Source organism: Notolabrus celidotus, chromosome 1 (assembly GCF_009762535.1).
Source record: "Notolabrus celidotus isolate fNotCel1 chromosome 1, fNotCel1.pri, whole genome shotgun sequence".
Taxonomy (NCBI): domain Eukaryota; kingdom Metazoa; phylum Chordata; class Actinopteri; order Labriformes; family Labridae; genus Notolabrus; species Notolabrus celidotus.
Window position 1 is genome coordinate 26857564 of NC_048272.1, and position 50909 is coordinate 26908472.

A 50909-nucleotide genomic window follows, 5' to 3' on the forward strand; every position below is an offset into this window, starting at 1 on the left:
ATTTGAATACATCCAGTTTATCCAATCAGCAACATTTTATCAGTTTAGTCTGATTTACTGCTTTTATTGGATTGTGTATTTGTTTAATAACCAGCAGATTCATTTTGAGTTCACTAAAGGGCAACAGAACTCTGACTGAGAAAAGATGAAAAATAAATGAATTAGTTCAGTGATGCTCCACCTCGACATGCCACTTATTCTCATCAGAGGGAAATCAAAAAACACAAAAGTACACATTTGTCTAACCCAGTGATCATACACACACCCATACACACACATGTAAACAAATACAGCAGCCACTGCACACCTGACTCTTAAACAGACACTTCACACCGATATATCTTTATAACCCACTTAGCTTTTTAGTGGCTCTATCACCTGTCATTTAAATCTCAGTTATTGCACTGGCGCCACAGTTCTGAATTCATAAACTATACACCCCAGCAGAGCCAAGACCCCGCTCACAGAAAGTGTGTGTTACAGACATCGGGCACTGGGTCAATGAGGGGTGAGGAGAGTTAGAGAGTCCCAGGAGAGGGAATGAGAGGGACTTTCACTGCACCAAATAATGACAACCCAGGCAATATCGCTCTGCCAATGTGTTGCGACGACAGTAACGATCGGTTGTGGTTCATTTTATAAGAGCTGACCCTTTTGACCCCCAGGTTGCCATGGAAACACACACCTTATGAAGCGATAGCTGCTTATTGGCATGAGCTGACACAGTGTTTAGAGTGTCACCCATTACTCGGGGCAGATATTACTTATAGATAATGTTATTGTGAGTGTCCTCGCCCTCCTCTGAGAGACGGATGAGCACACACACTAAAGGTCTCCACAGGTCAGCGTCTTTTTCATTATCACCAGTTTAACTACACCGCCAGGCTGGAGCAATGTAGTGTTGTAGTCATGATAAATTGCGTGATCAAATATACATACTGAAGCACATTACACACTTTGATGCTTTTTGCAGCTTCCATAAATAAAAATTGACCGTGCTGTTTGTGCTGATCTCGGAAGAAAACCCTCCAGTTTGTATATGAGGAATCCTCCCCCCTTCCCCGACACACCCGCCATCCCCTGAGGCTCACTGTGAGTGAGGATACACAGGAGCTTGACTGAAGCCACCTCAGCAAAATATCTGACCAGAGACAGGACAAATAGCCAGCTCACGTCCCTCAAGTTTCTTTCTTCTGTGTGTGTTTGTGCGTGAGAGGAAGGGATAAAAAGAAACAACAGAAGGGGGAAAAAAACTTGCAAGAGGAAGATGGAAAGTGAAAGGAGGATAAGCTAAAGGAAAAAACAGTTATTAGAGGTCAAATAAACTTATATTCCAATATCCACAGACTTCAGCCGGATCATCTTGTGTTCTGAAAACTGATTTGTCTGTACAGGGAAACTTTGCTCTCCTTAAGGGAAATTCACATTAACCTAAACTGATTCTGAAGTGACCTGAGTATTTGTTCTAATGAAATACAGTCCCACCGGACAAAATAACTCACATGTATTGGATATAAAAAACAGTCTGGGTTGCCTGGGTTGACCTGAAATGTGGCTGAGTAGGATTAAAATGGATAAAAGATAAGTCTGCTGATTTTTTCTGTATTTCTTCATGTACACAAATACCCTGAAAGACATCAACTAACATTGATCTATTTATGTGCATTATGCATGCAGCTTATTCCTTTGTTTTTTGGAGCTCCATTGTTGTCCACAAACTATTAAAAACACATTAGTGAGCCACTTGGCAACAAAGCCCTTCATTACCTTGAACATGCATTTTGTTGTTTAGTTTGAATCTCTGCCATTTGGAACTTAGGGTAGCTGACAAGGGTAAATGTGCTGCAACGGCCCAAAAACATTTCTATTTGGACAAAGTAGCTGCACATTCAGAAACAATGCAAATTGAGAAGCATAAAACAAAAGTCTAAACCAACAACAACATGCTGCAAATGAAACCAACATGACACAGAAGGCAGCAACTGCACTCAAACCTAAGGTGCTGCAAAGGTTTAAACTGAGAAAAGTCAGGAGTACACAAACTAAGAAAGAAGAGCAGATTGAGTCAGCAATCAGAATTTCTTCAGGGCTGTAGAAGACATGTGTTACATTGTGACTGCAGTGTGTTCATCCAAGAGTAAAATATCCATGACCACTTAGTTAGAGAGGATCTCACATTGGTGCAAAAAGTACCTTAAAAATATCATATTATCATCCCTTGTTTTCTGTGGGGCCTGCTTTGATTAGAAAGGACTTAATTATTCCAAAACGAAAGCCTGCTGGAGACACAAAAGGGAGGTTTAGGAGCCTGCTTGTTGATATTGTTCTATCAGACAGCTCGAAGAGAGGTAGTCCTCTGTCGAAGCTGCCAGGCCTGGCTGTTTTTTGGTGCGGGGGGGGGGGGATTTTTTTTTTTGTATTCTTACCCAAGAGCATAGAGAGCAGAGCACACACATGCACACAGGCATCACATCGCTCACTCATATCTGTGAGTGCGCAGGTCGAATGATGAAGAATGCATTGTCAGAGGAAGCTGGAAAGCCCCCAGATATGTTTTCCTTCTTGTGATCCCTGTGTATGAGTACCATTGTTTTTGAAACCCACACAATTTATGCACAACCTGTTTCTCAGTGTGAATTGTACTGATTTATCAGATGTTTGACTTATGGTTTTTGCACATATTGTGTGAATGTTTTTGTTCATGAGAAAAGCCACAAAGGATGATTTTTCATTTCGCAACTGTGACGTATCACAAAGAAATACATTTTGAAGCTGGGTACAGGTGAATGCACTGATCCTAATAACACACGTTCAAGCATTGAGGATTTGATGGAATGACAGTTTCTTTTGTTGCTGCATACGTCAAACAACAAATTTCAACACTTGTAAAGACTATTAAACTAGCAAAGATATCTGCATCCTCCCAGTCTCACAATCACAGAAAGAGTTTCTCATAAACCTACTGTTCTCAATCTTTGACTGCAGTCGCAATCAGAACAGCCAGTACTCAATAGCATTCACATTGGCTTTGCAAAGTTTAAGGCATGCACCTGCATGGACACAGATAACGGAGCTGACACATTCAGCGCAAACCCCATGCTGGGAACTGGTGTTATAATGCAAAAGCAAGAGCCCCGGATTGTTTAAGGCCATTAAAATGATAAATGAAGCCTATTGCAGAGACCAAGGAAATATGTACTATTTACAGTGGTGGCAGCAGTAGAAGCAGTAGAAATGCAAACCTATGGGGACACATACCACACACACCAAACAGCCTCTTACAATCAAACGTGGGATGTGAAAAGCTGTTTATTGCTTTTACTCTGCTATTGTGTTTGTTTTTGAAGAGGACAACAACGCTCCTCTTTTTGTAGGGCACCTTAAAGGCACTGTGAGGAGCTTTTAACAGATTTTGAAATAGTGTAACTCTTACACCGATGCAACTTCATGACATATTAAAATGAGATTATCGCACACAAGATTGGTTATTTCTTTATATTGAATTTTAGTGCCTGCAATCAGGCCAGATTTTCCATGAAACTAGCTGGGTCGATTCTCGACTCTCAACTCATGTTGCAGAAGGAGTTTATTTCTTTAGAAAATGTTCTTTCTACACAACGTTATGTACTCATGGCTGATGTACTCATGGCTGGAGCAGGATCAGCAAAAACCTGTATGTATTCTGTTGAAGTATTGTTTTAGACAGAGAAACTCTGTAAGGAGGACTTTGCATGGTAAAACAGTCAAATTGCTATGAACAGGATGTTGTGTTGATGCTAACATGTGAATGTTTCACTGCTCTTTGAAGACAGAAGAGTTAAACTTTGTGCACATTTACGTTATTCTGACATTTATTAGGGCACTAGAGCACACCTCATGACACCCCGGCTGTGACTAGTATCGTTAAACCAGTTCTTTTGTAAGTTACCAACAGTGATGAATCAGAATTTACAAAGTTTTTCTCATGGTTACAGTTATCAATCTTATTTACTGGCTGCAAATCAATTATATACCTCATCACTCTGCATCCTGCAAAAAAAGCTGACTTGAACAAAGATGATAAAAGGAAATGTAAAAAAGTTGTAGATACTTTCATTGCATGTATTACAGGGAAATGGTATCAAGATATTTTAGATAGTGCTTACATGTGGGAAAGATCCACACAGTGATGACTGCAGCGCTTTAACAATAAAACACACAGAGCATTTTTTCAATGTTTCTTTGTTATTCAGTTAAAAACAATGACACAGCCCTGTGTCATTGATTGGTTTGTAGTTTTGAAGTCCCTGTGGGCAACTAAAGCTGCATTTGCTGATTTTTGATGAAGTGCTGACTTCCATCATCCACCTGTTTACTGTAGGGCTCTGCTCTGTGTGCATGTGTGTGTTTGTGTGAGAGAGTGGAAAGGGCGTCATTCAGAATTGTTGGGAGGGGATTGAAGTTAAATGCTGTGAGAGTAGAGCACACACTGCTGCCAACAGGATTTTCTCATTTTACTGAATTAAACCAAGTATTGAAGGAGATCTCTTTCTTTTATTTCTATATTTTAATAATTCATTTTTTGTTTTGTGACAGTTCTTTGTCAAACAACTTCCAAATTCGCTTAGCCCTGAAATTCCCCCTGCACACTTCAGTTTTCTGACATTTTAAAGGTGACATATCACGCTTTTTTCATCAATATATATTGGTCTAAGAGGTCCCCAAAACATGTCTTTAAAGTTTATGCTCAAAAAAACACTTTGAAATCAGATTTTGGCATGCCTTAAAAGCCCTCTTCTTCAGTCCTCCTCAGAAGACTCTGTTTTCTCTCTGACCACGCCCCCTCAGGAAGTGGATGTGCCTCAGCTGTCCAGCACGTTGATCTAATGTTTACATGTTGGCTGAATATACACAGCTGCTGTTACTTCAACCCTCTGAATCTGATCCAGAATCTGATCCTGACGGAGAGGCGCCATGTGGCAGGACCTTTCTGAAGGATTGGTCGCAGATTTAGTGTTTCTTGTTGTTTTATTTATCAGTATGTCGACGTGTGTCTTGGTACACAGCTACGAACATGTAGCTATGTGGCTATGCTAACTAGCGCTAGCACTTATCTATGATAAATAAAAATCATCCACTAGATCTTCAAATCTACAGACGTTGGGAGTAAAACCGACCTCTGCCAGAAAGGCAGCAGGACCTTTCTGAAGGATTGGTCACAGATTTAGTGTTTCTTGTTGTTTTGTTTGTCAGTATGTCGACGTGTGTCTTGGTACACAGCTACAGCTACAGCTATGAACATGTAGCTATGTGGCTATGCTAATTAGCGCTAGCACTTATCCATGACAAATAAAAATCATCCACTAGATCTTCAAATCTGCAGACGTGGGGAGTAAAACCGACCTTTGTGTTTATTAAGACAGCCTACAACTAGCATGCCTCCCTCCTAAGCTCCTTGTTAGCACACATTTGTGCAGGTAATGAAAAACGGAGGGGGGATTCAGTATTATTTTATACAGTCTATGGGCTGAACAAGCTCCGAGCTCTGACTCCGTGACAGACCGGATATTGTTGTTACGTAACAAAAACACAGAAGTCTGAAATGGCTCGTTTCACACACATTTACAGAAAGGTGTAGAAATCAAAACAGGGGCAGAATGGATTTTTTTCATTCTCGGGGGGTTTGTAGACATGCCAGGGACACATATTTCAGGTAGAGAACCATTAAAAAGTCAATTTTGCATGATATGTCACCTATAATAAAGTCTGCTGTTCTGTTATAGTCATATCCTCTGCCCTGGAGATTCTTTAACCAGAATGTAAAGCTGAGGGTAAACACACACAGGTCTCAGAGGAGCACTGTGGTGCTTACTGGTTGTGCACAGCTGAGAATCAATAAAACATGTCAATAGTGATTCGATCTTTTACAGCAGTCAAACGCTTTGCCATCCAATTACAAAGGTGTTCAGGTCACTTTAGAGGGTAAATGACCTTAGCTTGATTGTACTCGATTATGTCAAAATTCAATACCTGAACTTCATACACTATGGCTTGTTTGTGTAACTACATTTTCTTTCCAACTTTAATTTTTTTCAGTTTCACCATTTATATTGTACAGTACAGTCAGACCTTCAGAAACAGTGAAGTGTGTGAGTCATGGTGTCTATATGATGACTGTGAATAGTTTCCATGTACGTACAAGATTGGGTAGTGGGGCACTGGTGGCCTAGCGGTCTGGGCGTCCCACGTGCTAATCGGGCAACGTAGTGGGGCCGCAACTCAACCAATCAGGACTGAGGATTGGAGATTAGCTATGATTGGTCTGTCATAACGGGAACGAGGGGAATAATAACATTGCTTTATACATAGGCATTGGAAAACACAGAGGTTTCGCCATAGTCTCAACTTACTTCACTGGGTACCGATGGGTATTATGACCTTTTCTCCAAACCCAGCAGGAAAAAAGTAACGTTTTTGACACCATTCCTACCAACAGCAGCTTTAATTATTCATCACAGAAGAGACAAATAAAATAATTAATCTTCATAAGAGTGATAAAGATAGTTTGGGAATGATATGGAGTGTTTTTGGTCAAAAAGAAAGGACAGCAAATGGGAGGGAAAAAAACAACCATCTCTTCGTTGATTGTCAATAGTTTTATTATCACCAAGAATTATGTTAGACTATATTTTCAAAGACATCTGTAACTCTTTTTTTCCATTGTGTTCCTGCTTAGGACTCTTAGCAATCAGGAGAAACACTCTCAACGACAGAATTTAGTTTTTATCTTTTATATTTTGTGTTGATGTTCCTAATATAAAGTAGGAAGGCTCTTAGTGTTTAAACCTGTCTATATTCCTCTTTTTGTGTTTAGTGCGATGGCCTCAAACAGTCCCAGAAAATGTGGGTGTGGTCTCCTACCAAGACTCAGCCCATTAAACTTTGATTGGAGGTGTTATCAAATTTAGAAGTTACAAGAAGAGTCTTAAAACTTTAAGACCTTTCTCTCCATCAAATCCCCTTCATGTGGGACTATTTGTTGGTTAATTTCCCCTTTTAACCCAGTCACTCAACAGAACCCAGTTTTCATCTTGAATTAATCTACAGATCCCTTGTCTCCTAGATATCCAAACTTTTATCCTTTTGTTCATCTGGTACAATCTTATAAATATTTGATCTTTTTGATATGTCAGATGGTGAAGCTCATATGTTTTTCCCCATTCTTTGTTTTTTGAAGGTAGTATCTCTGAGTAGTAGTATCATGGGCAATACTTTTGCTTATGAATGAAAGTTGTAGCAATGTCCCAGACAAAGAGCAATCTGTGCATTAATGATGCAAAAACAAAACGTGTTTTTTGGTAATCTGCTTCATTGTGATGTGATGTCACATGTCTGTAGTATCAGAGAGGAATGAAAACATTCAGTCCAGTGCTCATTGGCTTGCAGCAGGTGTTATGGATTGTCTCAGCTCTGGGAACGAGTCACTGACCCCTTTCCCTGATCCCTTTCCTGTTTGGTGTTGTGTGTGCAGCCGAGGTGAGGGGAGATAGACTTGGTTTGTTCCCTGCTACTACAACATGTTTTTCTCCATTCCCTCTCTCTCTCCCAGACGTGTTCCAGGTGACACAGCGCAGCATGCTGCTACCGGCGGTCCAGGAAATTTGTATCCTCCATCCAAAAACATGTTTTGACCGTCTGTTCCACATCTGGAGGGATATTTACTCCTAGAGCCATTCTTTCTCTGCTGCCACATGACACAATACCATTGACAGGATATATTTGCACACCATGCGAAAGCAAAACATATTTTGTTGAAATGAAACAAAATAAAAAACGTCATGTGTAGTGATTGTGTGTAGAATACTCCTGAGAGAGGCGATTTGGCACGGCCAGAGGACCGGAGTGGAGCTATCTTTAGTCATCCAATTCCAAAACAAAAGGCTACTTTACGACAGCTATAAATGTGCTACTACTGACACATTAAAACTGTCTTGGCTACAATCCTCCATAATGGCTCTTACAGTATCACACTGTAACAAGGGTAAGAAAAACAACTGAGTCACAGCCATTTAATTGTTTTGCTTGTGTTGTAGCATATTGCAGCATGCACTACTTAGCATCCTATTTACACAGATAAACAGTTTAATTACTGCAGCAGGCACAACGGTCACATCTTCAACAGAAATGACCTTGTATTTAACACCCTCTTAGGTGACTTGTTTGATAATGTATAAGCTTGATCACAGCATGAAACAAAATCAGTCTTGTTTAATGGGATTGCAAGATATAACTGCACAGAGAACATGATGTGATTATGTCACAAACACTTCAACCACCCCTGAGGGTTTAACAGAGTATACTGCACCTGCAGCACAGCTTCATCTTTGCTGCACCAAACCATCTGGAATGAGGATTTTGGCTGTGTGTAATGTATGTCTGTATGCCTCTGCAGCAGTAAGGGCCAGATCCCCGCAGTGATACCGCTCTGCTTATTCTTTCATTGTTCTTCTCTACTCCATCACTGTCTTCCTAAACTCTGCTGTAAAAATCCCACAGGTCTGCTACATTGTTTGACCTTCAATGTGTGCATGTTAAACTAGCATTGGGAGCTGTCAAATCAAAGACCCCAAGCGGGCGACGATCCCAGCCTCCCCCTATGTTGCACAAGGTGCTCCTGTCCTTGAAAGCTCACCATGAGTCCCTTACTGAAGCTAAGTTTATCTGTTTTGAACCATCAGGCTCTGCATGGCACCAGTCAATCAGCTCAGTTAGAGGTTACTTAAAGGGTTAACATTGCAAACCTTTCCCATCTGTTGCTAAGGAAGTGTTGTGCAGGAAACAGGGAGAGCAGTTTCCTGTTATGAAGAGAGCTTTTTTAAAGGGGTGCATTCATTCAATCATGCAACAGATGCAGAGCCAGGAAGCCCAGCCAATAGCAAAAGCTTTGGTGTCTGAAAGAAACTGTATTTGGAAACTGTTTTCAGGAACCTGTCTATGCACTGCTCTAGTTCAGGAAATAACCCTGGAGTAAAACATGCAGGAGAAAACACTGACAAAAAATAGGCTCAATTTTATATTGTGTACTACTTTCTTTGAATAGTAGGAGTCCTGACCCTTTTGGGAAGCTGAGTGAGATTTAAATGATTAAAGCTGGTAGACGTGTAGATGTGATCCAAAATTAAATAAATTAGTTAATAACACAATATTGTGCTGTTGCTTATGCAAACAATGTGGCTGGGATTTAAAGCTATATCAGCGCAATGACGCACTACAGATGATCTATGTTTTTCATATTCACTTATTTATATTCCAAATCTCTTATGCTGAGTGGATTTGGTCTTAACCCCCTGCCGTCTCTGGAGTAGCTAAAGCATCTGTGGAGCAGCATCCTGAAACAAAGCAGTATCAGATCAAAGTGAAATAGCAACAAATTCTACCTGTGCAGGAGCTAAGGTATAGCTAACGGTGTGCATAAAAAAAAGGGGCTGAAAAATAAACATAGAGAGCGTAGTGGGTTTGGTTCGCGCTCCTTGACTACGCGGGTCTGGAGTCCAGCCTCAGGAAGCGCCGAGCAGCACCTCCCGTTTCCACACAGGAGCGCACTAGTTTACTGGAGCATCAGCACTGGAGACACACGCCGGCTGAAAGCTCAGCGGACACTCTGCGAATACAGACCTCTTCTTTGGTAGACTCTCACTTGAAGAAAACATACGTACATCTTCCTGTAGTCCACGTTCACCATTTCACTTCCACGCAATGTGTTCGAGTTTGGATTAAGTTTCCGAGTCGTTTCGAGGGGGACGGTCGGTGTGGAGCAAAATGAGGATAAGTGTCGATGCCCGCAGATGATGACGTCCCACCATGAATGCAGGTAAGTCGGTTTTTCTATTTTTTCATGTATATTCTTTCAAGTGTCAGGAGTTAAGAAAAACTAACTTTTAAATGGTTTGAATCCGACAGAGTGGTGCGTAACATCACCAGGAGTGTGTGCTCATGCCTGTGGTTGTACTTGAAGGAGATGGGCGGTATTAGTGAATGAAAATTGTACATTTTGGCAGGAAAATATTTAATCTTCTCAGTGAAAATAAAGATACATGAAACATCAACCTAAGCCATACAGCTGATGAAGATTTCAAGGAAAATGTCTGTCTCTTTTTCTGAAAAATAAGAACAATGACCCGAATACACTCTAAAACGTGAATCATGAGTACCTTTAAATCCATGGGTCAAGTTGCTTTCGTGGAAGTCTCTACTGGGAAATGTTCAGTTCTAGGTAAGCAATGGGGTTAGACAGGATTATAATCCATCGCTATGCCTATAGATAGATGACATTTTTCTTTACAGATGGTCACCTGTCTGACATGAGCAGTGTCATTTATTAAGTGAAAGAAGATGACAGTTGCTCTCTGCTGTGTGATTTCTCTGCAGCTAGAAGAGAGAACATTTCAAATTATAATGTTCTTCTTTGTTCTGCAACCTTGTCACTTCAGAATTTAGACAGGTTGTTGAGCCTGATGTTTCATGATGTGGACAAAGTCTGAAATCATATCCTGTGAGTTTGGCACAGCCAAGGTCCCAGTGTCTATCTCTTCCTTTGTTTTTCCAACATTTGTTGTAATTGAATTCTTGTTGCATAATTCATATCCTGTTGTTTGCAGTTGGGTGCTTTGTCAAACTGGGACCCTTGTTTTCTCTACCAGTTTTATTGTTCTTTGATGCACTCAAAGGACCTTTTCAGCAAAAAAAAAAATGTGTGTGCCAATGTGTGTTGTTTTGTGTGTGTGTGTGTGTGTGTTTGCATCTATGTGAAGCGTTGCGAGTACATTTCGTGAGAATGGGGGAAGAATGACGAGGAGGAAGTCCATTTGTATTGTGAAAATGTGAACTCCGAGAGGTTCATGGAGGAGTGATGGGGGACCATGCTGTTAATGTCCTTCCCCCCATGGACATCCTGTGTGAGGTCCTTCAAGGAGGCTCTGCTGGAGGAGCTAATGAGCCTGGAGTCCTTAAAAAAAAGATTGTGAGGTGATGTTGGAAATGTTGTGGAGGAGTGTGATTTTTATGGCATTGAAGAGCACTATGTTTAAGAAATCATATGATATTGAAGTCTGGAAAGTGTGTGTGAGTGAGAGAGAGAAACAGAGAGAGAACACTCAGAGATAGCTAGAGTGCACACAGGGTTTAAAAGGATGTGCGTCAGGGCAGGTACTAAATAACAGGAAGAGACGAGGGGTGTACAGACTTCGTTAAGTACGGGTGTGTTTTATGACAGTTCTTCATATTGTGAGCAGTGCTTTTTTAATGACTTCACACTTATTAAACTTTTTACATTTTTTATCTAAATTAAAAACACGACCTGGACGCACAGTGATGTGTTGTGATAACACTGAAAGCTACCAAATCATCCCTCATGCTGTTTTTTCTCTACTGATAGTTGCTTTTTGCAGCAATAACAAATTAATCTCTAAAGTTTTTTTATTACATTTTCTCCAGAAATCAGATTCTGCTATAAGCGTCCAACCTTCATGTGTCATTTCCCAGACAGGGAGATGTTATTGTTCCTCCTCTAAGTACCCTGTGGCTCTGTTGTTTTTCCTGCTGATAATGTCCCCCACAGCATTCTGCATGTCACTGAGTATTGTACAGGACTGGACTTCCTATGAGCATTCTTTAACAAAAACAGGACCCTCATATTTATCCTTTTGTAAAGCTAGCAATAAGATTTGGCAGTAAAGTGTGCCCAAAGATGGAAAACAATAAGAGGTTGTTTGTTTTCTGTTAAGTAATTTTTACTTTCTTTGTACGCAGATTTTCAAAATCCACTGCAAGTCCCTCGGCCAAAGATCCGCAGTCATCTGAACATCAAAGTGCAGTCCAAACTGATGTCCAGACATGGTCCAAAGCCTCCAGTCGCCCCCAAACCTAGACCCCTCTATAAGACTCATGCACATGAGGAGCCCTGCCCCCTACAGAGCCTGAGCAATGGAGACCTGGCTCACTCTGATGAGGAGGAGGAGGAGGAGGAGGATATCAGTGAGATCGCTGAGGAGAACCAGGACAAAGAGGAGAAAAGTGAGGCAGAGGATCCACTTGATGTTGATGACATGGAGCACAATGACAGAGAAGATGCTGTTGTTGTAGAAGAAGAAGACGAAGAAGAAATTGAGGAGGACAAAGGAAAAGAAGTGGACATTTTAGAAAATGATGACAACAGCATTGGATCAGAGGACACAGTCAAAGCAGATGAGGGCTCTCCTCTTGAAACTACTGATGATGAAACTACTGACAACGACTTGAGCCAGACTGAAGGTGGCAATGACACTGTTGATGAGAATAAATCAACAGCCTCACTTCCATCTGCTGCATTGACGGATGAAAAAGGAGAGGATGCAAAAGAGGAGGAACTGAGTTGTAGTCCCAACACTGAAATACAGTGTGAATCTCAAGGATACTCAGATGGACACGTGGAGGAAGAAAACATTGATCAAACACATTCACTCAGTAATGGTGATACAGACAATGATTCAGGACTTATAGAAGTGCACAGTGGACACAGTGACGACATTGTGCACCATCCACATGAGACCAAGCTGGACGCAGGTGGATTTGCATTTGGATTCAGTGTGCTTCCAACTGTAACTGAGGAGAATACTTATGATGTAATTGGCCCTACAGATGATGCTAGTGATACATGTGAGTCATGTGACCCAGCTGAAACCGGGGATACAGAGGTTTGGCAGCCAGAACGAGCCACCAAAGACACGTCTGGTTGTTTTAGATTCACATCCAGCACTGAGGACGTCTTTGGGCCTTATTCAGTCATCGAAGCCGTCCCAGCAGATTTGGACAGGACTGCTGACCCTGAGTGGTGTCAGGATGAATTTGATGACAAACCTCCCAATGAAGTGGAAACAGCAGGTGCGTCAAACCAAGAGCCCTACTATGTGTCATCAGATGATGTGGACAAGCTTGAGGATAAACAAGCCCTCTCAGATCAGGGTGAGACTGAGGAGAGCACTGAACAGTCAAATCAGCACATAGAAAAAGCAAAGGACTGTGAGTCAACAGATGAGTATGCAGATATTGAGGATTCTCTCTACAAAGCAGATGACTTTGAGCAGCTGGAGTGTGTTTCCTCTGAGGATTACGTAGAGATTGGAGATGATGACGAGGAGGAAGAAACGGAAAAGAAACACATCAAAGGGAAAAGTGCAAAAGAGAGAACAGCTAAACGAGAGCAGGCTCTCATCAGCAATCGTTCAAGCTGTCAACCTCGCCTAAGGCTGTGTAACATCACAGTGCCAACAGACCTCGACCTGGGCCGCGCCCCAGAACTCACCAATAGGGTGGTGTTTGCCCACACCACTGAGGCCTTTGAAGAGGACATTGAGGAATTGGACTGCCACATTGTGCCTTACTATGAGAACACAGACTCAGACAGTGAAGAGCATATATACGAAGAGGCAGGGTTTGACTCTGAGGGGGAAAACTTTGTGATACTTGATCGGAAAACAATTGTCACACGATCACGCTCTTATTCTGGGAAAGTTCCAGGTTATGTCCCAGAAACTGTACCAGAGGAGACAGGGACAGAGTACCAAACTCATGATTATTGTACCGTGTCCTTGGAGAAGAACAATGAGCCACTTAGAAATTCTCAGCAGCCTGGGATCAACAGTTTGATTCCCTCAATGAAGTCTCGTCGCTTCTTGTTATACTCTCGGTCAGCAGAAGGTCCTGAGTTAACCCTGAGGTCTCCCACAGAGATCGGCCAATCTCTGAAGGCTGACATCAGGTTGAAGAGGAAAGATGATACCCTTTCACTCCCATGTGTCATAACCTCTTCTGGAAGCTTCTCACAGCGTAGCCACCAGTCATCAAGTGGCGTCTCCACACCAACCTCTCTGGTGGACATTCCCCCACCATTCGAGCTTGCATACATCACTAAAAGACCAGTCACCAAGAGTTCCCCATCGCTTTTAATCCAGCATGAACCCAATGACATACCTAAGAAGAAGAAGTCCTCCTTCAAGCGCTTTCTGGCTCTTAAGTTTAAGAAGAAGACAGACTCAAAGGGTTTCAGTGATGGAAGTGTCCGCTCCTCACGTTCCTCCTCTGAGTCCAGCCACCACGGCCCATCACGAGTCATAGACCTTGATCGCAGAAGTACCAGCAGCTCTCCTCAGCTTCAGTCCGGCATGGTGAACCCCCAGCATCGTACCTCAGACCTGCCATCCACCTTTGTCCTCTACAAAGACCAGAGGAGGAAAGCTGACCCCAAAGCTTATGGCAGGGGTGTCTCTCGAGTGGAGTCCTTTGAGGAGCGTTCTCGGCGCTCCGTCATGCCATTGCCTTTGACCAAACCCCGCTCCATCTCTTTCCCCAGTGCTGACACCTCAGACTATGAAAACATCCCAGCCATGAGCTCAGACTATGAGAACATCCAGATACCAGGCAGACCCATCAGATCACACACTGTGACTGAGTTCTTTGAGGACCCAAGCCGCAACACAGCTCCCTGCAATGAGAATGATGGCTATGTGGATATGAACAGTTTCCCTGGGATTGACAACAAGCAGAGAGACGACACAGAAAGGTAAAGTAAAGTTCTAATCAGTACTTTAGTTTCATATCATCTTAATCAAAGTTGAAGAGGCACAAGCTGACTCAAGGTTTACATAAAAATCTGACTTATACCTCACCTTCTGATCTATGCATCACCTTATCTGTTTGATCTCACTGTAGGTGGGACTTAGCTATTGTGCCACCTGTGTTGAGTTTTGGGCTAGTGTTTTGAGTTACCTGTGTTTCAAATTTTTGCTCCCTGCTCAACTATATAGAATCAGAAGATCCTAGTTGTCCGTTAGCAAATGTAACCAAGATGGATGGGATTCTTAAGTGGTGATTGCAGCACTGAAAATAACACTTACACTCTACTATCCACAGACCTCATTGTTACCGTTGTTGTGGCAGTGCTTGGGGATACATTTTCCTCAAACACATTTTGGGGTTGAAACAGGAGTTTCAGAGTAAGATATCTCAAAATTATCAGCCAGGCTGAATTGTAATCGGCCCCTTTAATCACAACATTTAGAGCTCACACACACATGACTAGCTGACTACTTGATGTTCATCATCAAAACCATTGATGGCACCTTTGCCAAATGTTTCACTGGTTCTGACTTCTAAAATGTGAATGTTTGCTGGTTTCTCTTGTCGTGAACACATTTGAGTTTGGATTGAACGACCAATAAGCTGTGTGAAGACATCTCAGTGGACTGTGGGACACTTGGATAGTCATTTTACTATCTTTGGAGTGTATTATAGATGACAGAGTAAACCATTTCATCTCCTACCGTTTTTATGCGGACGACTCCCAAATCTACCTGCTGCTAAAGAGAAACGATAAGAGCTCCCTGATACCCCTACTAGATTGCCTGAAGGATATCAAGGCATGGATGGCTTTTAACTTTTTAAACTTAAATGAAGATAAAACTGAGGTTATGGTCTTTGGACCCAGTCGAGCCAGTGGTGTCTCTCCTGGCATCAAAAAGGACAGCAATTTTAAACTTGATAAACAAATAAACTCAGTAGTTAAAACCAGTTTTTATTATCTGAGGCTTTTATCCAAAATTAAATGTTGTATCTTTTAATGATTTTGAGTGCTTGATCCATTCTTTTATCTCAAGCCGTTTGGACTACTGTAATGCACTTTACACTGGCATTAACCAGGCCTCCCTCGCTCGCTTACAGGTAGTCCAAAACGCGGCTGCTCGCCTTTTAACAGGAACCCATAAACATGAGCATATCAGCCCCGTTCTTGCCTCCCTCCACTGGCTCCCTGTTCATTTTAGAATTCATTTTAAGGTTTTAATGTTTGTTTTTAAGTCACTAAATGGTCTGGCACCTCAGTATATCTCTGATCTCATAAACATCTACGCCGCCTCCAGAGTACTGAGGTATGCTGATCAGATGCGTCTCGTTGTGCCAAAAAGCCGGCAAAAGACGAGGGGTAACCAAGCTTTTTCAGTGGTAGCTCCTAAAAGTGTGGAATGAGCTACCCACCCAAGTTAAAATGGCCCCCACCCTGGATACTTTTAAAACACGTCTTAAAACTCATTTTTACTCCCTGGCTTTTAATACAGCATGAGAGTTTATGTTTGTCTCTGTTTAACTTTTAGTTTACTGTATTTTAAATTTTACTATTATTTATTTCTACTGTTGGTATTTGTTGTGCAGCACTTTGGGAACCTTGTTATTTTTAAAATGTGCTTTATAAATAAAATGGATTGGATTGGATTGGATCTATACAATATTCGGCAGATAAAGAGTTGATAGTCACAGTTTTCAACCATTGTAGCTGTTTTCTCATGATATGATGTAATGTATGATCGTACAAAGTGTTCCAACTACTGTCTCTGTACATCCCGATATAGTGTGTTCACTTTGTAGTGCATATAGAAGCGAGAGTGTTCATCTAGGGAACCCCTCTTAAAGTAGTCAGCTGTATTATTAGGTATGGACCTCTCTGCCCAGAAGTGCAATCTTGACCCCTGAACAGCTGACGGATATTCTTACACTGTATCTCAGATGAGCAAAGGGCACCTGGCTGAGTAGAAGCAGAACTCCCTCTTGTAGGTGAGTGTTTGGTGAGAGATGAGCAGCCGGCAGTGTCAAGCATCACTGGCTTTGCAAAGACAGACAATGCTTGTGGGAGAGCTTACTCCTGTTTTTCATTTGGTGGATTCAGCGGTCACATCTGGTGCCGCTGCTACTCTGCACAACTGAGGTAAAAGAACAGATAATGGCAATTGGCTGCCTGGGAGATAGCATGGTATTCAGATTAAAGAAAGTCATTATGGGCTGCAATTAAAGGTGCCAAAATTCTGGAGGAGTTCCTTTCACACAAGGAAAGTGAGCAGGGCGAAGGAAAAGGTGAGAGAGTGAGGGGAGGGGATGTGTTAATACAAGGTGCAGAAGAGTAAGAAAAACAAGACTATGGAGATAAAAGAGGGGGAGGGGAAAGTGAGAAGAAGAGAAAGAGAGTAAGAGTAGTTCTGCTGTAATTGCTCTCCTGTACCTGACACTTATGTTTAAGTTTAGGACTGCTTTTATTAAAGTAGCTCTCTCCTGAGTGCGTCTCTTTCATTGGACCCTGAAGGGCTGCAGGATTTACTGCAGTGTGTGATAGATTGAGGAATCACCACGTTCAGACTGTACCAAATTACCCCTGCCGTGCCCCAGCTTCAGCCACCACGGGCCACAGTCTTCCCCCAGTCTTAATAAAATAGTTGTGTTTGATGGCCTGCATGTGCAGTCCAAGAGACAGGCCAAGAGCTTCTCTAAAGGCTTGGGATTATCTTGTGGAAACTGTTTCTGTTTCAATTTATTTTTATTTCTAGGTGTATACTTTGATGTGCAGCTTGTTTCTTATTTATTTGGTAGATAATTATGACAGTTTATAAATCAAACATGTATAAAGCTCATACGTTCCTCCCAAACAGACATTCTGTGCATCAGTAGACACAATACCATGATCCCTCAACTGTTTATATGCAATGAGCTTTAAACTCTCCGCAAATCTCAACATTAGAAACCCTTCCACTTCACATACAATGCTCTCTCAGTGAGGGCTCTTTTTCTCTCAGTGATGTTATCGATGTGTCTCATTGTGTGTTGGAGGTCTCACACCACTCACAGTGATGCAAATAACCTATCTGTCCTGTCACCTCGCCTTCCCTGCATTCCCTTTGGAGATGCTGCTGTTGCCAGGGCCTCTCTTTGGTGTCTATACGGGGCTGGCTTATGTTTGTTTGTGTGTGAATGTGGGTGTTTGTACAAGTGTGCCCACATTATCAGACATGTGTAGTCACTGTAGGTGTTTGTTGAGCCTTTGTGTGTGTGTCCAACACTAAGCTCTGTTCAAAGGATGACATTGGTGACGTCCAAGGCTACCCAGCTGATGGTGGCAGTGATTTATTAAAATGCATTCAACAGTCTGTATAATTCTAGACTCACAAAAGTAGATTTTTGTGGTGATGAAAATGACCAAACAGCCCCAGAGTACTACAGGATACTGCACACAGTATGGGACATGCATTTTAAGGAGAACTCACAAAGCTGCTGTGCTACAGGCCTGGCTTGTTTCCACTTGTGTGATTAATGTATGGCACTATTCAGACCCTGCCTATGCACATGCATTCAGGCTAAGCAAAGAGACAGGTTCATTAGCAAGTGAGGGAACAATGAAAAAAGGAATACATGCTAATGATTTAACCCAGCCCAAACTATGGTGTTTGTTTGTAGTTGTGTGTGTGTGTAAGTGTATATATGTGCATGCAAGCAAAGTTACGACTCAGGGCGGCTTTATCAGAGACGAGGCTCCAGCTGAGAATGCTGTCTCAGCAGGACTGTCCTTGCCAAGAGGCTGTGAAGCAACAAATGAGTGTTGAAAAGGGTGTTTTAGCAAAAAATAAAAAGAAGCCCAGGATTTGTGATGCTGCTGAACTTAAAACCCATTAACTGTTGTTTGTGTCAACTTTAAGTAGTTCCTGGTAGACTTATAACACTAATGCAGATGTGTAGATGCCTCTGAGCACACAGTAAAAAGAGCCGTAGAGGTATATTCTGCTAATGTATGCAAAATCATACAGCTCTATTTTACCCCTTGGCATCATTTTCACATCAAACTGTGTATGAACCTCTTCAGAGTGATGACAAAGCCCTGCCATGGCCTCTGAAACAGCTCCTCCACCCACTGTTATGTTAGTGTTAGTAGTGATGAGGGAGCCATCTTAAGTACATTGTTGTACAGGGTGGTGGCTGTGTGCTGTGTGGCGAGCTGGTGCACAGGGCGTGTCGTTGGCTCGCCGGGGCCAGTGCCTGGCGCTCCGAGGTCATTGCCAGGTCATCCCCGGGGAGGAAACGTCCAGCCTAGGAGCTTCCCACCAGCCTGTTTACAGGAAATGCAGGACGAGGGTGTGGCTCTGGCGGGAGGCAGGGAGGTGCGGCTAGGAGAGGATAGATAGGATGGCGGGAGGAGAAAGGGGTCACTGTGGTAGGGTGGTGGTACCTAGATTCTGCCTGTACCAACAACATGAGGTGTGGTGCCACCAGGAATGCAAGCTCTACTTTTAATGTTGCTCTAGTTTGTCGGGAAAGCCCTCAGTCTCCAAAGTGCGTAGTAGGCATGGAGGATAGAACTGTTGCATATGAGGCACTGGATCCCCGCCAGCAGCTGTCATAACAGCGGAATCTTTATAAACCCCATCTTCACAAGTTGTCACAATGGACACAAGCTAAATATCAGACATTATCATCATAATCAATTTAGAACTACTCCAGTTTTCAAAATCCTCCATAGTATCCCAATCTCCCATACTAAGCAGTGTAATGAGCCCTTTCAGCCACTCATATTTCCTGTTACAGTGACATTACAGGTGGAAAAAGGCCTGCCAGATTGCTTCTAATATATATTTAAATACCTAATGTTTAGCTCTATTGAATTACATATTACAGGCACCATCAAACTCACAGGAGAACCCAGGTCTTTATAAAGAGTGTCATTGTGTTCTCTGAATTTGACACAGTAGATTTAACTTTGCCATGTTATAAAAGACATTGGCTTTGTCTGGTGTAATAGCATTGCCTTAATAGCCTTGTTAAAGGGCTTCATGTACCTCTATATTGCAAGAACATATTCACAAGGTTGAATATAGAAATGTTATACTGTATGAATCTGATATTATCACATTCATATTGTATAAGATGTCCTCCAACCAGGAAAAGTGATGAATAATCCAAATATTTTGTTCTTACTTTTTGTAATAATTGGTATTTAATAGGGTTGTAAGGATGCATTAATCCAAATCTGTAGCCGATCTTGACATAAAGACCTGAATGCACCGGTCTGCAGCACCGTGGATCGGTAAAATGGGTCTACACATCAGTCAGTGTCTCATTTTCAAAGTTGTAATCCAGTTGAGAGGTTTTGCTGTGTTATTTCCTGGCTGTGCACCGGGCTCAGTGTTGCCAGTTCGAGACGAGACCTTTTTTTTTTTACCTTGCACAAGAGTAACGCTAGCTTACACAGCTCACCAGGTAGCTTTGGTTAGCTCAAAGTAAGAAAACAATAAAGTCAGAGATTGGGGAGCAATTTACAGCTTCTGCCTCAGAAATCAAGTAATGTGGACTTTATATGAAGAAAGACAACTATACAAAAAAAGTTTATGTACATCTGCAGCAAGACAAAATTCACCGGATGAGACCCCGTGATGAAACTGCACCAAATGTTTAACACTTCTTCCAGCCACACTTTAGAGAAGTCTATGGTTATCACAACATCTATGGACTGTTTTATTACTAAAGTTTATGACCTTACTATGTGAGCTGGAGTGATGGCTTTGAGACATAACATGATAAATCCAGATAAAAAGCAGAAAGTGTTAAACCAAGTGTGACAAATGTTTTTCAAATTAAGCACGAAGATAAAGAACATCTAAATGAATAACAAGGGGCAAAAACATTAACAACAACAACAACAACAACAAAGTCAACAACAATGCGTGAATTTCATGTGGAATGCATATGTGAGAATCACAGAGAAATTATGTGAAAAATGACATTTTTAACTGTATTTCATTTCATTTTCAACACAACAGCATTGCTCTCTAATATGACACAGACAGTTCTGTCATACAGTGTTTGTTTCCATCTACACTATATTATACAATGTTTGTTTTATCTCTTATAGTTTATTGGCTTTTAATTTTGTCACTTGAAAAACAAATATTTTGTTTTAAGCGTTGCAGGGCTCTGCATAGTCCATGAAGGTAGGTAAACAAAGGGGCTAGGATTTCTGTTACATCAAATATATCTCTCTACCCAACCATCCGTCATAGTGTTAGTTATTTTATTTGTCAGTTTTCATCAAATCAAATCAATTGAACAGAAACATTCTTTATTTTGATTATTCCTCCAGGAATTTAAATAGTCATCAAGGTTTGAATTAGATCAGTTTGTCTTATTAGGGAGATATTTTGAAACCCTTTATGTAATTATTCATTCAAGTAAATTTAAGTCTTCATTCAAGTAAATTTAACTTACTCCATGGTCAGAGATTTTTACTCATTACAAAGAATTCAGGCCTTGTAAATAGGACATATTTTCTGGACATGTCAGGTTAATGTGGGGCATATATTAAGCCCAATAAGACATTATTTCTACTATAAATAAGAAAAAACAAATTTGCTTTGCTTTCAGTTTTTGCAGTGTTGTGAGAGCTTTTTTTCAATAAATAAGACACAATCATCTAATTATAGCACAGAGTGCGTTTTTCTTTATTGGTGGCAGGGTCATGTTGGTGGTTGAGGGTCAAAAGGTAAAGGTAAAAATCTACAGTGTTTGTCTTGGACATATGAAGGAATTCCCCCACACTCAGTGAATAAATCAGAGCCTGAGAAATAGTTCAAAGAAGACCCATCCCTCTTCTTCTCCATCCTCTCAGGAGCCCACATTAGGTCCACCTGTCTACTCTGAGGTCAACCATGAGTAATGGCCCCTGATGTTTTCTGCAGCCCACCCAATGGGGAAGTGTGTGTGTGGTGTGAATGTCTGAATGGAGATGCAATCCAGTGAGCAACTCTGTTAACCTTTGATCTTAATGAGCCTTCTACTCTTTACACACTATTTGGTCTGTCTGAAACCTCACAACAGTCATCCATTATTGCACTTTTTAAAATACCTGTGAAAATTAGAGAAATCGCATCTCTCCATTCATGAGATGTTTTCAGACTGCTTGTTTGGTTGCCTAACAGAACAAATAAAAAAAAACATCCAGTTTTAGTATCACGTCAGACAAAGAAAAGGTCAAACTATATTTAAAGCTACTGTGAGGAATTATTAGCTCGATATGAAACAGACTGGCATTAAAACTAAAGCTTTTTTATGACCTACGATTCAAACAAGACCATCATTGACAAAATATAATACTTCTCGTTATTTGTAATGTCTACAATTCCTGGCCGGGGGTAGGTGTCAGTTAAATTGATTACCTGCAAGCTAAAGAAAAAGCCTTTTTTCCATTCACCATGGAAAAGTTTTCCAGGGAATGTTAAAGCAGGTGCGGGGGGGGGGGGGGGGGGGGGTTCTTTGACAGAAAACAACACTTACCAGACAAATTCAGCAAAGAGAGAAGAGGTACTACTTTGTCCAGAGGGGGCGCCAAAATCCATATAAACTGAAATTTCCTCAATTAAACTTTAATGGGATATTTCAGTTATTTTGAAGTGGGGTCGTATGAGATAAATTACACTAGTGCTCCTGCTAGCCACAATGAGTGCCGGTTAGCTCTTCCCCTTTAATGAGAAAATTCCCAGAGGACCAGGAGGTAAGCTAGGCTATTTTCTCTGCAGACAGGGCCGCCTATTTCGCTCCCTCTCTTCTTCGTTGCGTTGGGTCTGCATCTAGAGTTCCTTCTCTGGTTCATAGAGGTATCCTCTTGTGTCAACAGTAAACAGCATGTCATAGTTGCTGTCAGAATCACTAATTTTTGCAGTTTGTAGTTTTTGTTCCTAAAAGTGAAGGCAGATCCAAACAGCTAATCGGTGTGTATCCGTGCTCATGCAGCGGAAGAACATCGGTCTGCGAGGTGCGTCCGAAAAATAGTGCCAAAACAAAGGGGGTTTCTGACAGCAAACTAAATAGCTCCATTTTTTTCTACTGGTGCATGCATTTGCACCGTGATGAGTGACTGGACCATATTTTCTCAGCTGTAGCGAAATTACGCGAAATAGGCGTCCCCGTCCGAGAAAATAGCCTAGCTTGTCATCTTGGAATTTTCTCATTAAAGGGGAAGAGCTCACTGGCCCTCATTGTGCCTCGCAGGAGCAATAGTGTAATGTAACTCATACGACCCCACTTTAAAAAAAACTGAAATACCCCTTTAAAGTTTATAATGGAGAGTCACAGTAATTTGTCAGTAATTTACCTTGAAAAGGCAGAAATTAAGTGGACTCACATGACCAGGATGTAAAGCAGCACCCTGGGTTTTCAGTTTGAGTAGGAATTGCTGATTTTGTAAACCCTTAAGTTCCATGGGTATCTGAAGTCTTTTTTTTTCCTTGAATGTTATACATTAGATTAATTCAATATGAACTTGACATCAGTATTATTGCACATAACATTTTAACACACTGTGCCCTTCTGCTGCTCTCAGCTCACTGTAAATCCATCCCATATGTTCCACAGTATGCTTTTCATTGGTTCTGAAAATATACAATCAGTCTTGAGGAAAAACAAGTAGCTCAAGCTACATGACAGATATGTGACAGCTAAAGGTCAAGCTTTCCTATAGCTGTCATGTAGTTATTTTGACAATACCCAGTTTACATCCTATTATGATCCTCAATGCTTATTTGATCAAACACAATGAGTGGGAGTCTTAATGGGTCATAGGACTTTTATAATTGCCACAGGTAGCATTTAAAGGATTAAATGTGAAATAACCTTAAGCGTGCCCCTCAGGTACAGCAACCCACAAAAGGATTACCTGCAAAAGAACACAACTGTGCCATCTGTGGAGGGGAACCAATCATGAAAGGGATTACAGTGCGCCTCTAGAGGACCCCGTATGGGAGTGCAAATGTTCAGAGAAACACACAGGAAAAGAGAAACCATATATTAAGAGGGGGTTGGAGTATTGTTCAGTGGTTTGAGAATAGGCATTGAAAAGATAGTATACAGCTGCTTTTTACTATACATGTCTATTTGGGATTTATGTCCCCAATGCATCTGTGCCTTCCCAAGACAATATATTCATTACCTTTTTATGTGTAAAACATTTGCTGTTGATGAATGATAAGGCATAGATCCCGTATAAGTGTTAATATTTATATTTATGTATCAGTGCTGTTCTGCTGTATTTATGCTTTGCTTTCTTCCCCTGGCAGTGCCTACACAGAGCCTTTCCCAATGAATCCAGTCTCTGCTGGGCTGTCAGCGGACGAGGACCACGGGCGGACCTCTGAGGAAGAAGAGGGGACAGCGGAGCAATGTTATGACAGACAGGTATGATAGTGGACAGAGACACGATAAGCAGAATAAAAAGTATGGATAAAATTAGCAAAATGAACAAAAATGCTGCACGGGTCCTGTGGAATGATAAGTGAGTTTAAACAGACCTGAGGCTTGATTTTTTTCTTCTTGTTTTTTATGTGCACCGGGCAGATTTGGATGAAAATGACACTTTCTCATAAGATAGTTTCTGTAATTGAGATGTGTCAATTCAAACTCTGCTGACTTCCGTACAGTAAAAGGCAGCCTTTTTACAGTAGCTCACGGATGGACTCCTCCCTTCCTGCTGCCACCACAAAAATATAAGAATTTCTCTCCCCTCACGTGCACATAGTTCCTTGTTTCTTTTTTCTTCAAAGAAAACTACAATAAATTGAAAAAAGAACAAAGCAGAATATGATCAGAGAGACTTGAGTGGGCCTCAGGATCAACTTCATTCAAAGAAAGCCTGTTTTGGTTGTGTTCAGCGGAAATGAGGATCAGTCTGTCTTTGATTCAGTGTTTGTGAACTGCCCTCACAGGAAAAAACAACACTGATACAGACGCTTTGCCGGTAAACCCCTAAATCGCCGTAATGTTATGTTTTGGTTCGGATGTTTTGAGTCCCTGTGATTAGCCTTTAAATCAATGGGCAGCATTGTCACCACGCTCACAGCCTCTCATACATAATGCATCTGAGTTTAAAAGTCCCGTATCTGAGAAAGCCCTCGTGCCTACGCTGCACTGTAATGAAACAATCAGTCTTATTTTGACAGCAGAATCTAACAAAAATAGTGAATTTGCTTTTTTGCCACTCTCCCTGGCTGCTGGTAGCTGTTGCTATTAACATTTGAGAGGGATAAGTGCCCACAGAGAGCCTTTGAACATTAGCTGTGTTCATCTGTCTCCCACTGTTCTCCCTCCCTGTCACACAGATTGATGGCCGATCCCGAGCCTTCTACGTTGCCAAAGAGCTCGTCGACTCAGAGGGACTGTGAGTATTCAGCTCATGGTTTTCCCTATGTGCACACTTCTAATGCCCTTCAACAAAGATGCATCTTGATCCAGACGTAATGTTTTGTCCTTTGTAGCGCTTATACTACCACACCTTCCACATTTATCACTCCTGCTACTTTGATAATTTATGAAGCTGCATGCAGAGAAACTGACAGACAATTACACAAGTGTCTTGTCTATCTTATTAAATACACCATCCTTGCCCTTGCTCTTCTGAACACCTAACCATGCTTTGATGTAGTTTCCTCATCCTGCATAATTTAGATAATTTAATGAGTCTTGTAGACAGATTAACACAGTTAAGTAGAAGGCTGTAAATTCCTTTTTCACAGTTTAATTAATTCCTATCCATTTGTTTTCCAGACATGTGAGCGCCCTCAAACACCTTCAAGAGGTAAGACAGCCCTCCAAGCCCCAACACAAGCATGCGATACAAGCTCTAAATGTCTCCTGCTTGAAGGCCTATTAAACTTTCTTGAGACCCCCCTGATAACATCTCATCCTGTGTGTCTGCTCCCCAGTCTCTGTCTCCGTCTTCTCCTCCCCCCGCCTGCTGTATGGCTCTGCTCAGGTTTATCAATGTTGTTGCAGGGAGATCTACTTCCTGGTCTCGACAAAGTTGACGTGTCACACTCTGGTGTGGTCGGTTGTAAGACGACAGCATGCGTCCACCAGGCGCTCTCGCTGATGCAGTCCGGGTATCTAAACTGATACGTGTTTTCTGATACCCGAGTCACTCAGCTGGCTATCTGCCATCTAAAGGTTACAAAAAGCTGTGGGGCCTTTTAATCTTTGTAATACTTGATGTAAATAAGGATTATCCTATGCTCAGTAGATTGACGTGTGGTTGATGCAGGACAGAGAATTTAATGGTGAGCTGCTGTAAGCCTTTAAAGGCTGTCATCAAAACCAACCGCTGCCATCTTTTTTTCTCATTTCTTATTGGCTGTCTGTCAAAAGAAGACCCTGCAGAATAAGGATGAACACTTTTTCAGTCAGCCATTCAATCCATTGGCAATCATTGCATATGAAGCACAGTCGTTTATGATAGAATGTGTTCACCTGTTTCAAATATGTCTCGGTTCAAAGGTTTCTAACAACATTGTGACAAAGATCTGTGAGAAGTAAAATGCAAACTTTATCAGGTCTGTCTGTCAGAGGAGAAGAAAACTACTTTAAAAATGTTTAATTCTTAAATGGAGGTCTGATCAATGATTGCTGATACATTCCAGGGAGTCAAAAAGTATAGGGGCTGATTGGCTTTTAAAACACAGTGGCCTATTTTGAAATATTTGACCTAAAATATTTTGTGAGCTTGCACTTTTAAGGAGACATCTTGATATATAGATAATTGAATTGTAGTCAGATGTCAGGATGTCAGGATGTCATGATGGGTTTTGTGCTACACACAGTTTTTTCTGCATACACCAATAATCTGTTGTTTATGCTTGGTTTTTGGCTCTATTCAACTCTCTGTTTCTGAATATCTCTCTACCCAGTTTTTCAGTCAGAAGATTAATGGTAGATGGCTGTTCAACATGTGTCTGGTTGCTTGAGGTTTCTGCCTGTTAGAATCATAGACTGTAAAAAACATGGACGTAGGATCCGTGACGTCACCCATTTGTTTCTGAAGAGTTGTTTTGAGGTAAATCGGCGGCGGCAGCCATATCGATTCTGTTGAGCGATTGTGATGTAAAGAGGCGGAGTTTGAGCCTCCTAGTCAACAGCTGAAGCGTTCTGGCAGGCAGCTTTGCCTCTCATTGGAAGCCTCGTAATCTCAATATGTTCAAAATTGCTGAGTTTGAAAAAAATTCACCCCCCTCACAGTGTGTTCCGATCGAGAAATGAGCTATCCAGACTACACTCGTCTTTTGTACCAGGCTGTAAACATGTTTATTTCTGCTGTAAAGATCAGCTTTTTCCCATTCATGTGTATGTGACTTCCGGTACTTCCAGAGCCAGCCTCAAGCGGATCCTTGATGAACTGCAGCATTTAGCACTTCCGCATTGGACTCATATTTTTAGACCGGAGGTTGCTGCTTGGTTAGAATTAAGTCCAGTCTAGACCTACAGTTTTTGTGATAAGTGTTTTGAGATAACTTTTGTTGTGATTTGATAAATAGAAATTGCTGAAGTCCTTACTTCATGTAGATCTCTGAGTATCGGCTTGAACTGCTGTTCAAAGCATCTTTGAATTTTTTTTGTCCAGGTGCTATATTAGTTAAAAATTGTTTGTTTGATTGATTGATTGATTGATTGATTGATTGATTGATTGATTGATTGATTGATTGATTGATTGATTGATTGATTGATTGTTGGCCACGCAAAGAAACCTTAAAAATCACTGTGGAGCAGTTCAGATAGTTTTTGTTTTTTCCAAGGTAAATGGAAAGTCCTACAGAAGGGTCTCAAGGCACCTTCTCCAAAATAGCTGTATGAAGAATTGCTGTAAAGTCGATTTTTCCTGTACAAATCTGACAGGAAGATTACATTAAAGCTGTAGAAGCCCATCAGTCAGCCAATAACCTTGAACAAGGTTATAACCTGAAACTCTTGCGTCCCTCCCTCATCATGATTTATGAACGCCCAGTGGCTGCATAAAAAGCAGCTGATCTGTGTAATGTTTAATTTGACGTCATTAAACAGCAACTAATGCAAATATTATACAATGGACCTCTCTAATATTCATAAATCTGCAACCTCATTATGATGCTCAATTATACTAATTAGCTGCTACATGCCAGAGAACAGACAGAGACATATGACCCAAGTTAAAGTGGGCATTTAACAGCAATGTTGGAGTGCGGCCTATCCCATGAAATCCATTTCAAGAGTAAATGATCTGTTTTCACTTCTCTTAGTGTTACTGTTGTACTTAATGTAATCTTTTTGCTATATTTCAGAGGTGACATTGAGTTTCTTTCATGACACTGTTGAATTATGTATAGACAGTGATAGCGGTCTTGTTATTCTTGAAATATCAAACAGCGATGTGTCAAAATGCTGGTTGCTGCTTGATGCCGGCTGGTGTCATAATTTGCATGAATCTGAGTTGTTGAGCCTGGAAATAGTCAAGCATCACTTCACACACAAACACACAGTTTGAGGGGGAGAAAAAACATCAGCAGGAGCGTTAAGTGAGAGGTGCACATGAGCTATTGTTCTATTGTTTGATAAGAAATAACAAGAATACAAAGAATTTCCAGACCCTGTGTCCACATAGGAAGGGAGGCCATGCTCCTCTTCTACAGGCCTTTTCCTTTAACAGCTACACAACATATGAGGCTCAGACTTATAATTTTTTTTCTTGTTTGAGACCCCTGACCCCTGAACACATTCTCTGAGCTGAGGTATGACCAAGCTTGACTGACTGGTCAACCAACTGCATAGCATTGCTTCTTGACCTGCCTCTCATGAGGAAAAGAGAGAGAGAGTATGTGTGTAGCCTAGGAGTCAGAGTTAGAGTTGTTAAAGTATAGGCTACTGTTCTTCTGCCCGAAAGACATGATAAATGTTAACTCATACACGATCATTTGTGTGTGATGAACAGCACATTGTGAAGCACTAAGTGTCACATTATCCTACAATCGACAGGGACAACTCTTTTTGTTTTATGAGTGTGCTTACTCCAAGGGCTCCAGACATGTATCCTTTATAGACGCACACTCAGTGAATGCCATTAGCTTGCCAGTGAGCTATACCTGCAGAGGAAACATTTGGACAATTCCTAACTGACTATATTCACAAAGCAGCATTTTTTTCCTCTGACATCAAACTTGGGGTAAGCCAAAAAGCTGCTATAAAACTGTACTATGTACAACATAAGACAATTAAATGTATATTTGTGAAAATGTTTTTAATTTTACTGCTGCCACAATGATATGAAATTGAAAAGACATTGATGAGTAAAAATAAAGCAAACAAGGAAACATTTTGCAATATAAAATAATATATTTGATAACCCATAAGCCGCTGTCACACATTTGTCAACAAGCTAACATTGCTGTTAGCTAGGACATAGCTTAAAGCCTAAACTCAATATCAAAAGTAAGAATGCTCAGCAATTCAATTCAATTCAAACAACTTTATTAAACCCTCTGGGGGCAATTTGTATGCTTACATGATAACATAACATAATTTAAGCTTGAAAGTGGCTGGATGCTAACTTTCACCTATTAATACAAGCTACAGCTAAGAGTACTTTTAGCTAGCATAGTGTTAGGTGGCAGTGTAGCTATTAGCTAAAAGCTTATACACAATAAAAAGAATAATTCTCAGGGCATGCTGGAATGCTAACTTTCATATATTTATTCAGGCTATAGCCAGGCTATAGCACTCAACAAGTACTTCCTGTTGGTTCACTGTGTCAGCTAAAACACAATGAAAAGAAGAGGGTTGGGGAGGGTTTGATTATAACTTTAATGTGTTATCTAGGGCAGAGGTTCCCAAACTTTTCAGCCTGTGACCCCAAAATATAGGTGCCAAAGACTCGCGACCCCCACTGTCCCTCCGAAGTGATTTAATTTGGCTTCATTTAGCTGGTCTGCAGAAAATTAACCTACCTATATGAGCATGTGTCCGTGTTTCCTGTACCGTTATGAATTCACCTGCTGCTACTGATGCTTTTGATAATTAACTGTTCACTAACCCAAAACTTAAGGAGTCATCTGGCAAAAAGAAAGGCAGAAAACTCATTACATTTTCTATTTTCAAGGTTTTATTTCAAGTTTAGTTACTATTTTTGTCGATATTTTTACTAGAATGGGTAAAATGTACTAATTTTAGATAACTTTAAAAAAAAAAACATTCTGGAAGACATCTCACGACCCCCCATTTGTGTCTCGCGACCCCCAGGGGGTCCAGACCCACACTTTGGGAACCCCTGATCTAGGGTATTGGTTATGGATGCATATCAACATTTTTGCTATAAATAAAAACATGGCCCAATGTCCCCTGATTTACTGTAAACTTTCTTTTCAGTTCCTGATGAATAAGAAAGGCATGAACTCATACAGTTTTGACAAATTGTAAATTCCACAGATTCATGCATTTTGCATCCTGATATACAGTCGTACAGCATTACAACAACATTTTAGCTTCCCACCCAAAGTGGGATGTCATAAGAAAATGGCAGCTGTGGAAATGAATGATTTATTTATATACATTGTTCTCTTTATTTGCTGAGTTGAGAGATAACCCCCTGCCTGGTTTAATTCCTCATACTGGTCCTCTTAATCCATGACACTGCAGCTATTAAAGCCTGTTGCTAATGCTTTGTGTGAGCTGATGGACTTCCATGGAGCAGAATTGTCTGTATCAGTGAACTTTCAGGTTCATGTCTACAGAAAAATGATAAGTGGGGACTATGTCCAAAAAAGCATTGTGTCACAAAGTACCAAGGTCATTATGCAACAACACCTGGTGTGTAACTCTTGTACAAGCAGCGCCGCCTTTCCTGAATGCCTGGACAGAGCCCAAAGTGTGGGAAGGCACTGAGGTGATTTGAAGGGAGGGGGGGGCAGGAAGGATGTTTAGGAGGATCTGACCTTCATTCTTTACATTTTTCTCCCTCTCTTCATTCTTCATTCCTCTATGCCTTTCATTTATCCCACTCCACATTCCTTCTTTGCATTCTAAAAAACATTTTCCTTTCTCCTTTTTGTCTTTTTTTTCTACTCCACACTTTTTTTTCTCCTTACAAATTCTGTTTTCTCTCCTGCTCAGGACTTTAGGTCAGCAGTCACGGAGGCAGAGGGAGAGGATGGGGAGCCTGTGCTGGAGGAGCAGAGGTTCGGAGAGATACTGGGTGTGCTCCCTCAGGTCTTCACCCTCCACAGCGACATCCTATCTGAGCTGGAGGAGCGCATCACTCAGTGGTAAGAAACAACGTAGACATGCTAGGCTGTGGACTGTTGATGCTCAGTCGTCCTGGTGTTGTGTTTAAAAAATGAAGTCATAATACACAGTAAGATATGGAATTCAGATGGACTAATGCAGTAGATGAGGAGTGAGGAGACTTCTTAACTGAGGTAACAATAATCACCCCACATTGTTCCCACTTTGCTTTGGATTAACTATGCAAAAGGTTGCTCTTCAATTATAAGGCCAGATTTTGCAGCTAGTACCCCACACTGAAGTGCTTTTTAGTTTTAATTGACCTCTGTATCTTTTAAAATAATCCCAAGAGAATACTCGCGGTACTTACATTTGTTTTAAATTTGCTGCAGGATTTTTAAGGGATTGTCTGATATTTGGGGAAAAGCAATCCTGCTTTATTTCAGAGAGTAGGGCAGAAATGTGAAAACCAGTCTGATGTCTGTGTATTGAATATGAGACAGACAGCTATCTTAGCTTAGCATGAAGATAAGACAGGACTTAATTTTAAAAGTCTCATAAAAAGTTAAAGGTTTGTTTTAAGCCTAGTGCTAAGCTCAACTAAATGTATATTAAGTGGACGATGAGATTGGTATTCATTTTTTATATTATTTACAACAAGAAAGCAAAAAAGCACTTTTTAAAAAAAAATATCAAACTGTGTCTTAAATCTAAGCTTTCCTAGGATAGGAGCCTTAGTAATGACTTCTGTCTTGACTCAACATTTATAAAATAATGCACAATCATATAATGGACATTTTGTCGCTGGATATTTTAAGCACAATTGAGAAATAAAATGACACTTCACTCATTAACCACTACAAGTAAAAGCATACTGTTTACACCTACGACTGTATTTGTAAATGCTAGTCAAACATCATGACAGAAAACGTAGAAACTCAGTTCTCTGGGATGAGATAGGAAACACAATTTGGATTCTCATATTGATTTTTTTCTAAAAATCCCATAACATTCACTGTATGTATAATGGCTTAAGAGAATGTTCTTCATCTCTGATTTTGCTGTCATTTCAGGGAGGAGAGCCAGAGGGTGGTAGACGTGATCCTGTCACGTCAGGAAGATTTTCGAGTATTTGACACCTACATATCCGAGTATGATCGTAGCATGTCCTTACTGGAGGAGAGCTGCAGGAACAACCTGGCTTTTGCTGCCATTGTCAAGAAATTTGAGGTAAACACTTTAGGGTACATTTAAACTAGAGCACACAAAGACAGCACTTAATTGTTTCCATACAAATCGTTTGGTAATTAATTCCCATTTTCTCCCCCATGTTTGTTTTGGGTGTTTTACGGAGTTAACTGAATAAAGGTTTGAAGTATTTTATAATTTAAGTGTTTTGAAAGTCACATATTGAAATCTCAGGTTCACTTTTCATGTTTGTGGAGGTAAAGTGAAGCCTTGTGGATGCTTCCAGGGTGCACAGGTGAAACTGGTTTTCAGCCTGACAATCATGCAGCCGCTCTTAGCCTAGATTTTGTCACCTCGCTTCTATGCGGAGATAAGGGCTTTTCTAAAGCCTCTCTATCCTGCTCCTCTCCATGAAACTGACCTTTCCACTGTCATGATTGCATATTTTATTCCCTCTCAACACCAAATACTCATTCTTTGTTCGGCATGGCTCTCTTCATCCTTTATCCCCCCTGGAGAGCAGTGAAGTAGGATTTAGGTGACAGGATCATAATTCAGCAACAGCTCATTCTAATACTGTCACATGGATTGTGTGCTTGGTCCACTTAATCAACACTTTATCCTTATATAGAATAGAAGTGGGTACATTCCCAGCTAGCAACAATACTGGGGACTGTTTTTAAATAAAAGACAGGATATTAAGAGAGCCTATAGATAAGGCCACAGCGATAGAGCCAGAGATTTCTCTGTTTTATGCAGCTGTGTGCTGATTTATAGAGTTGATTCATATTTTACAGTCAAACCTGCTGTAAAGCAGGACATGGGTCACTCTGAAAAAAAAACAAAATATTATTTTAATTCTGTCTCACTTTTCACTTTCATTTTTTCACTCAAAACAATTGTTACAATATGCAATTTTAAAGCTTTAATTGGATATTTCAGAACCCGAAAAGCCGCTCACAAGCTTTGATTTCAATTTGCTTTAACAAAGTTACATTTTCATCTGAGAACCTTCCTCAACAAATTTATACAATGCTGGTTGAATACTTTGCTCTGATTCGCTGTGAGTGGCCGACACAATGGTTCCAGGCGTTTCGAGTTTGATAAGAAAAGCGAACGGACAAGGCACCAACTGTCTACCCTCATGAATATTCAGCCACAGCTGTCCCATGCCAAAAAATTTTGGTTCTGCCAGACTTTAGTGAAGGTAATGCAAACAGAAGGAAGTGAAGGTGAGAGAGGAAGACTGTGAACCATCACTATGTTCAGTAAACATTGACCTTTTTCATACTACAGCGTATTTTCACATGGTAGCCTTAAGCTAAATGTTTCATCGTTGACTTTCTTCATCATTTACTTAATTATAAGAACAATTATATAAGTCCCTTTTAGAACTTTATGTATCCCTGTATCTAAAGTGGCTCTAAATGCAGTTATTCAACAAATGTGATACATTTATAAAATTAAATGATCTTATCTAAAATCACAAATACAGTTTTTCTATAATAAGATTAGTCTGAATAAAATGTTCTATGCTTTTTTTTTTCTTCCTCACTTGTGTGCACATAAAGACTGTGACTCATCTCACAATTACACCACATGTTATATTTACGTTTCCCCTATTGCATATAAGCCTGCTATCTGGGGTCTATCCTCCCCAACCTCCCACACCAGGCCATTGTGTGTATGTCCATGTGTGTGATGGATGCTGTGTTGAATCAGAGCACTGCTTGGGGAATTGCAGGGTGTATGTGACCTCACTGTAATGAGGGAGAGGGAGAGCTGAGCAGGGAGGATCGTACGGGTCATGGGATGAACTGTACCCACGACTGAAAGGGACATCAGTAATTCATCTGTTTGTTTTGTGAAAGCCCACAAATCATTACACCAAAGAGAAGCAGTTATACTGATTTGAATGTTATAATTTCATGCTTTTCATCAATGGCGGCCATTTTTTCTTTCTTTCTTAAGACTAACACTTTCCTTCCTCAACACCTTTTATTTTTGTACCCTCCTGCTGCTGCGTTTTATTGCTACATGCCAAAGTGCAGCAGTTTAAGTGGTAGTAATTTCATTGTGGATGTGGCGCTGACAGTGATGAAGTAGCCACAGACCCTGATCGGATCAGAGCTAGACCCTTACAGGATTAAAGCCTCTTCTCCACAGCCAGTCCCCTGTTTACCGCACCATCTATAAACATTGGCCAACATAGTATGGTGTGTGTGTGTGTGTGTGTGTGTGTGTGTGTGTGTGTGTGTGTGTGTGTGTGTGTGTGTGTGTGTGTGTGTGTGTGTTTGTCCCTGCTCTGTTTGTACCTCAGTGTAGTTGTGTCTGGTTCTTCTGCAGAGACATGTCCATACACAAATTTTGCAGATCTTATGAAACTTGTTTAATGAAATGTCTTTCCAAAGCAGCCCAGCTTGGATTTATATTCATGTCATGACCTGTGGTTCTGTTTCTGTGCAGCCTGTGTGTGTTTTCTCTTGTGCAAGAAGCCCAGGAGGAATGGAGGAGGAGGTTGTGCAGCAGGTGGACGGAGAGCGATAGAGGGAGAGAGCGATGGAGTGAATTCCTTGTAAAGGCAGCTGGGCAATGAGGCAGACAGAAGCTAATTAGAGAAGCAGTCTCCTTTACAACTCCCCAATTAGATCGGTCGTGTGTGTGTGTGTGAATGTGTGTGCAGCAGATCAGGTGGCCATGACACAATCTGAAAAGGGTGTTTGTTTGTCCCTGACTCTGTGTGTGTGTGTGTGTGTGTGTGTGTGTGTGTGTGTGTGTGTGTGTGTGTGTGTGTGTGTGTGTGTGTGTGTGTGTGTGTGTGTGTGTGTTTATCTCCCAGCATGAGGCATCACATGCTCCCTTCCCTCCTCCTCCTCCATTTGGCTCAAGCACCTAAACAAACCACGCGCTAATTAGCATCTCTTGAAAGCCACTTCTTCTGAACAAGTGTCAATTGGATGACAATTTACAAGAGACACTTGAGGAGAGCGGGTGTTCGGATGCTGAGCTGGTTTAATAATAGAGAGTTGGTTATTAATGTACTCAGGGCATCATGTAGTGATGAGGAGAGAGAGGACAAGGTGAAAGAGAAAAGTAAGAGAAACACAAACACAGAAGTGTTTTCTGGGGTGGGAAGATAAGGTAACAGAGAAGGAAAAAAAGAGGAGAAGAAGAAGTAAAAGAAATGTTGTATTTGTGAAAGCCTCCTCATTAACAGAGGCATCAGCTTTTTGTTTAACTATCTGACTCCTGCACTCCACATGGTGATAATGAAGACAAAGAGCGGTGTGTTCAACTTGTATCCCATCCCTCCTCTTATGGGCTAATCAGTGTTATCTCATCACCAGCCCAGTGTGTGTGTGTGTGTGTGTGTGTGTGTGTGTGTGTGTGTGTGTGTGTGTGTGTGTGTGTGTGTGTGTGTGTGTGTGAGTGTGTGTGTTTGTATCTGCTTGTGTGTGTGTGTGTGTGTGCAGGAGTACATCAATAATAAATTGTACTTGTTTGTGATTGTGTGAGATGAGTTCAGTGTGTTTGTGTGGGTTCTTGTGTGTATTCCTGTGTGTGTGTTTGTGTGTGTGATATAAATAAGATGAAGATGCTGTTTCCCGCAGGGTGCTATCTGTGTCTCTCTAATGTAGGGTAGGACTTCATTGGATTAGAAAAGCCTGTGTGTGTGTGTGTGTGTGTGTGTGTGTGTGTGTGTGTGTGTGTGTGTGTGTGTGTGTGTGTGTGTGTGTGTGTGTGTGTGTGTGTCTTTGTCTGTGTGAGCGTGCATGTGTGTGCAGTCCCTGGTTGCTCCTCCATTGCTCAGGGCATAAATACCTGTCAGATACAATTATATCCTGATTGATTTTCCCAGCTCTCTTTGATTGTGCCAATTTCTGTCCCCTTTCACCTGCAAATGACTTGCTCTGAGAAGAAGAATGGGAGTTGTTCTGGTTATTTGAGCGCTGGAAAGTCGAATGAAGGTCAACCAGGACGGCTGTGTTCCCTTGGTCAAGTCTAACCTTGACTCACAGCATTTAATGAAAAGGGTTACATTCATTAAAAAGACACTGCAGTGGTTGCAGTCCTGGGACTGACAGAAAAAAAGATTTTTAGCGTTTCTGTAAAGGTCAAGATCTTATGTGAATTATAATTATACTAACAGATATATGTACTTACTTGGAGTAGAGTAACAGAACATGTGTTTCATCTTCTTTCCAATCTACTTTCTGGATTATTTTTTGCACATTCATGTCTATTATATTTAATGTATATTCAAAATGTGTGTGTGTTTTTGTGTGCCTGTGTGCAGACAAGAAGCCCAGAAGAAGCTGAAGTCCCCCTAAAGCACCAGCTGCTGCAGGTCATTGTGAGAGTACTACAATACCGAATGCTACTCACAGGTAACATATGAACACGTCTTTACATAATCTAATTTTGTTATTCTCTTCGAAAGAGAGCCGTCGTTGCATTTATATGGTAATCATGACTCATAGAATTAGCACAGTTATAGAAGAGTCTGAATGAATGCTTGACTTTTAAATGTAAAATTGTTCCTCATGTGTCCGACAAAAGCACCAGAAATAGAGCTTTCTCTTTTTATGCCCCTAAAATGTGGAACTCTCTGCCTCCGGATATCGGTAGGGCGAGCACTCTTGGTGTTTTTAAAAGTAAATTAAGATATACCTTCTTTATCTGTCTCATAATTTGAATACATTTCTTTTAGCCCAGGACTGCATTATTGTAATCATTTTTTTAATTAAATGAATTTATCTTATTTATTTAGTTATTTTTTGATTTCTTAGATTTATCTAATCTTTTTAACTCTAACTGTTTTTTAATTTTGCTTTCTACCCTTACTTATTTTATTGATTTGACATTATTGATTTCATTTCATTTTTAAGTATTTATCTATGATCACCATCTTTCTTGTTTTAATCTTTTATTATTCAACCATTTCTGTTGTATGTATGAAAGGTGCTTTGTAAATAAAGTTGAGTTGAGTCTGATGCAGTGGAAGTCAATAACAGGGAAATAAATATTAGCTAACTTTAGCCTACACAAACTATTGTTAGCTCTGTTCATGAACCAAACCAAGGAAAGCTGTGTGTGTAAAACCTTGGAGATTACAGGAATTAGCAAAGGTGTGTTCACCGCTTTTATCTTATATGTTAGAGGAAATATTATTTATCTCCTTCCATGCATTCCCTCTTTTTTAATCCACAAATGCCAGAGAAGACAGATTATTAGCATAAAGTGCTGAATTAGCATTGAATAAGCTGCACTAAAACAGTTGGACAATGTTCACCATCTCTTTGTATGTCCTCTATAGTCAAGGAAAGAGTAACTTTGAGTTTTTGTGTTTGTTTGTTTGTTTCTTCCAGATTACCTGAACAACCTCTCTCCTGACTCTAAAGAATACGAGGACACACAAGGTAAACTTGATCAAATGACCTCTGAGATATTCATAACAGAGCTGGTTATGTCTTTGGAGTAGTAAGACACACACTAACACTCACACACTGCAGCTGTTGGACATGTACCAGGCTCTACTTGTTGAGTCACAGTTACTAAGTGTTTCTTCATTGAATTTGGTTGCCTGTAAATCTCTCTCTTGCTCTTTCTGTTTGTGTTGCAGCTGCCTTGGTGATTGTGTCCGAGGTTGCAGACCAAGCCAACGACAATCTGAAACAGGGGGTGAGTTTACTCTGGATATGCTCCATGTGTTTAGATCACTCAGACTGTTTAGCTCCTGTTGTGTCTGATATATTCACCACCCAGCATGCCGCTATTGAGACGAGTCTTTATATCCCGCTTGGCAATGAAAGAGCAATTTTCTGACACAGTTCAAGCGTGAAGAAGTTAGACAGCCACAGTTTTCTGTGTATGAATCCCTCTTTTAAATGACATGCTGGAGTGAAGGAGAGGTCTATCCTTCTTTGGCACAGCTTGTTAATTATCACAAGGGACGAGGAAAGATGATGTCATCAGAAAGTCCCAGGTGTATCATAACAAAGGGAGCAGTGTGAGGGTGGACAAGACTCACACTCCTCCTCAAACATGAGCAGTTCATGGAGATAATTCATGGACATCCCCCCTACGTGTTTCTTGCCTCTCACTGTCAACATCCCTTGTGCCTCACTTTGGCTTTCCTCCTGTTTATCACACTCCCCTTTTTTCTCTTCTGCACACACGCACACACACACACACACACACACACACACACACACACACACACACAGACTGACAGACAGTGGAAACACAGGATCCCTCTATCTCTCACCCCCTCTTATTCAGTATCTCATCCCTTTCCGCCTCCCTCTCTTTCATTCACAAACAAACAGAGTCAGTTTCATTCTCCTGTCTCCTCTTCCGTCCATCACTGGATAATCTCCCTCTACCTTTGTGCTGTCTCTGCCCCCCCAGGAGAACCTGCTGCGTCTGGTCCACATAGAGTACAGCGTGAAAGGCAAGAAGGACCTACTGAAGCCTGGAAGGGTGAGAACCATGTAGCCTCTTCTGGCCAGTGTTACTGTTGCAAAACACAGCTTTTAAAGGCCTTCACAACATCTACTACATGATTTATGTTAGTATGCGTTTCTCATACTTTTCTGTGTTTGTGCATTTCCATCGGCAGATGTTTGTCAAAGAGGGGACACTCATGAAGGTCTCGAGGAAAAGCAGGCAGCCCAGACACCTTTTTCTGGTAATAATGTTATCTTTTTTATACTTCACGTCTCACTTTCAGACACAGTATTAGGCTCTAAAGGTAGTGGGAACGCTTTGAAATATACTTTTCTTTCCTCCATAATGTAACATTTTGGAAAATTGTCCTCTTGCTAAAAGTAAGATGAGAAGATCTGAACCATTTTCATATATCTCTGTTCAAAACACTCCTGCTAACTATTAATTAGCATAGCTTAGCATCAAGACAGTAACTGTTTGATAAATGTAGTGTTTTATTTTCCTTAAAACCAGTTCCAGCACTAAATTGCCAACAGCACTAAAGCTGGGTTCTGTCAAGAGATAGAAAACTTCTTAAATTTCACTTATTAGTACCTTCTATTATATTTATGTAAAAATGAGGATTTGTGGTGCTGGCAAAGAAACTGCCAGACTATATCTTGGCCTAGACGATCTCTTTTTAGAGTCTGTTAATATCTGCCAATCTCACCTGGACACAAGGCAAGGCTAGCTGTATTTCACTGCTCACAGTCTTTATAGCACGCAAACCACCTGCTGGCACTGGCTCCAAATTTTAAGGAAAGATATGAAAGTGATTGCAGCCCTCTTATCTCAATCTTTGCAACAAAACAAATTGGAGCAAATCCCAAAATGTGAATCTACTTCTTGTAGGTTGTTTCTTTTTGTCTGCTACTATAATACATATGAACTTGAATTGAAGCTATATGGCATTTAAATAGGACATCGTCTAAAAGGAGACCCCAGTTGAGAATTGAATTTAAAGATGATTAAACTATTTGTATGCCATTTCCAAAAACTGAACCACAGGAATGCAGTCCAACATGAGTCGTGTGTGTTTGAAAAAGCATTTGATGCTGACTATTGGATTTTAACAACAAATGAGGTGTAGTACGGCAGAAAACACCTGCCATATTATTGAGAAAAGGCAAAAAACAAAGTTAGCATTGTCTGTGTAAATATGAGGGAATGTTGGGCGGAGGTCGGTCTGTGAGTTAGGTGAGGTTTGGGGGGGGGGGCACAAGGCCAAGGCTGTTAGACCTCCACTCTGCACCACACCCATCCAAAGAGGGCCTCCCTCGCCGTTCTTCTCCTCTCCTCTCCTCCCCTCTCATGGCTTGTTTTCCAGGGCCCCACTTCCTTACAGGATGTTTGGTGTGGGTCACTGGATGCTGGCTTCCTGTGTATTGGGAGGGGACTGACAGCAAAGTGAAGGCCAGACACCCTGTAGAATGCAGGGAGGAGGAGGAGAAGGTGGTGGTGCTACACAAACACATAACGTGAAATAGAGAAGCCCACTCTATTGTTCCATGTGCAGTCTGTGCTGTCTCATGTTATGAATTATGCCTCGGCTACATATCCTCAGGAGCTGTATTTATGACTCTGGCTTATAGTGTTTGATCCAAATAGAATATAACATCAAGATTTCAATTTATTTATCTTTATTTTGCTCCATTGTTCTCCCCATCCTTTAAAACAAGATTGCAGTTGAGCGATAGCTGAAAGGATTTGGTGGATGATACTTGAGGGCCATTAGGGTTCTATGGCCATTCGCTGTCTCGAAGTTGATGGCTTCAGTGGGTCAGCTGTTGTTTATGGGCTTTTAAGGAAAGGGAATCCAAACAACAGTGATGATGAAAGCCATCACTCACCTCAGAGACAGTGAAGCTGCAACCGTTTCACAAGCTTGGGCTCAGAGAAGAAAGAAAAGTAGAGTGGATGAGAAAGGGCAGGGATTAGAAGAAGGATGGAGTTACAGAGAGCTGCCAGAGGGATACAAATGTAAGAAAAAAAGGCAGGTGAGGTGTTAGTGGAGGATAAAAAATGCCACTGTTTAAAGGAGTTCAGGTGATAGATGTCTCATCATATGGGAAAGTAGTTTGTGAGATCTCTTAACTTGAAACTTGGACGCATTTCTCTGGAAGGAACCTTCCAGTAATGGAGCTGCTCAGGGTGGAGCAGACAGACTACAGTGGCTTTAACCCAGAGGTCACAGGCTTGGCTATCATGCACTGTTTTGTCTCCAGCCAGCCTCTGAGCTTGTTACTGTGACTGTTTGTGTTGTGTTGTTGTTGTTGTGGTGAAGGTGGTGGTTCCACCCAGTCATGGTTCTCATTGCAGCCTGTGAAGTGCTGGGAGTGTGAGGGGAGGCCTGGAGCCCGGGGCAGGGTGGAGAATTCCTGGATGCTGCATTTACTGCCCCAGCGGATGTTTAGAGCACACATTAGGTGTGACCAATGATGTCATCTCTTTTGTCTGGGAAAAAATGAAATACCTCTTGCAACACAATGGACCCTCAGTTTGTTCACAGGATCCCAATACTTTTGGTCTGACAAGCAAATAAACACGTTTAATGCCTTATTTGTGTTGTGTGCATACATGGGAATTTTTCAGTTTAAAGACTGAAAAGTCTATACACTGTTAAAGGAAACAGAATACATGTTTCTTTTGGCCCAGGAAGTTTCAGAGAAAAAAGAATAAGCAGAGAGGTGTTTTGTACACGTTTAGACAGTTTTCTCAACATAACACCACCACCTTGTGGTCTTTGGAGGTATTTCATTCTTTAAAGCTGGGTGTACAGCTTCACTCTTTTAACTCATTGCTAAGTTTTGATATCTTCTTTAACCAATGTGTTATTCTTTTGAAGAATAGAATTCTTGTATTTCCCCCCTAATTCCTTTTTATACATGCTCTTTTCAGATGAATGATATAATGCTGTACACATACCCTCAGCAAGACGGCAAATACAGGCTAAAGAACACATTGTCTCTGTCTGGGATGAAGGTATGCCAATTATCCTTCTCTTATAACCTCAAACCTAATGTAACTATACATATATAATGTTTTGTTTGCTGTGGTTTGTTTCTGCCACTCTCACAGGTCAGCAAACCTCTCTTGGATAATGTGCTGAACTGTCTTAGGATTGAAGTGTCCGACATCACTATTACACTCTCAGCCAGGTGAGCATGTGACTGCAGAATATTACGATAACAAGACATCTTTTCTTTTGTCAATCTCTCGTTCCATTAACACTCTTTTTTTCTGTTTCTCTCTTCAGCTCAGTTGGAGAGAGGGAGGACTGGTTCCACACACTGAGTCGAGCCATAGCAGACCACGCTGCAGGACTCTGCACGTTTGGTGGTCCTTGCAGTGAGGTATGAGCACTCAAACAAGGTCCTTTAATAACTATTGCAGTCTGTGTAGGTTCAGTTTTGCTTTCCCCGGCTTTAGTCTTGCCACATATTAACGTACCGTGACATCGACTTATAGCATTTCATCATCATTCTCTAATTGTCTAATGTCCTGTTTGTGTCCACAGGCCCGTGAGAAGTTGTGGATGGCGCTGGGTGAGGCTGCTCCAGTGCTGGTTCCGGTTTCTCATGTGATGATGTGCATGAACTGTACCTCCGACTTCAGCCTCACACTGAGACGACATCACTGCAACGCCTGTGGCAAGGTCACACAGAACTCTGATCAGTATTATTTCTGTTACAAATGGTTATTTCTTTTTGGGCTGGTTGTCAAGTTTTAGATATTAAGCTAGCTCACTGAAATGATCTGTCTATCTATGTTTTTTTAATCTTCATTGTATTCTGTCTCTCTGAGCAGGTGGTGTGCCGTTCTTGCTCGAGGAACAGATACCCGCTGAAGTACCTCAAAGACAGGGTGGCCAAAGTGTGTGACCACTGTTATGCCGAGCTCAGGAAAAGAGGTGAATCTCAGCTTCTGCAGGAGATGTAGAGTGGATATAAAACGTATCCTTAAGTGTTTCTTCCATTTAATTTGTTTTTTCTTTTGTGTGTACGTGTGTGTGCAGGAGGCAGCGTGTCAGCTGCATGTGGTAACTCCAGCCCTCGGACTCACCGGGCCAGCCGACCACTCTCTGCCGTCTTCCAGAGCCTGCAGCCTCCAAGTCTTTGGAAAAGCAGGAAGAGCACCTCCCCTCTTAACCAGGTGGACTAAACTTCCAATCTATACTTCTAATTCTTTCCAAACACGCAAAGCCTGAAAATCAGGTCTGGAATTGAGGTCTTGATAATACTGCATCAGAGATGTTATCTCACTAACTCTATGTTCACATCTTCTTGTAGTTATTGTCAAAATACATTTTTGGCAAGGATGGTGATGTTGAACTCTAGAGGATTGTTTGTTTGAACTTGCCGACTTCAGCGTATAATTGCCTAAGGTAGTACCTTAAGTAGGTGTTAGATTGCAATGTGACTGTCGGAGGTTCAGCCCAGCACACAGGCCTATGACAGATCGAGGTTATACAGGTCCCCAGCCTCAGACAGATATACTGTACACTCATCAGCATTGGAGACGAAAAGCACTGGGAACAGAAAACTGGAACAACTTTGAACAACTTTTCATTATTCACCAGCTAATATCCTTATTCTATAATATTAGAAAGACCCTTGAAAGAAGATTTTATTCCAGTGTTCTCTGAAGTACTCTGACAGAAGGGATGATTGCTTTTTTTCTCATAAAAACAACCACAGAACCAATTTTTGAAGTTTATTTTTTGACCGCTTCACCTTGCAATACATTTTCTGTGAATACAGAACATCTGATCATATTAGAATCTGCAGCAGTGGCAACTTAAACTCACAGTTTATCAGGGAGGTGATCTATACATGCTTTTTGGTCATAGGTGGATTAAGCACACAATTTACCATGAATTTCCACAAGGAAGACCACTTGATGACCAATCCTCACAACAGTATATCTCCCTATGATAAGCAAGATGGTGAGATTAAAACAGAAGTTCCCTGACCGGGAATCGAACCCGGGCCGCGGCGGTGAGAGCGCCGAATCCTAACCACTAGACCACCAGGGACTTATATCCCAACTTATGTCAAACTTGTTGAGTGGAAAGTCTGGCGTGGGTGACATCTGTTCAGCTGTTGATGTCAGTGTGTAGTGAACACCTGCCAGTCCACTTCACTGTCCATCTGTCTGTCTTAGGGAGTAGGACTATAAAAGTAACAGGAAGGTATTTCTGCTTCTTCCTACAATGACAACTAAGTTAATTTAATGAAATCTTATTCTGCTTTTTATGTGCAATGCTTTTCATCAGGTGGCACTGGCAGTGGAGGGCTCCACCATGAGCGGCAGCCTGCAGCGTCGGAAAAAGAGCAAGAGGAAATGGAAACGGCTGTGGTTCCTCCTCAAAGACAAGGTGCTCTACACCTTCACAGCCCGTGAGGTGAGGGGGCACAGAGTCTCCCACACCAGCCCCAAAACACTCACACACATTCATGATCAGTCTATCCTTCTCCTTCTTCAACTCTTACTTACTTATACAGAAATGTTTAAGACTCAAACTGTATTTGCACTGCTCACTTTCCTCTTGTGCTGAACACTTCATATATTAAAGGGATTCTCTGTGCCCTCTCTGTTTCTTGTATGCACCTCAGAGTTTGATCTGCTCTCTTCTTCTTGAAACATATAATTATCTTTGTTTACATGTTACTGCTGACAGTGTGACATGATTTAAACTTGTGTGCCTGTGTTTCTTCTGGTTTCTTCAGGATAAAGTGGCTTCAGAGAGTTTACCACTACAGGGCTTTACTGTCAAGCTGACTGAGAGGCCAGAGGGAGAGGAAAGCAGCAACATGTTCCATCTCTACCACAAGAAAACCCTGTACTACAGCTTCAGAGCTGACGATCAACACACTGCGCGCAGGTGAGCATTGTTGCTGTTTTTACAGACATGATGGCCCTTTCTCAAACCGGTCCGTCCACACTTTCACTTTGTGACGGAATCACTGTCACAAGTCAGTCCCACAGCTGAATAAAACACCCTTCATGAGGTGGAGGAAAAGATTTTATCTTGATAAAAGCAGTAGATGTTTGTGCAGGTCGCTACATGGAACTTTTATTTACAGAGCATCTACAGTGACCCATGGTTTGTAAGCTACCTTCAGTGCAGACTCACTGTCAGAGGGTCCAACCCACTCCCACCTCATTGTTATTGTGCTTTGTGAAATGTTGTTTTGAGAAATGTAGTACAAACACTATATAAGCACAGTGGATGTATGGGGGCATTTTTGGAAAGGCCTGATGAGGGATACAGCTATAACTTGCAGGTGCAGTGTCATTGAAAAGCAAGTTCCCTGACAGGGAATCGAACCCGGGCCGCGGCGGTGAGAGCCCCGAATCCTAACCACTAGACCACCAGGGACTGTTACAATCCTGTGTTGGCATGTGAGGAATGTTTGGTTGTAAATGGGGTAGATAGACTATCCTGCATGTGCAGCAATGTGGCTCCACAGTGTACTTTCCTCACACTCACACACGACCAGTTTGTCTTATGTGCTGCAGGGGACGGCTGTCAAAAGTGACAACCACAGTGCCTTCATTGAATTGAATTGAATAGATCATTATGAGACTTAAAAAAACAAGGAACCAAATAAAGACTTGTAATTTAGGAAACTAGGAAAATCTCCCTTTAAATACTATTGTATGCCTCATAACGTGCTGAAGAATGTGTGTTTTATGTTTATGTTTAATGCTGTGCTGCAGTTTTAATAGCCCACTCTAATAAAATTAGTGATGCCTTTCCGCCACAGAGGCCAAGATAACCTGACTTATAGTCCTCGGCTTTGGCTCCAAACACACTGCATGCTTCATTTGACATGATGCAACCAATAAATCTCTTGAAACCTTCCCTGCAAAGTCCCAACCCTCGTAAACAACATGCAATTTTAAGCATAATGTGCCCTTTGCTTAATAGAGCCCATTATGCAACATTTTGTTAGGTCAGACACACTGTCAGTGAATTGTTCATTGACTTTGAATGTCATTAAAATGTGTTTTATGAATCACTGAGCTAAACTGTCCCACTTTTCTGTGTTTCAGATGGGTCAATGCCATGGAGGAGGCTACAGTTTTATAGCAGCTGCTCATTAAACGAACATGATCTGCTATCTGTGGCTGTTACAACACAACATAGCTACCTGCTGCATCTGAACTCAGCTCGTCGAAAAAGACCAGCACAGGATTATTGGTAGAATTTGTTTCTATGACAATTAAACCAGCAGGAGGGACTGAGACAAGCCTGCCACCGAGTGGTAGGGAAGTTGACGTGCAGGAGTCAGGGGATGCTACCATGAGGACAGGAAAAGTGAAACCCTCTCATACAAGTCTAGTCTATCAGATAAAATCTCCTCTGATCTTAATGAGCTGATCCAGCTCAGTAAGGCAGAATCCTTTAAAGGCAGCTTGGAAACTTTAAATGCTTCATTTTAATGGCATTTTGTTCCCTCTGTTTCATCTTCACAAGGACCATCCCACTTCTTCATTTCTTCTTTTTCTTCTTTTTTTTTAATTTGACTGTCTTTTATCACTGGATTATTTAGCCACTTGTATGTTCTTGCAGGAGAACTACACATCCTTCATTTTTATATGTGAGCCAGTTACCCAGCCTTGTTCTGTGGTGGGTTTAACATCACTTTGAACTAACATCAAAACAAACTATGCTATGGTGGTATTTTGCAGCTATTATAAGGGAAAATATTGGTCAAAGTTTTAGAGAGATATTTGGTATTTGAAATATATATTGTGAATTATAAAACACATATATTACTGAACTGTATGACTTATTTGTAAAGAAATGTTATTACATGATGTTCTGAGTAAAAGGTCATTTTAATCATCATGGTGTGTGTACACTGTATTACTTTTGGCGTTTTACTCTGGTAATTAACCTACTGAATGACCCTCAGCATGACAACCACTCCACAGTTTTTCTTCACAGAGAAATACTCTGGTATTCAACCTGTAGGTTTCTAAACCGTTTTGTTCTGAAGTGCCAATGATTTCTTCCAGTTGAATGCAGTGCAATTTGCAATTGATGATGAATGTGCCTGAGATGACATTGAATTTTTTGTTGTGTTATCAAAGTACTGTACTACTGTCATGTCTCCTGAAGAGACCTTGACTCTATTTGCTTTTAATCTGCTCTTGTATACTTATTCCTTTTAGTATTTTGAACAGTTCAGTTACAGTAGAGTAACATAAAAATATACTGTAGTGCCCTTTTGATGAATGCCTTCTCTCATATGCACACTACTAGATACAATAGAACTGAATCTACTTGGACTGAATGGGAACTTTTGAAAAAAGCCTTTTTCAAACCTCTCAACTTCAAATTGTCAGAGTTGGAGTCTGACTTTTCAACCGGTCACACTTCATCATTTCTTTCAATTACTTTTCAGCTTTTCTATCTGTTTCTTATGTGCCATATCTTTATCCTTGTTATAGAGTGTACCTCTTGCATATAGTGCATTGTAAATGTTCATGTATATAGAAACATACAGAAATAAACTCCTTTAAAATCTTTACATGCTGTGTTTGAACAGTGCTGCCTGTTCCTCAATGTTCTTAAACATTAACTGAAACACATCAATAAGTGCACGACACCCATTCTAAATCAGGACTGCCTGTTTCACTGCTGCTATTGTGAAGCACATTGTTCCTTTCTTTTGTTGAAAGTGTCTCAGAAAGGAAAGAAACAAAAGTTGCTCTCATTATTTTGTCTTAATACTCATCTTTTTACATGTTTGAATATATATGCAGAGACAGAATGACCCACACATCTTTGGTTATTATACAGTTCATAGTGCCAACTTAAAACAGCAGTGGTATTCAGTATTTCATCATCTTTGATCCCTCCCGCAGCAAGTATAATAACGAGCCTCATTAGCAGTAGAACTTACTGAAGGGTTGTCACACGTTATTTGACTGAAAAGATCTTGGAGCTGTCATAGGCCTCTGTGAGTGATGGATACTGGCATGGTGCTGAAATCGGTACTTATACTGTTACTGTTGTGTCACCATTGTCTGCTGGAGAGCAAACAGTTTAGTTACTTTAACGAACAACATAGTTATACCATTTCTAAACACCAAGCATTATTTTTTGCATTGCTTGTCTGGCAAAAAAGGTTTCATATTTGAACAAATAAATAGACATAAATGAATGTGTTGATCCATGAGGGTCAGATTCAGGTCTGTATCAGTCAGGCTCTGCATTTTTTAATACTGTCACTGCTTTTAAACCCCTTGGATGACTTGCTTTTGTATTTTTTATGAATTTTTTGTATTATCATTTGACAATCTTTCACAGTTTATTGAATAATCTTTCTGTTTATAAGATAACATGAATAGTATAAATAAAACTATCCATCATGATTGTATGTGTTTATTTGATTTGCTTAAAAAATGTTTAAGGGAACTGCTCAGTTTTTAGACACATGTAGGTTTATTTTTCTGATAATTCTACAGATGTTCTATTACTTCTCTTGTCTGAGAAACACTTGATGACAACACAGATCTTCCCTCAAGAGTTACCATTAAGAGGATGATACAGAAACAGGCCAGTGTATTCAACATCCTAGATTTATACCTTCCCTGAGCGAAAAGTGCAGTCAGTAAGACCCCCACTATCTTACTGCCGTCTCATAGATGCATTATATACACGCTAACCCAAAGGGCTTCCACACGCTTCTCCTCAGATGCTTCAACATCCTGACTGTCGATCAGCACACAGCGCATAGCCCATTGGTTGCCCTGTTTTTTACCTCCAGGTCAACAAGGTCATGGTGAGTCTAAAATCCATGAATGCACTCTGCTTCTGTGCTATTTTCTTGATCAAACAGATTGTTGCAGCTTGAGCATTTTATTTTACCCAGCATTCAAATGACAGAATGCTTTATCAAAATAAAGTTTCTGTTTCTCTTTTTGTGTATCTTTAAAACAAAGTATGTGAGAAGAATTTTCTTTTCTTGTTATTCAATTTTCTCTTCTCATCTGCATATATTTTAAGAGATGGTAACATTAACATGTAATCAAAAGAAAATGAGTTGTTTCTCCCTTATTGGAATCGATTTTATTGAAGGTAAACTGAGGAGACAGTCCCAAAGAGAGACACTTACAAGCATTTGAATGTATTTAATCCCAAAATATTACACAGATTAAAGTAACATGTATTCATATTGCACTTTTTTAGTCTTTCTGACCACTCAAAGCACCTTTACACTTCTCATCACATCCACACACTGATAGCAGAAACTTTTATAGTAAGGGACCATCAGTACAACATACAAACATTCACACTATTATTTTAAACCAGTAAACTAGGATTTCAAAAATTAAGAACCATAACTGTTCTTAATGCTTTACTTTCAATCATCCAACTATTCCCTGTAGAGTCTGGAGAAAAACTAAAACTTTAAACTTCAGCTTGTGGGTCAACAGCTTATTGAGTTTGTTCCTGTTTTTATCGTAATAATTTATTTTACACCTGCAACACACTTGAGAGATGTTTGAGGTCAAAGCTTTCCATTCAAACAGAAAATGACCAGCTCCGAACAAAAATTCTCTTGACACAGAGCTGGGACCCATCCTTCTGCTGGACCTGTGCTTTAAAATTTACTTCTTACTCAGTACTAATTTGGACTTTGTAATATCACCAAGAGGAAATAATCATGTAGGTTTATGAGAACTAAATAAGCATTACAACAGGTTACCGTATTTACGTCATTTACAGTGCTGCATTGATATCTTACACTTCTTTAAACGTGTTATTGTTGTATTTCCATCTTTTACCATCCAGCACCATCAAAGCACATCTCGTTTTCTTATGAGTTTTACTTAACATTAAAGCCAACTAGTGTTATTTTTAGCATGTATGCGAGTAGGAGAATCAAAAGGATAGTTATTATTTATTATTTAAAAGGACCATGCATATTAATTAACACTTTTGTAAATATGCCAGTTAGCCAAAAGGCTAGTTTACATCCGTAGTCCCTTGCCAGATGTTAAAAAGGCTCTCTAAAAAGATCAAGATTAAACAAAGATAAAATAGGGTAAAATAAAATCAAAGTACGAAGGTAGAGGAGAAACCAAAACGCAAACAAACAAACAAACAAACAAACAAAAAAGAGAAGAAAAGAAAAGTACAAATAGCACCATACGATTAAGAATGACTAAAAGCTACAGGACATAATATGACAGTGTTTGAGAAAGTGTCCATGGACAAGACAAGTACAAGTACAAGTACAAGTACAAGTACAAGTACATGGAGCAAGACAATCAGGAAGCAGCAATGAGGAAATGTTAAGGAAGACACATGCAGACACAACAGGACAACAGTTAACAGTTCTGTACATATTTGCATCTGGCAGTGACTACCAATCATTAAACTAGCTGCATGCAATTCAAATGAGGCAACGTATAGACTGAGCGACAGGTGAGCACAACGAACAGACAACATAAGCAAGCAACAGTATGTTAAGAAAAAACACAGGACAAATTCACAGATGGCCGACACAAGGTGGCAGCAGCAGGGGGAGACGTGTTGAGTGCTGACAGATTTGGTTGCTTATGAGCCGCTGCTTCAAATGAAAACTAAATGACTGGTATGTGTTGAGCTCACTGATAGAGGTTGGTATGTTGTTCCATTCTAGTGATGCTCTGATGGAGAGCCCTGATTGACTAAAAGCTCTTTTTCTAAGTGGAATAACACAGTCCCCTCTTGTGACTCCTCTCGTAGTATGATGCGGATTAGTTCGGATGATAGGGGGAGCCATGCCATGTGCGATTTTGTAAAGGAGACGGGCATTTATGTGCATTACCATGTTTTCCCAACTTAGGAGGTTGTATTTCTTTAAAATAGCGCAGTGGTGGAATGTCCTCGGTCGTTTTTCTAGAACCGTAAGTGTCTTTTTATACAGGGTCTGTAATGGTTTCACCGTGGCATGACTAGCTTGAGACCAGCTTGTTAAACAGTAGGTCATGTGAGTGAAACCTTGCAGACATCATCTCATCATTATGGGCAGTTAAAAATATATTTGTGTTGCTTTCATTTGAACTTACCAGAACTGTAACTAGTTCACCAGCACCAGAGATGAAAGGGACTAGTGATGGCAAGGGTCAGAATCAGAGTGTAGTCCTTAACCCTTAGAGTCTCTAATCCTAACCCTAATCCTCTGACACGGTGAGAAGGGCATGACATGTTATCTCTGCCAGAGCTTTGAGCCTCCACACTGCAGCTGGCTGCTGGCTTTGTGAGACAGCCGCCCACATACTACAGATTGGATATCTTAAAATATCATGATAACTTGGCAGCTATAAGGCAGCCAAAAAACACC

The 50909-nt window shown here is 40.8% G+C and overlaps 1 protein-coding gene and 2 non-coding genes across 4 annotated transcripts; 1 reads left to right on the forward strand and 2 right to left on the reverse strand.

Annotated features, from left to right (window-relative positions):
- The first annotated feature begins 9408 nt into the window (after positions 1-9408).
- On the forward strand, positions 9409-47102 carry fgd5a (FYVE, RhoGEF and PH domain containing 5a). 2 transcript variants are annotated; one of them, XM_034695521.1, is made up of 21 exons: positions 9409-9850; positions 11788-14575; positions 23928-24045; positions 24966-25024; positions 25411-25441; positions 30772-30923; positions 31956-32112; positions 36368-36458; positions 37440-37490; positions 37694-37752; positions 38482-38553; positions 38693-38761; positions 41458-41541; positions 41638-41717; positions 41816-41912; positions 42077-42214; positions 42367-42469; positions 42575-42711; positions 43835-43936; positions 44289-44443; positions 45619-47102. In XM_034695521.1, exons 1-21 carry the CDS (start codon positions 9841-9843, stop codon positions 45653-45655), a joined length of 4590 nt encoding a protein of 1529 aa, XP_034551412.1. In that variant the 5' UTR covers positions 9409-9840; the 3' UTR covers positions 45656-47102. The 2 variants fall into 2 exon arrangements, with proteins under 2 accessions (XP_034551412.1, XP_034551405.1); XM_034695514.1 differs by having other exon boundaries at positions 9410-9850; positions 43835-43963.
- Positions 43523-43594, reverse strand: trnae-cuc. The gene has a single exon. It is a non-coding gene; the product is annotated as a tRNA-Glu (tRNA).
- trnae-cuc lies at positions 44870-44941 on the reverse strand. Its single transcript has one exon. It is a non-coding gene; the product is annotated as a tRNA-Glu (tRNA).
- Positions 47103-50909: the final 3807 nt, after the last annotated feature.

What these genes read in the sequence shown, in the direction of transcription:
- fgd5a (XM_034695514.1), top strand. An exon ending in CTCGTCGACTCAGAGGGACT is followed by an intron (nt 25,025 to 25,410) that starts GTGAGTATTCAG and finishes TTTGTTTTCCAG; the next exon opens with ACATGTGAGCGCCCTCAAAC. An exon ending in GATCAACACACTGCGCGCAG is followed by an intron (nt 44,444 to 45,618) that starts GTGAGCATTGTT and finishes TCTGTGTTTCAG; the next exon opens with ATGGGTCAATGCCATGGAGG.